The following is a 71,698-nucleotide window of genomic DNA, read 5'->3' on the forward strand; positions in this document are numbered from 1 at the left end:
TGTTTTCTATGCTCAGTGAATCCGTGAAACGAAATAGGGATCCTACTACGACGAAGGCTTCATGAATATTAATTAGGTCGCGTTAACGTTGCCTATTAACTTCCATAGAGTGTCCAGGCACGGCACCTGATTAATATTTATGATGATGTGATATAGGGTTGAGGTCGGAAAGTAGTACTACTGACACATGTGTAGTATGCCATTACGAACTCAGCCTAGGATTCGTAATGCTTTTCAGCTGCCGTTTAGACGAACGTCACGATGCGTAATTAATATTCATGAACAAAGTCTTCGCAGTAGTAGGATTGGAAAATTCGCCTATGGAAACCCAATGAGCGTATCAGGTGTTTTTGCGCATGTGCAAGTCAAGAGAGCGCACCAAAAGTTTGGGAGTTTTTTTCCCAGTGCATGGAGTTGTATGACAGGACTGTTTGGGATAATTTTCTACTAATAGACACGCGGGAGATTTATTCGCAGCAGACGGGAATTTTTTATAATCTAAATTGGATTACATGCGTAATGATTCGAAACAAAACGTAAGTACTTTTTTATATTTGTGATTTATTTAACCCTGTATGCTGCTTATTCTGGTGATCTTTAATATGGACTTGAGGTGCTTTTCAGTTTAATCATATCATTGTATTTCCATCTTAACTGGAACCATGTGCCATTTTATCTGGTCCAGAAATTGTGTTTTGAGGATATTTTACGCGCACTCGCCACCGAATGTTTGTGCTGATTTTTTTACTGCTTTCAATGGAGTTTGAAGAAGTGGAGGGTGTGTTTTCCCTATATGCTCCGAAATAATAGACTTCCCACAAAGCAAATAAATTTGTTATAAACGTTTGCTGCAGATACACATTTTCCATTTCCAAAGAAATCTTATTTTTAATTTCCGGTTATTGACTTCTGAGTAAGAAAGGTTACTCAATAGTCATTAACCTGATTAAAATACAAGTAATTTCTGTAAGACTGTCACAATGGGTCATTAATGCGTCTTCTGCCTTGACGTTCTGATTTATATTTATTTTTGTCCGTTTTGGTCTTGCAGATGTTTCATTTTTTCAAGGGTTGGCGCGCGCTCAGGTGGCATTGGAGATAATTAAAAGGGACCGTTCACACAGGACGCTTCAGCTCTGTTTTATTTATTTATTTATTTACTTATTTATTTTTACGTTTACATGCTAAAGACGAGCTGTTGTCGAGCCTCGAGCAATACATTTTAAAATGTTGCTTTTAAAAACGCGTCTCGTGACTCCGTGAGCTGCGTTTCATTCCTTTGCGTTCCGTCTCGCTGTTTTTGAACGCAAAACGCGTCCTGCGTGAACGGCCCCGTACTTTGCAAATGTTTGGGCTTTTTGAGATTATCGGCATTGTCAGTGAGCTCATTGTTTCAGTTTCCAAATACACCGACTGCTTTGTCACATTTTATGGTTTAAACTGTTTTCGAGTGTTGTGTAACAAATGCTCATTTAAAATTGCGAATATGTCTCATTAGCTGTCAACCCAATTATTTTTTTTAAAGTGACAGTTCGCACCAATATGTAATTTATGTTATTATTTATTCGGGGGTGAATAAACCCTGAATGTTGCTAAATAAATAAATAAAATGTTGCTCTAAACCTGTCTGCATTTCTTCTGTGGAGCACAAAAGATATTTTGTAGAATGTTTGAACAGTTTTTTTTTTCTTTTTTTTTTTCTCTCTATACAAATGAAAGTCAGTGAGTTCCAAAGCAACACTGGACACCATTGACTTTAACTAAATGGACAAAAGAAAAGGAAAAAAAAAGAAATTTTTCAAGATATCATCTTCTATGTTCCACAGAAGAAATAAATGCTTACATTGGAGCAACATGGGGGTGAGTAAATGATGACAGAATTTTGATTTTTCTGTGAGCTATCACTTTAAGAAATCTGCCATTGAAAACCGATGGATCGTTAGTCTGAATACTGGAGAGATATATGCTCCCTCGATGCCTTTTGTGGTGTGCAGATTTAAAAGTATTAATATGTGCTCAACATCAATTCCAGTTAAATCATGTTTGTTTTTGGACTGTGGACATTCTTATTTGCTTTGCCAGTAATACTGAATCAGTGTCGTCTCTACTTTTTCTCTTTTCTGTCATTGTACTGTGGCCTCATTCACATCAATTAGAAAACTGGACTGCAGCAATGAACAACATGTAGGGTGAGCACCACACCTTGAACCCTTTTGAAAGATTAACCTGAGCTCAAACTGTAAAGAGCTTCACGTTCACTGGCAGCAGCACAAGTAGAGAGGGATGCTCATACTCCTCATAGACACCCTCATGTTAATTGGGGGACAAGAGTTGCCAGGTGCCTGAGCCCATAGGGTAACTTTGGTTGTGTTACTGCTGTAAACAACCTCATTGTATGTTGATTGGAGCTCTTGTTCTTAAAGCACGCAGGTGAGGATGAATTGCATGATCTCATCTTATTACCCGTGTTTGATGATAGCAGTAGTTTGTGAACGTAGTGTGATAAACATCCGATCTGGAGATGATTTAAGGCCTTGGAGGGTCAGGATGACTCTAACTGAACATCAGACAGTAGATGTACAATGTTTTGTTTTGGATTTGAGAATCAACTCAAACTGATATCTAATTGACATGTACTAAACTCAGCGAAAAAAGAAACGCCCCTTTTTCAGCACAGTGTATTTTAAAGATAATTTTGTAAAAATCTAAATAACTTTACAGATTTTTATTGTAAAGGGTTTAAACTATGTTTTTCATGCTTGTTCAGTGAACCATAAACAATTAACATGCACCTGCGGAACGGTTGTTAAGACACTAACAGTTTACAGACGGTAGGCAATTAAGAAAATTATAAAATTATAAAAAATTAGGACACTAAAGAGACCTTTCTACTGACTCTGAAAAACACCAAAAGAAAGATGCCCATGGTAATTGCTCATCTGCATGAATGTGCCTTTGGCATGAGGACTGCAGATGTGGCCAGGGCAATAACATTGCAATGTCTGTACTGTGAGATGCCTAATGCCTCCTACACACTACACGACTTTCAAAGACTGCAGCTGTATTCAGTCAAAACAGTTATTTCACATTTGGAATCGCAGACTGGTCCAGATATTTAACATCATATATATCTTGCTGACATCGGCGATGCATCAGCGCTTCTTTCAAATCGCTTCTTTGATTGTCCATACATTGTGATCTGCGCCCATGGGAGCGAGCTCCAATTTGCCTATGATTTTGGACTATTGTTGGGGATCTCCACAAAACTGTTGGCGAGCAGAAATCGGGCTTAAAATAGTGTAGTGTAAACTCTGCATAAGACAGCACTACAGTAACGACAGCTGATTGTCCTTGCACCACCTGTAACAAAATCTGCACAGGATCGGTATATCCGAATATCACACCTAAGGGACTGGTACAGGATTGCAACAGCAACTGTCCGATTTACACCAGGAAGTCACAATCCCTCCATCAGTGCTCAGACTGTCTGCAATAGGCTGAGAGAGGCTGGACTGAGGGCTTGTAGGCCTGTTGTAAGGCAGGTCCTTACCAGACATCACTGGCCCTGTGGGCACAAACCCACCAGGCAGGACTGGCAAAAAGTGTTCTTCACTGATGAGTCGCAATTTTGTGTCTCTAGGGTTGATTGTCGGACTCATGTTTATTGTCGCAGGAATGAGTGTAACACCGAGGCCTGTACTCTGGAGTAGGATCGATTTGGAGTTTGAGGGTCCGTCATGGTCTGGGGCGGTGTGTCACAGCATCATCGGACTGAGCTTGTCACTGTAGGCTATCTCAACGCTGTGAGTTACAGGGAAGACTTCCTCCTCCCTCGTGTTGTACCCTTCCTGCAGACTCATCTTGACATGACCCTCCAGCATGGCAATGCCACCAGCCATACTGCTCGTTCTGTGCATGATTTCCTGCAAGACAGGAATGTCAGTGTTCTGCCATGACCAGCAAAGAGCCCAGATCTCAATCCCATTGAGCATGTCTGGAACCTGTTGGATCAGAGGGTAAGGGCTAGAAATTCCCAGACATTTCCCTAGAAGTGTGAGGTAGCATCTCACAGCAAGAACTGGCAAATCTGGTGCAGTCCATGAGGAGGAGATGCACTGCAGTACTTAATGCAAATGGTGGCCACACCAGAATGTTACTTTTAATTTTGACCACCTTTGTTCAAGGACACATTATTCAATTTCTATAAATCTCATGTCTGTGAAACTTGTTCAGTTTCAGTGTCATACAAATATTTAAACATTAATTTTGCAGAAAATAAAAGCAGTTGAAAGTGAGAGGATGTTTCTTTTTTTGAGTTTATATAATTTAACTTTTATCAACATTTAGGATAGAATTTACAATTCCAGTCAGAAGTTTATTAAAGTCATTAAAACTAATTTTTTAACCACTCCACAGATTTCATATTAGCAAACTATAGTTTGGGCAAGTTTTTTCAATAATTGTTTACAGGCAGCTTGTTTTACTTTTATTTGACCATATCACAATTCCAGTGTGTCAGAAGTTTACATTCAATAAGTTAACTGTGCCTTTAAGCAGCTTTATGAAAATTATGTCATGCCTAATTTAGCTTCTAATTGGAGTCAATTGGAGGTGTACCTGTGGATGTATTTTAAGGCCTACCTTCAAACTCTGTGCCTCTTTCCTTGACATTATGGGAAAATCAAATGAAATCCACCAAGACCTCCACAAGTCTGGTTCATCCTTGGGAGCAATTTCCAAATGCCTGAAGGTCCCATGTTCATCTGTACAAACAATAGTATGCAAGTGTAAACACCATGGGACCATGTAGCCATCATACCGCTCAGAAAGGAGACTCATTCTGTCTCCTAGAGATGGTTGTTGACTTCAGGAGAGCACAGAGTGACCACTCTCCACTGAACATCAACGGCTCCTCTGTGGAGGTTGTCAAGAACCTCACCTGGTCCCTCAACACCAGCTCTATTACCAAGAAAGCCCAGCAGCATCTCTACTTTCTTCGAAGGCTGTGAAAAGCACCCCCCCATCCTCACTACATTCTATAGAGGGACTATTGAGAGCATCCTGAGCCTGGTTGCATCACTGCCTGGTTTGGGACTTGCACCGTTTCGGACCGCAAAGCACTGCAGAGGATAGTGAGGACAGCCGAGAAGATCATCAGGGTCTCTCTTCCCTCCATCAAAGACAATGCTGCATCTGCCAGCATTGTGGCTGACAACACACACACCCCTCACACAAACTCGTCACCCTCCTGCCATCTGGCAAGAGGTACCGAAGCATTCGGGCCCTCACGGCCAGACTGTGTAACAGCTTCTTCCCCCAAACCATCAGACTCCTCAATACTCAAAGACTGATCTGACACATGCACACCTGTACACCATCCAACTTTTGCACATGTCCAGAGTTGCACATAATTCATTGTCACTTTATACCTGGCTGTTACACTATTTCATAGTATGTTTTCTTTTTTTACATTTGGCATTTTTAGAAAATGTCATTTTTTGCACTACTCTGATTACAAATGTGTACTGGTCAGCGCTGCACTGTCTCATTGTGCCAATTGTCCTGTTCCTTTTTAGTAATTATTGTACTGTTCCATACATTTTGCACATACACTTTATGTAGGAATGTGTAGGTCTTATTTAGTCTGTGTAGTCTCATGTGGTTCTGTTTGTCCTATGTTGTTGTATGTAGCACCATGGTCCTGGATGAATGTTGTCACATTTCGCTGTGTACTGTACTAACTGTATATGGTTGAACGACAATAAAAACCACTTGACTTGAATGTAGTTTGGTGCGAAAAGTACAAATGAATCCCAGAACAACAGCAAAGGACCTTACAACCCGTTTCCTCCAGCACCGTTTATGCTGGAGGAAACGGGTAGACAAGTATCTATATCCACAGTAAAACAAGTCCTATATTGACACAACCTGAAAGGCTGCTCCGCAAGGAAGAAGCCACTGCTCCAAAACTGCCCTAAAAAGCCAGACTACAGTTTGCAAGTGCACATGGGGACAAAGATCTTACTTTTTGGAGAAATGTCCTCTTGTCTGATGAAACAAAATGACCATTATGACCATTGTTATGTTTGGAGGAAAAAGGGTGAGGCTTGCAAGCCGAAGAACACCATCCCAACCGTAAAGCATGGGGGTGGCAGCATCATGTTTTGTGGGGTGCTATGCTGCAGGAGAGACTGGTGCACTTCACAGAATAGATGGCATCATGAGGAAGGAAAATTATGTGGATCTAGTGAAGCAACATCTGAAGACTTCTCTAGCAACAAACATGCATAATTTCTGCCCTGTCCTGCTCCGCAAGCGTTGCCTCTTTTTCCCTGCATGTGTGTAGACCTGAAGCGCCGCATGAGTTAATGTGGTTTCAAAGCACCTTTTAGACATAATGTTTTTCCCTTCTAAATGTATCTTTATTAATCAGCATGTTACGAGCCTTTAATAATAACAAATCAATTTTGTGAAAATGATTTAGATGTCTGGAGTGGATAAGGAAAGACTAAAATGACTAGTTGGTAGATTAGTCTCACTTTAATGAAAATATACAAATGTTTTTTACATTTAAAAAAAAAAAAAAAACGTTTTCTAAATTTTCTCTCGGGACACCCCTGAACCCACATTCAGCATCATTCCACAGTCACAAGGGCTTCTATGCCCCATACTTGGGTATCTGAATCTAAAGAAATATAAAAAATTTCATTTTAATGTAAAAATATTCCAACAAATACAGACTGCTGTCACTATGCTTCAGAACAAACAGATGATCTTTTAACATTCATTTTCAATTGATAAATGGTAAAAGACGGTAAAATTGGTAAAGATCCCACAGACCCCTCTGCTTTGGCCGTCTATGGACCCCCCACCCGTGCAGTTTAGTAGAGAATCTTGACCGTTTAGAATTTTTTTAAATTTTTTTATTTATTTTTTTTTTTTATTTTTTATTTTCCTCCAACTTTGAAAAAAAGAAAGTGCAATGTGTAAATGTATATCGTGATAAATATCGATATCAGTGATTAACAATTTTGGCCATATCGCCCGGCCCTGCATACAATGCAAGTGAATGGATGCCACAATTGAATCTCCAAAAATCACAGCACAAAAGTAACCCATACGACTCCAGTGGTTAAATCAATGTCTCCAGAAGCAATTTGATAGGCGTGCATGAGAAACACAGCAATATTGAAGTTAATTTTTACTATAAATTCTCTTCATGCTTAGTCGGGCTGCACTTTCACATTCTTCTTTTGTGTTTTTGGTGATTTCATAAGAAGTTTGGTGATTCTGCATGAATACACCCACTACTGGGCAGGAGGAAGAATTTCAAGCAAAAATTTACTTAAATATTGCTCTATTTTTCACCCACACCTATTAAATCACTTTAGAAGAAATTAGTCCTATGGATTACCTTTTATGCTGCCTTTATGTGATTTTTGGAGTGTCAAATTTTTGTCACCCATTCACTTGTATTGTATGGACCTACAGAGCTGAAATATTCTAAACAAAAAATCTTAATGTGTGTTCTGCAGAAGAAAGAAAGTCAAACACATCTGGGATGGCATGAGGGCAAGTAAATGATGAGAATTTTAATTTTTGGGTGAACTATCCGTGTAATCAGTTCTGCAATGTGACCGATGGTTTGTTAAAAATATTTGTAAAGGAAATAAATAAATGAATGAATTTGAAGAGAGTCTGTTTGTGCTGTGTTATATGGATCAATGTTGTGCCATTTTTATTTTTTTGTCCTGATCTATTGTTATATAAAATAAAAAAAAAACAAATGCATTTCAGACAAAACAATTACTTGAATACACCTCTTGATGAACATGTTTTCAATTACTGAGTTCAAAATCCTTTTGATATGTTTTCTTCTGGGGCTTAAACATGTCGTGTGGTGTAACTCGCAGTGGGGGAAAAAATGTAAAAGCTGAAAAAACGAATACACGTTTGCACGAGTTGTGCAGAATAAAAATTTACTGTTATTTCTTATACAAAATAAGAAATTAAACCATTTTTTTATTGTTAATATTTGAGAAACATTTATCCACCAAATTGAAGTCATGTGGTGTAACCGATATATAGGTAGTAACTTTGTTGTCGTGTGAAAAAAAAAAAAAAAAAAGAAAAGAAAAAAAAATTTTAGGACCCATTTAGACGATCAAGACTGTTTTAAAAGTCTGATATTTTGACATTTTTATGGAAAGGGAAATTTTTGTTCAGGTCATAAGGTGTAACCCAGAGAGATCTTTGTCGATATTTATGACTCTTAATTCTTAATATTTTAAAAAAACTTTCAAAAAAGTTACCTTGAAAAATGCAGTATGTATGAAACTTTGGAAATCAATGTTTAATGACCAAGTTGTGTGTACAGTCATAGTCAAGGGGCAAGAATGTATTTTAATACCTTGATACACTACATGACATTTTTAAAAGTCTAGATTTATTCATAGAAAAAGCAGTAATTATCATTTTTAATTTATGAAACCATATTGACGCAAATATTACATTTCTATGAACTTGACGTGTTTTAAACTTAATTTTAAAAGATGTCTCGCCTTGTACAACCTCTTTGTCAATGATCCATATGGTGTCGTATTTTTCTTATGTGAGAAACAATCTTATATATGTAATACAAATTTATACTTATCAGATTTGTGTATCTGTTGTTTCCTACATCATTCTAACAATCTTGTTTCCCCCCCTACAGATATACATCAGAAACGTAACAGCAGGCAGTCTCAAACTAGTGCGAGCAGACAGTGCTGCCTTCTGGACTTTGCATCTGTGGATATTCACATTGTTTCCATTCGATTTCTGGGACTTCATGGAACGTACCTTGACAGTTCTGGCACTCAGGAACAGGAAGTGAGAGTCATGGCTGCCATCCCTGTCCCACCACCCCCAATCCCCCCTCCTCCTCCTCCTCCACCACCACCCCCTTCTGCCCCAACCTGTGGCCTGACCCGTGTGGACTCCGGCCGCAAACAAAGGCTTCGCAACCTCAACTGGGAGCGGATACCAAAAGAGCGCGTAGAGGGCCGTAATAGTGTGTGGAGTGGCTCCCTGAATGAGGATGATGACTTCCGTATTGACCTGAATTCTTTGGATGAGCTCTTTGGGCAGAAAGAAGGCAGCAATCCAGACAGGGCCAAAAGCTTTCGCCGAAATTTGCTGTCCTGCAGATCTCCCCAAGAAACTAGCATTGACAAAGTAAGCTCAAATTCATATTGCGTTATTTACCACAAAGTAAAAACACTGCAGTGCTTTGGTAAATCTTAATAGGGTTTGAAAACGCCATTTTGAAAGATTATATAGAAATTTAAGCTCTTTCAAAGGCCATTTTGTGTATTTCTCAATATTTTTCTCATTTACCTAGCTTTGATCGCTGACATGGTATTAAATAAAACATACTACTACTACTACTCTCATTTACCTTATCTTTTTGATTAAGCTATAAACTGCAGGTTATTAGGGCACTGTTTTACATTCAATTAATTGTAAACAAAGCATGTTTCATTAAGAGAGAGTTTGATTGGTTAGTTCACCCAAAAATGAAAGGTCTCATCATTTACTCGCCCTCATGCCATCCAAGATGTGTATGACTTTCTTCAACTGAACAAACAAAGATTTTAGAAGAATATTTAAGCTCAGTAGGTCCATAAAATACAAGTGAATGGGTGCCAAAATTTTGAAGCTCCAAAATCCACATGAGGACAATATAAAAGTACTCCAGATGACTCTGGTGGTGTAATCCATGTTTTCAGATTTCAGACGTGATATGATATGTGTAGTTGAGAAACAGATCCATATTTAAGTGTCTTTTTTTTGTATTTTATTTTATTGTAAATTCTCCTCCCTGATCAGTCAATCTTTACTACTTTCACATTCTTCTTGCACTTCAGCCCCTACTGGGCAAGGATGAGAATTAAAAGACAAAGACTTAAAAGTGTATCCGTTTCTCACCCACACCTATCATATCGCATCTTAAGACATAGATTGAACCCCTGGAGTCTTATGGATGACTTTTATTTTGCTCTTATGTGGATTTTGGAGCTTCAAAACTTGGGCACCCATTCACTTGCATTGTATGGACATACAGAGCTGAAATATTCTTCTAAAAATCATAATTTGTGTTCTGCAGAAGAAAGTCATGCACATCCAGGATGTCAGGAGGAGTTTTCATTTTTGGGTGAACTATCCCTTTAAGTATAGACCATATATAGGTCACTATTGCAATTTATTCAGATTTAAGTGCTGATTACCAATTGTTCTTTGCAGGTTACACTGCTCGACTCAAAGCGCAGCATGAATGTTGGAATATTTCTACGGCAGTTGAAAATGTAAGTTATTGGTTTAGTTTAACTAATATTAGACAGTTATATATTGGCCAGGCGGATTAATCTGCTGATATTTGGCCATTTTAAGCTTATCTGACTTGTCAATCTTTAATTTAACCATCTTTGTTTTAAAAAATTGTTACTTGAGTAATTAAGTTTTTTTTTTTTATACAATCTATTTAATTGCACAGTGTTATATTCACCATCCTGCTCTCTAGATATCGGTATCTGCACTGACCATTGACTCCTTTCAGTTGACCACTAGTTAAAACAATTGCTACTCGGGGCATCTGAGGCCAAATATTACGTCATATAGTTCCATTTGTTAGAAACAGGAAATGAAGGTGTTGAATATAAAGGAAGTCTTAACACTTTAGATGGGCAGTAGCTGCAGGGTGTGTTTATTTTTCAGCCGTTGTTTGTTGCCATCAAAGTAGTAGATGTGTGAATGAAAAGTTGTCTGAGGACAGATGACAAGTGTTGAGACGATTCGGTCCAATGTTTTTGACAGTCAGTAAAGGTGGTCAAAGGTCACTACTAAAGGTCGCACCTGCTTTGCACCCAACTGAAACATGAGGTGCAGAACCTTGATCTCTGCAGCAACTTGTTAATTTGAAATTTGCACAGACTTCGAATCAGGGCTCCAGTGTGAACATTTCACTCTGATATGCAAAATCAGTTTTGTTCAAATGTGGAGAATTATTTGGGCGAGTATGACGACTGTTGCGTTGGACTTTCAGTGTTGATCGTAAGGATCTTGAGTTTGTCACGTTGCACTGCTCACCTATAGTGTAAATTGATATGCAAATTATGTTTAATACTACAATTGGCTGCTTTTGTGAAAAACTTTACTATTGTGTAACATGATGCGAAATTAACACATTGTGTTAATGCTGGGTCATGCATTACTGGGTCATGCATTACAAGCGTCTATTTAAAGGAATATTCCGAGTTTAATGCAAGTTGACCTCAGTTGAGAGCATTTGTGGCATAATGTTGACTGCCACAAAAATGTATTTAGACTTGTCAGTTCTGTTACAATGAGGCACTTACAATGGAAGTGAATGGGGGGGCCAATCCATATATGTTAAAATACTCACACTCTGTTTCAAAAGTATAGCCACAAAACGCAAACAATATGTGTGTTGATGTGATTTTAGTGTGATATAACTTTCTCTTTAAAGTTATATCCAATTTTACAACTTCATTTGCATGCCATCAAAATGCTGTAAACTCTTTAATCCTGGTAAGCGACGAGTCAAACAACTTTACAGCTCAAACAATACATGAGTTTTAACAAATTATTTTAGCTTCACATTTTTGCCTGTTAAACCCTCATTAATTGGCCCCATTCACTTCCATTGTAAGTGCCTCACCGTAACCTTGATTTTTGCTTCTCTTTTTTTAAAGGAAGGACGAGTCTAAATGGTTTTATGACAATCAGCATTAGGCTGAACTTGTGTTTAATCCAAAATATTATTTTAAGCAACTTGATTAATATTCATGAGCCAAGCCTTCACAAAATCTGCCTTTCAGCTTGTATACCTACTTGAGGAATGTGACATACTGTGCTGTAATATTTATTAGAATAGCCTTCACCTTACTAGGATGTGATAATTGCAGCATGCAGATAGCTAAAAATAAAATCGCTGTCCTTTTCTGCATATTGCGGTGCCGTTTTGTGGTCCATTCTGCATAACGCGGCAGCTCCTTTTAGATTATCGCGGCCCATTCGGCAGATTTTGCGGCCGACCCACCGGCATGCTCTGTTCTTCCGATGACCAGTACGCTCCTGATCGGCCTCAAAGTGTGTCGGCCCACCGGGAAAATGCCCGGTATGCCAGATTACCATTCCAGCCCTGGTGCTAGTGCATATGTTCTGTGCATTTTATTGTGACATTTTAAAGTTGTGCCTTTTTATAAGAGCTAAAAATTTTAACTTGAGGACCCTGAGTGATTCTCAACAAAAATGTGAGCTTAAAGCCTTCTGAATGTCTACGGTAATTTGATCCGTCCAATTTCATGGAAATGTAATCCAGCGTTAAGAGTTCAGACTCTGCTCAGACAGGAAATCATAAGCCATAAATCATTATTTGTCTCTTTGAATGCACTGGTCTTTGTTTTATACAAACAGGTCTGCATTAACATGTCAGCACCTGCATTTCAGAGTAAGCATTTGAGTAAAGCAGTGCCCATATCGGTTTGAAAAGCTTTTCAATGAGTCTGTCTGTCACAACATGTGGAGGAATTAAGGAGAAATCCTCCCACAGACTTCCCCATTTATGTAACCTCACAGAAGAGCACACTTTTGAAGTGCGAGTATGAATTATACTGCGCTGTTGCCAAAGCGGGACTTTGTTGTGTGAGCCACCTTGTACCTTTTCATTATTTCATTTTGAACTCTAAGGTGAACAAGCATGACCCTTTACTAACATTAACAAATACAGGCCATGAAAACAAAAAAACTTAAACCAGTATGGTCTTGCACACCTATTTTTAGACAGGCAAAAGAACCGACCATGTGCTTGAAACATGAGGATAATTTTCTTGTAGCTTTTAAGGTGCAAAATGACAATTATATTGGCAACAAGAAGAGCCTATGATGCCAGGAGGGCCAGATACTATAGTCCTATTCTTGTATCTTCACATTTCAATAAGCTTTAAATATGTAAGTTTGTCTGTGATCAGAAAGGACCAACACTGGAAAAATGACAACTTTTTTTTTTTTGTTTTTGTTGGTTTGTGGAAACAAGCAAAAATCATGTGTACAATAATGCACTTACAATGGAAGTCTACGGGGCAAGGAGATGCACCAAAATATTATGCTTTTCACTTTATATTTCTGCTTGTAAATCCTTCAATACACTTGCCCCATTGATTTCCATTGTAAATGCATTACCGCTTTTGTTTTAGCATGGCATAGATGCTATTGATGTAGCTTGTAGAACCTGTAGTGAACCCAGACTATTCCATAAATTGGTATTTTTCTTATTTAGTTGAGATTGCAATGTTGTCTGGGGGATCGCTGCGAAAAGTCGAACCTACAATTTAAACAACATTTTTACTACATGGGACAGAGAAACTGAATAGAAACACATTTTCATGGGACTCTGTTCTCTCTTCTGTCAGTGCAGCCAATGAGATCGTGGAGGATGTGAGGCAGGGGGCCGGACATCGATACGGAGCCGAGAAACTGACAGAACTCTGCAAGCTTCTGCCTGATAACGAAGAGGTATCATGTTCTCTCTCACATGCAATACTTCCACAAAAACTGAGATATCTGTCATTTCCCCGATTCAATCTGTTTCATATTAGAGAGAATGCACATTTCAACATGATGTCACTTGATTGGAATAACCCCTTTACTCCACACAATCTCAAATTACGGTAGGAATGTAATACTTTCCATCAGGGGCGATTCTAGGGTCAGAGCTTTAGGGGTGCTGAGCACCCAATGAGCCCCACTGCCACCACCCACCCTCTTTTCACACAAAAATAAAAAATATGTCTATTGAAAAATAACTTTATCATTTTAACATTGGTTCAAAATCCAGTTTTTTTTTTTCTTTGTTTTTTTTTTTTTAGACCTTTTCAGAGCACCAGCTTAATTGTGAGAGTTCACACAGACAGCCCCCTGTAACAAACACAAAACCCTCTTCACTCAGCTGCTTTTCCTGACCGTTAACTCCATGTGCCTCCTTTTGTATCAACAGTCATCAGATTGGTTAGATTAGATTCAACTTTATTGTCATTGAACAAAGTAACAGGTACTTGGACAACAAAATGTAATTCATCTTCTGTAAATTATTTACAAAAAAATGGTTCTTGAAAGGCTCTTTTTAGTGTGCCAAACTGAGTATGAGGGTATTGAGACAGCTTTAACTGTTTAGGACCAGTGTCCTTATCCCCTAAGTCTGAACAGCTCTCTTCTGTCTTTGCTGCTTTGGCTTGGTGGTCTCTATGTTGCACTCCCTCTGTCTCTTCATTTCTTTCACTAGTCAATTCCCTCTCATCCCTTACGGACTCTCCCTGTTGTTTTCCTCCTCCTTTATTATGAAAAAATTTGGTGTAAAATAATGTTACAAAAAGTAAATGTAATATAGGCTACTTAATGCCAATAAGTTAGTATAGGAGTATGAGTAGTTACTGTTTTGCTTGCCACTATTCACTATATGTCAATTTATTGTTGTTGTTTCCTCACCTGGTTCTTCCTGCATGCTCTCTCTTTCCCTTTCTCCTTCTCCATCTCCCTCTCTTTCCCTTGGCACTGACAATCATACACAAATATATTGTAGGCAGGAGAGTTGAGGTCAGTTTGTCATGTCACAAAAATGTTATGGAGACCATTTACAGATTCTAAGGATATGATCAATAGGCACACAGAGGCGTGTCATTTTAAATGTCTTTATTATTATTATTATTATTATTATTATTATTATTATTATTATTGGGCTTAGAAACGTTTTTAAATCACAAATTCCTTTCACAAGAGAAGCTGTATTCTCCATTGTGGGTTTGAAATGAATAAAATAAATAAAAGCAGGGGACCATTGCCTAGATAAGTAATTTGATACAACAACAGATAGCTGGTTTGCATTATCTGTTACTTTAGCTTAACACATTTCAGAAGAACGAACAAAAACAAAAAACAAGACGGAGGTCATTATGGACTGTCCCTAGTCTCTCACCTGAATCTGTCTTTTTTCTTTTAAAGAACTGTTGTATGTCCATTGCTCACTGGCAGGCCACACACACACACACACACACACAGAGAGAGAGAGAGAGAGAGAGAGAGAGAGTAATGCTAGGAGTTCAGGAGTTAAGCCTGGTTCAGGTTAAATCCTCTGTGTGTGAGGAATGAATAAATACAGCAAAAGAAAAACATTAAACTTTCTTTTATTGTCTAGTTTGATAGTCAGCCACAACTGAAAAATAACAGATATAAATCTAGGAATGAATAACAATTCATTTAAAAAGCCACAGTGAGTGTTTTCACACATACTGGTAGTATACAGTGATATGTTTGTTTTACTCTGGTCCAAATGCCAGGGCTTCATGTTTCCATGACGACTGACCAGAAAAGACACACGTGATGTCATGTTTACATGACTCCCGATTGTTAAAATGAGTATCAAATTAACGCTAAACTTTACCAACAGGGACACACGTACGCACTACACAGGTACGCAGTTTATTTGTCGCGCTGCTGTTTTTGTTTCACGCTCTAGCAGTTAATAAACAGAACTGCATGCGTCTTGCGGAAGAACATTGTAACCGGCGCTACTTCTCTCCGTTTATGACTATGGATGAGTCACCCAGGTCCTGTGCTACTCCACAGCGGCAGTGACCCGCTGGACTAAAATAGTCCGAAAATTAACACTTATTATAGGTGTACCATGGTGATTCAGGATACTGACTCCAGTACTCACCGATATGGTTTCAGAATCGGAACAACTCTAGGTAAAAGGAAAGAAGTGTGAGACACAGCTTTGGAGCAACTTAGTTGATTCACAACACTACAGAACGGGTTCTCCCTCTGCGTGTGTTTCGCGCCGGATGACGGTCGTGCTGAGCGGTGCAGGTACAGAGGAGAAGTAGAAGAAGAGAAGAGGATGATACCATTTGCTAAGCGGGGGTGTTTTCATTTTCATCCTTAACACATACATTTTAAACCACAAACTACAGAGTATGTTTTGGATATTATTTAACCTTGTCAAAGACTAACAATTTTTAGAATAACAACATTTCTTACTCCAAGTTTTAGGGGTGCTGAGCTCCTTCTTAGGGGTCCTGAAGCACCCCTAAAAAGGGGCTAGACTCGCCCTTGCTTTCCATTCTGTTGGAAAAGTCTTGTTGGACTGATACTTTGAAAGGTTTGCTAAGGCATGCATCACTATTCTTGCTCATACGTAAGGTGAAGGAATTGAACAAACCCCCATCCCTAATTATTCAAATTTTGTGCGCAATTCGGCTTGCACAGTTTGTTACAGACACGAATGATATCCGAAATCATACGGCTCGTTGTGGAGAGGTGTGCTATTACTTTTCTAAGCAATCACACTTACAATTTGCGATTTTATTTTATTTCTTTATTTATTTTTTTTAAAACTGGTGAAAAAAAAATGGAGGGACTTCAGCGACGTTTAGAGACAAGTATATCACAGAATTGGGGGTGGGCTCTTATGATTTAGGCCAATAAGCATCCACCCAGGACTATCTTGCATCCATGTTGCAATGCGCTAAAAACCACTGTAAAACCTTAGGCATAGCAATGCTATAGCAACCTCCCACAACACCCTAGCATCGTGGTGGTGCTTCATGAACCAAGTTCATGAATGTGCATTCTTCTGCCGATACTACAGGACATTGTGCTGAAATACTCTGACAGTGTTTCCTGTGCTACCATTCAGCGGCATTGCAGTACCGCTATTAAATTAGCTGTGCAAAACGTACAGTGCACCAGCGTAGCCCAAATCCTGAACAAATTACTTTTTTCATACTTGAGTGGGTTATTTTGGGTTATTACAGCACGAAACATCCACCGTGACCAGTGTAGACCGATTCCCAAAATAATGGCTCCGAGTTTATTTATTTTGTTTATCTACAACTCAAACACAGCGTGACTGTAGTTTGATTCCTGAAAAAAAAAAATATATGCAAACTGACTTAATTTAAAAAAAAAAAATTAAGTCAGTTCTTTTTAATCTAGAGCTTAAAATGTATAGCGCAACCAGTGTAGCCCAATTCCCCCAAAAATGACACTTTATGAGTTGGGTCTTTTGAATCAACAGCTCATAAAATACAGCGTGACCGCAGTCTGATTCTCGAACAAATGACTTCTATGAGCCAGTTCTTTTGACTCTAACGCACGAAACGGACTGTACACCAGTGTAGCCCGATTCCAGAACAAATAGCTTTTTATGAGTCTGGTCTTTTGAATCAACAGCTCAAATACAGCCTGACTGCAGTTTGAATCCTAAACAAATGACACTTATGAGCCATTTTTATTTTTTTAATCTACAGTACGAAACGTAGAACTCAACAAGTGTAGCCCAATTTCCAAACAAATGAAACTTTGAGTTGGGACTTTTGAATCTACAGCTCAAAAAATACAGCTTGCCTGCAGTCTGATTCCTGAGCAAATTACTCTTATGAGCCAGTTCTTTTGACTCTACTGCACGAAACATACAAGTCATGAGTGTAGCCCAATTCTCAAACAAATGACTAATTTTATGTGTCTGGATTTTTGAATCAACCGCTCAAAGTCAGCGTGACTACAGTCTGAGTCAGTAAATCCAATAAGAATCTCATTTCTAGAACTCCATTCGGAATATAAAACTTTATATGAATCTACTTGTGTTTGTGTTTTCTTTTGTCCAGGAGGCTAGATTGAAAAAGTTCAGTGGTGACCGTAGTTTACTGGCCGAGCCAGATCTTTTCATGCTGTTGCTGGTGGAGTTACCAAGGTAAGAATTCATGACTATATCCTCATCTATTCATTCCCTTTTTCAAAAACCAAACCATTTCCTCTTAACCTTTTACCATAGTTAATGTTCTCCTCAGATGTCTTAAACCATCTGAGCTCATCTGCTCAAGCCCTCCTACATAAACATATCATGATATCTTTTGCTGACTGTTAATTAATCAGCTCTTCCTCTCTTGTTATCATCATCATGTGACCCCACCAGCTTTCGCATGCTACTGGATGCCATGATCCTCCAGCAGGAGTTTGACCCTGCCGTAACCTCTCTCTGTGTGGCGGCCAGATGTCTGGGGGAGGCGGCTCGAGGTAAATAGTCAGTGGGGGGCCAATGGTCCTGCTTTCAGTAGGTTTGTTTGGGACTGTTGCAGCTCTGAAACCTTTAGCTTCCCTCCTAAATCAATTTCACATGTACGCAACAAAGTATCAGAGATATAGTTTTTTTTCATGGGGGTCTTTTATGGAATTTTGGATCTGATGTTTAATGGAATAAGTGGAACCTGATGCAAGGTGTAATTGATGTGGTTGATGTTCATGTGGTGATGTGTAGAGTTGCTGAGCTGCCCCGAGCTTCACTCCATCCTGCGACTGGTGCTCAAGGCAGGAAACTATATGAATGCTGTAAGTGTTTTGCATTCATTTATGTTAAAGGTTCAAATCATGTCTTTCTGTGGCACTCAAAATGAGATGTAAAAGCCTTTTATTATGCCATTATTGATAAGGAATAGTTTGAAAAATCTGCACCTTTTTGGAGTACTATTGAGTTATCTTGTCTCCACAGGGAGGTTACGCTGGGAATGCTGCTGGATTCAGGATTTCCTCTTTACTCAAACTGGCCGACACCAAAGCCAACAAACCAGGCATGAACCTCTTGCATTTTGTTGCCATGGTAAGTGCTTTCGGTAATCACATTTTTCAAACATCATGTCACAGTAGCTTCACTTTCATTTCTTCAAAGTGAGTAACATAACTACATGAACTAAGGCAAACAAACGGTGGCTGTTAAGGAAGAAATCCTTAGTGTCCATTGCTATGTTTGGATTGGAATGCTAGTGCACTGCATACTGCACAGTATACAAAGAACTGAATAGAAGACATTTATAGTTTGAATTGAACTAAGTGCATTGGAACAGATTAAGAGTGACTTGATCAAAATCATCAAGTGTCTTGATTTGTCCCTACAGGAGGCGGTGAAGAAGGATAAAGACTTGCTGATGTTTCCCAGCCACTTGAGTCACGTCGCTCCAGCTTCAAGGTCAGCATACAAACAAGCCACTGATAACGTTATAATTCTCCAAACTCCCAGTCTAGCAGAATTAATCCCACAAAACCTGTCAAGATCATGCTGCAGTCACATTTCACCCCAAAAGGACAAGAAAAAAATTAATGAAACCCATTTTGCTAAAAGAAAATAAAGGTTATATTTAAGACCATGTACGATAAAGAACATTTTATTGTTTAAAATGCAAAACAATAAAAATCTCATTGTCGTTAGTGTAAATGCGAAAATTGTGGAGCATTTATATTGCAAAGTATTATTTGTTGTGCTGTGTTTTGTGCTAGCACATTTTTGTTCCCGGTCAAAAATGACCGGCCCACTAAGATTGTTTTTAAATCTGTGAAATTGCATATAGTATCAAGTTATTGCATTAGATATTTTTTTAGTAATTGTGACTGGTTTTGTACTTGTTTCGTGTGTGTATATATTAATATATAACCACTTGATCTGAGCAAATAGGTGTCATTTAAAGCTTAGAATCTGGACTTTACAATGCAATTTTGAAATAATGATTTTTAATTTGCTGACAAATGACATCTCATTCTCATCATTTGCAAATTTGCTATCACAATTATATTTGGAGTTAGTAAAACCGTAAAAAAGATTAGATGGCGTGTGTGCGTGCGCACCTGTCCGAGGACTTGGTGTGTGCAAACACACATCCACATATGTGCTAATCTAAAGGATTGGGATGCTCCCAAACACTCAATATTTCTGTATTTTGTAGTCTAATCCATTCATCTCCAACAGCCGGTAATTTTTGATTTCACTGTTACACTTGTTTTCCCATAGTCAAGGTATTTTATTCCAGTTGGGATTAGGAAGGATTAGGCAAAAAAATAAAAATAAGGGAAAAAGTTGTCATGGTCAACATAATCACTAGTGTTTTTCTGGTTAGGTTATCAGAAGAGTCTGTTGCAGAGGATCTATCACGATTGCATAGCAGAGTCGCCGAACTCCAAATCAGAGCTCAGACAGACACTGAAATCGAGCGACAGACGAGAACTTTTCTGAAGGTATTCACCCTTCGACTTCTAGTCAAATAATTTATGTTAAAATTAATGTATGTAAGTTCATAATTTCTTTGTTTAGGTGGCAGACGTGAGGCTGAAAGAAGCAGCTGATGAGGTGGAAATCTTACAGAATGCTAGTAAAGCCCTCGTGGAGTTCTTCTGTGAAGATGAAAATTCCTTCAAACTAGAGGAGGCCTGTCATATCTTCCAGTGCTTCTGCCAGCGATTCCAAAGAGCTGTGCGGGTGAGCATGTTACCATGTGTAGTTTTACTACAAAATAGCTACAGAAGTCTGTATTTTGATATTTGACAATATTCCATGTACGGTGTATCTTGATGGATCTGTATTTGTAGGCATATTTTTATGCACCAATACAACATTGGTGGCTCAGCGGTTAAGGCTCTGGGTTACTGACCGAAAGGTCGGGGGTTCAAGCCCCAGCACTGCCAAGATACCACTGTTGGGGCCCTTGAGCAAGGCCCTTGACCCTATCTGCTCCAGGGGCACTGTTTCATGGCTGACCCTGCGCTCTGACCTCTGCATAGTTGGGATATGCAAACACAAATGCATTTCATTGGCTCTGTACCTGTACTCTGCACAATGACAATGAAGTTGAATCTTAATCTTAATATTTATGTTGCATGTGTCTTTTGAATTTGAAATTAAATAGCCTGTCAATAAACTGACAACTGATTTGTTTTCCTCTCAGGAGAATACAGAGAGGGAGCTACAAGAGCAGCGGCGTGTGGCACGCGAGCGTGAGAATGTGGAAAAGCGTCGTTCCCTTGCCCTCTGCACAGGACTGGAAGTGGAGCACCAATCGGATGACCTGGATCGCGCCCTACAGAGGAGCTTAAGTTACACAGGGACCCGTCGCAGTCTGCGCAGACACTCTCAGTACATCCTCTGCTCTGTCGAGAGCAATATGAAATCTGACAAGCAGCACCCCAACTCTGAGAACGGAACCTTTCATGCTCTCAATCCTGAAGGATTTAGTGGAGTGTCAGAGCTTAGAAGCCACTCGCTACACAAGAATGACACTGTACAAACTGAACAAGGAATAAACAAAGGACTTAGAGTGGGTCAGTGTTTGTCAAGCACCGATTCAACGTGTGGCCTTCAGCGAGGCACAATGGTTACACCAAACAGTATGAAAAGCCATTCTGCGTTGAATACAAGGACAGTCCTCAGTGATGACGCTTTTGTTGCTTTCGGAGAAACGAGTATCACGTCACATCAGCAGGGGGCAGCGAATGTCTTGCCGCTCACAGGACTATCCTCTAACAATGTTTTGAAAGTTGAGAAACAGGTTCAAGATGCCTGTGAAAGGCTGAAGCAGATAGCGACAGATGCTTCGGAGGGCGTTGAGAAGCAGGATCATGTAAATGCCAAAGAGGCTCCATCTGAAAAGGGAGTAACACCAGAGTCAGATGCTGAATCCGCCACAAGTCTGGTAGGAGAGACTTGGTTGAACATCTCTTGCCCTGTTGACGCTAATCCGCCTCTTGCCCGTGAACTTGAGTCCTCTATTCCAGATAGAAGTCGCATTTACCCGCGTGTTGGCGAGACACTTGAGTGCCACACCCTAGTGAGGGGCCTCCGCTCGTACGAGAGCCTTTCGGCAACTGTATCGCGCCCTGCAGCCAATCACTGCTCTAAATGGAAAAAAGAAGCCGAGGAGAGGGATGGTGCTTGCTCGCCACATGCTAATGATTTGCGTGCTATAAAAACGCCCACTCGAGGAAAAACTAAAAGAGGACTGGTACCTCGTGGAGGGCCTTCGAATAGTAGTGGCATTCCAAGGGTGCGCACTAAAGCGGAGCCAACTCATGTCGATGGTTTGTCAGCTAGTCACATATCGCGTCTTTCCCCTACACATTCCACATCTGTACGCTCCTCGTTAATCACACGATTTAACGGTGTCCAAAACGAACTCCAACATAATGCCAGCACAGGGCAGAAGTCGAATGCACAGTCTGAAAAGAAACAAAAGCATAATGCTACAGAGACTGTGAACAAGGACAAATGTCGTGAGCCGTTTGTTCGCGGCTCGCCGTTGCGCGTGTCCAAGCGGCTAGCGTCCAATTCAGGCTCCCAGACGCCCCACGTTATACATAGTCCAACCGCTGCTGTGACCGCCAAGACAATCCGCACGGCCATCATCACTGCAGCCAAGGCTGCAAAGAGTCCAGAGTCTGCATTCACCAAAAGCCTGGCTTCCCGAATCCCAGGTCCTAAAATTCCCAGACCTGCTGCCCAACCCACATGGAGATAATATTTGGTTGATACTTGAACACTTCGAGTAGTGACATTTCATGGTTGTCACATGCTCATCAAAACATTACAATTCGGTCATTTACTCACCATCATATTGTTCCAAAACTGTATGTTGGCCTTTATTCTTTTGAACGCAAAATACATTTTGAAGACTCTGATGGGATTGATCACATTTTCCATGCAGTTACAATGAGTGAGGCTTTCCAAAAAGGACGCAAGAGCATCATAAGTCTTGCGCTATATTCCGAGTCTTCTGAAGCCATACAAACCAAACATAGTGAATCATTCTTTGGAGTCTTATCTTTTCAATGAATCAGTTGATCTGGTTCACAAAAAAAAGTGTTGAGTGATTCATTCATGAAACAGACTGACCCGTTCAACTCACTGACTTTTGCACCCTTTTTGAAGCTTGAAAACTTTCCCATTCATTATAATTCCATGGAAAAGAGTGACCAGGACATAATTCAGAATTTCTCCTTTTGTGTTCCATGGAATAAAGTAAGTCATATGGGTTTGGATTGACATCAGGGTGAGTAAAAGATGTCAATGTTAATCTTCCGGTGATCCATTCCTTGAATATATGTGAAAACAAGTAGACTTCCGTTGGTGGACGCCAAGGTTTTTATGTAAACTGTTTACTCGAACTGCATTCTCCTCCTAAAATGCCACCTAAATAAAGAAGCTATTCATTGTGTCTGTTCAGAATGGACAGTACACTGTAATGGATCCTGGACAGAAAGACCGCTACTTTGTAGAGTTCTCCTCTCATTCAGGTCTTGGCTTTAGCCTCTGTTTTCAAGACTTAGCACTGTTCCTAGCTGCATACTCTACCTCTGAACACTAGTGTGCCCTGTGCAGGTAACAGTACACCTCAGAAGGGAAATTTGACATAATTCCTCCCAGAACCTTCTTAGAAAAACCCAGTTTTATGTCTTAAAGAATTTGCCTTGCCGTGTTTTAGCTAGAATGTTACCTTTCTATCATGAGACATTTTATTCAACATCAAAGCAAATTGTGCCCATAGTAAATGACTGAAAACTGAACTCTCGTGTAATTCAGCCCTCTGTGGTCTAATTGATCCTAAACCTGGTGTGGTTTAGGTCAAATTGACTGTGTTTTACAGTTAGGTAAGCAATAGTGAGCTTCAATTTACCATGTGATCAGATAAAATGTACTCAAGATCCCAAAGAAAATATGGTGAAGCAAAATGCATTACACCTGCATATGTACATGTTGTGTTCCCTCACTTTGATGCACTTTAAAGATGAATGAGATTTAATGCTGACAGAAATCGGCGGTTATCTGCTGTACTTTTATGTGTTGTGTTTAAAATATGTTAAATTAACAGAATTGAAAACATAGTTGCCCTTTTGTAATATTTGTATTTGTAAATAAGAAGAATTTGAAATAAAGCATGATTTCATTGTTGCCCCTTCTGCAAGTCAGTTTTTATTTGATATGAATGAAAGATATTCTGTCTGAAGTCATTTTAAAGGAATTTTATTGTCCGCATTTGTGGCATAATGTTGATTACCACCAAAGTGACTTGTCCTTTTTCTTTTTTTTTTTAAAAAAAAGCACAAATCTGTGTTAGGCTCCATTCACTTCCATAGTAAGTGTATGGAGCCTATCCGTAAATGTTAAAAATACTTACGGTTTCAAAAGAATAGCCACAAGACGTAAACTATACGAATGCTAACATGATTTTAATGTGATTTAAAATTGCTTGCTAACCTTCAATGTGTGAAGTTATATCATATTTTACAACTTTGTTGCAATGACAACATAACGTTGATACCAAATAACACATTCTGCCTACAGAACTGTAGTCTGCTGCAAAAATTAGGATTTTTAATAACTTTACAGCTCAAATAATACACAAGTTTTCGCAGTAAATTTAATGTAAGCGCTTTTATAAAATGATAAGCTTCAATTTTCTGCCTTTTTAAACCCTCCAAAAATTGGACTCATTCACTTCCATTGTAAGAGCTTCTTTGAATCCCTTTTTTTTTTTTTAAGAAATGGAGGAACGAGTCTTTTTTTGTATCAATCAACATTATGCCACAAGTGCTGTCGATTGAGCGTAACTTGTATTGAACCTGGAATATTCCTTTTAAAGTCGAAAAGGAATTTTTTCAAAATTGCCCCTGTTTTGCATCTTATTACATGTTCCTGGCATTTTTGTGAATGATTCATCTGTGCACATTATCACAAATGGTAAATGGTATAGCTCCTTTTTTTTTTTTTTTTTTTTTTTAGCCTTAGTGGTTACCAAAGCGCTTTACACTGCGTCCCATTCTCACACACAAACTCGCACGCCAATGACAGCAGAGCTGCCATGCGAGGAGCTAGCCTGCCGTTGGGAGCAACTTGGGTTTCTGTGTCTTGCCCAAGGACACTTTTTGGCATGTGGTGACATGTGGGCCGGGAATCGAACTGCCAACTAAACTGCTATTTCTGGCTGACCTGCTCTACCAGCTGAGCCACAGCCGCCCTTGCGTTTGCTATTGGTTAATGTTTACCAAATGGCTTATTAGGTATTGTTTTAGGCTACTGTTGTACGCAATGCAACCTTTCTAAAGTTGTGCCAATAGTTAATGCAGACATTGAGCGCCAGTTAATATAATAAAGGTTGCAGCAATAAAATTAAATAACACATTTGGAAAAATAAGCATTATCATTAGTCACTGGGTTACCAAATTTCAGCCTCCATATCCCAGAGAAAAGTGGTTGCCGTTTGTGTTTTGGGAGACACAATCCACTGATAACTCATTCTGATATTAAACATCTGCTTTTCACAATCATCGAATCCTGTCCTGAATTTTTTTTGTAATTGAATATCAAGTTTTGCGCAAAAATAAATTGAGTTGTGAATGCTATTTTTTGTTTGCACCCAGAAATTGTAATTCTCTCATCACCCTCATGCCATCCCAAAAGTGTATGACTTTCTTTTGCAGGACACAAATTAAGATTTTTCAAATAATTTCTCAGCTCTGTAGGTCCATACAATGCAAGTGAATGGTGACTAAAACTTTGAAGAACATAAAGGCAGCATAGAAGTAATCCATACGACTCCTGTGGTTTAATCCATGTCTTCTGAAGTGATCCAGTTTTGGGTGAGAACAGACCAAAATGTACCTCTTTTTCACTGTACATCTTGCCATTGTGGTCTCTAGGCATGATCATGATTTCAAGCACAATTATACGTCCTAACGCCATCTAGCACTCTGCACATACATAATCGTGCCTAGAGGTTGCAATGGTAAGATGTACAGTGACATTTGTTTTTACATTTTGGTTTGTACTCACCTGAAATCAGTTAGAAAAAATTTATTTAACCAATAGTCATATGGATTATTTCTCTGCTGCCTTTATGTGCTTTTTGGAGCTTTGGTCACCATTCACTTGCACTGCATGAACCTACAGGGCTGAGATATTTTTCTGCAGAAGAAAATGTCATGCACATCTGGGATGAGATCAGAGTGATGAGAGAATTTAAATTATTGGCTTGTTTTGTTTTATGTTGTGCCTTCTGATACAACAGTGGTCTTGGGACTTTACACCGACACTTATCAGCATGTATACCATTGGTACAGTCTTTTTTTTTTATCATTCCATCAATGACTTTGTCAAACTGGTGGGATCAGGGTGGGCAAATTAACCCAGACTGGCTCAATTTTCAACGTCCTGAAACGGCCTCCTATTTTGCTGTCTTCATTAACAGCTCATTGTTTAATACCCTTTGGTTGCACTCACAGGCCCCTATACCCTCATCCCCATATCTTGACACAGTCACTCCCAACTTGTAAACGTTGCCATGGTGATGCTTTGGCCATGGTCAAGAACCCGCAACGGAACAGTGGGAGAGGGGATTGGGGAAGATGCTTGTCTGGGGGTCTCAGTGGGAAAGGTTCTTTTATAGCACATAATGACGCCAGAGCTCTTGGGTAAAGCAATAAACTGGTGCTGTCTGTGTACCCATGCACCCAGATGTCATTCATTGTGTTGCTGATTTGATGAATTCATGTGAATGACATCATTATGCTGTGGGAAATGTGATTCAAAGTGCTTCATGATATGTGACATTTCTCAACTCAAATTTAATTTAGTCATAGTCTGTTGTAGTTCAATTCATTGAATGTGCTTGCAAAATGCAAAATAGTGTTTAGTTAGGTCAAACTAATTGATTCATGTCTGGAAATTAGAATGTCGAGTAGCCTGCATGTAGAATTCTCATGCGAACAGCATACTACCTATTTCTGCAGTATGCATGCTTTTTCATATGCATGCACATTTTCTGGGTTCCATGGGAGACCTGTATGACATTCCTATAATACATAGCGCTCAGTTGTGTAATGAATGAACCAGAAGTAATTATGGCCACAATTCTTAATCTCTTTCTTGGCTCGCTATTTGATCTTACAGCCAAATGTTAATGCATTTTTACTCAAAACATGAATAAAAATGCAAAATAACTTTTTTTTTTTTTTTTTAACCTTGACGCCAATTTCTCAATTAAACGTGCAACTTTAATGAGTGCATGAGATGATAGCACTGTAGCATCCCACTTGAAAATATGTGTTGCATTATGTGTACTGTAACACATACTATTTGAAATGCATAGTAGGCAGCATGTAGTGTATTCTGCACATTAATAGTATGCATTTAAAAGTACTCTCTTCTGAGCAGAGCCATGGTGTTTTCACGTGAAACCTCAGTGCAGTATTTCATGTAATACATTTCTCAACGAAACGATTTGTTTTCTGTGTAAACGTGTAATAATGTTGCTGTCATCCACAGTGTTGCCCATCCTTTCAAACAGGACTCATAACAACTTTTTAGCGCCATCTACTGAATAATCTCAAAGATTACAAATGTAACTAATGTCCTTGAAATCTATATTATGCATTTTGCCCACTAATAGATCAGGTTTATGTGGGAGGTCCTTTTCTACAGCCAGATTGCTGGAGGGGGGTGATATGAATGGTACTTTAGAAAATGGATCATTCATTTTGGCGGTTTTGCTTTAGAACCTGCTGTCTGTAACTCTTTCTCCTTCTTTTCCACTTTATAAATGTAATCGGGGAGTCTGGGAATTTGTAACGTCATGATGACGTATTATTTTGAAATAATGTAATTAATTAAACTTTGAGTGAACAAACGTTTCCAATTAGACAAAAAAAGACGGCTGTGCCTCGTTTCGATGGATGCGTCCTCTGGAGGTCGCATTTGTAGGCCGCATACGTCACCGTCTCTCGTTTAATTATTTATTTTTATTTTTTATTCGGAATGCAAAAAGGTTAACAATTGTATAAATGTAAGTGCATATACATAAAATAGATTGACAATAGATACAAAATAAGAAAAAGACAAAACAAATTAAACGAGAGAGCATCGATGACGTATGCGGCCGACAAACGCGATCTCCGGAGGACGCATCCTTCAGCCATCGTGATTCGTGTGATTTGAAAGCGGCTCAATCCCTTCCGTTCAAAGACGCCCAATGAACACACCACGCAAGCCTTGGGAGGGGCGGGGCACTAGGAAGTCCGATTCATTTTAGCGAATCGGTTCGTTCGAACAGTTTGTTTCAATGAACCTGTTCACCAACTGAGTCAATCACAAGTACTCTTCTCAGAAATTCTTTTTCATTTAATTTGTGTGGTAAAATGGCTATTTATCTCACGATTATGTTATAAGAATTGTTGTCTTGTTAATAACTCCAAAATGCATTGTAACAACAACAGAGCTGTCATCAGCTCGTGGTCCAAACTTTTCCAATGGGTTTTTATAATGGTAGTTTTAGATTTGTGATTCAAATAAGGTCTGTGGGTCGACATTACTTTCATATAGTATACAACAATTATCCAAGGCACTTATTTTGGTGTAAGCAATTAAAAAGCCTTTGGCTTTTACACGCTTTTGATGGAAACAGCTGTTTCACCTTTACAGAACTTTCAGCGCTCCAAGCCCAGATCATAGCTCACGTCTTACGTTTCAGATCTTTTCATCTGCAAAACATTACATTCTAATTAATATCTGCTAAACATTTTAAAAAGAGCAGGGCCCGTATCCATCTATGCATAACATCTTAAGGCTAAAAGTAGCTCCTAACATGGGAATTTAGGAGCAACTAATTTTAGGACTCGTTCAATTTTCATCTAATATGAATTAATGAAGCATTTTAATGCTAAAAGTAGCTCCTAAACCCACAACAGGACTTCTAAACAGTGGCATAGCAACATAACGTTGGGTATGGACCCACCCAAATTAGACCCAGAATATTAGAGATTATCCTTTGACTTCAAATATATATTTATAAAATTGTTTAAAAAATGCATAAATGCTTATTTCTGAAAGTGTGAAAGAACTGTTGTAATGTGCCACTCCTCTGTTGTTAAGGAAAATTTGTTTAAAACATTGAATTAAAAAGTTCCCTAAGAGTGACTGAAATGAAAAAAAATATTCTATAATTCTAAAATAATCTATAAATATTATATTTGTTATTTATTTCACTGTCTGTCTATGAGGAATTTGCTGAAAAATAGCACTTCCCTGTCTACCAATCACATTCAAAGAGTGCGCTAACAAAATATGACGTCATCCATGGCAATGAGGTCAACTCCGCCTTACGCTGCGTTCACACTGCCAGCGACACGCGGCGAAAAAGCGACCTCACCTCATTCATTTTCAATGAGAGCTGGCAACTTCCGGCGACACGAGCGATGGCGACCGGATGTGGGCATGTCCATCGACACGACAAAGTTGAGAAATGTTTAAATTTAACCAAAGAGCGACTTTCGGGAGCGACAGCCAATATGAGTGAAGATGGTAGAGCTCACGTGATCCTAATATTTTAATAATAATATTAATTGTATCGAAACAGTGCTGTTTAGACTCTCCATACACACCACTAGCGACCTGACCGTCAGCCACTGGCGACATGCAGCGACAAAGTAGCTGGCAGTGTGAGCGCAGCTTTCAGTTTGTTTACAATTAATATTATTGTTAAAATAGTAGGATCACGTGAGCAACCATCTTCTTTCGTATTGGCTGTCACTCCCGAAAGTCACTCTTCATTTGCATAAAGTTAAACATTTCTCAACTTTGTCACGTCGCTGGACACGCCCACATCCGGTCACCAACAGTCGCTCGTGTTGCCGGAAATCGCCAGCTCTCATTGAAAATGAATGAGATGAGGTCGTTTTGTCACTGCGTGTCACTGGCAGTGTGAACGCAGCTTTACGCTTGCATTAAGATTTCATTAGTAAACCTTGCTGTTAGCAGTTTTGTGAATAGATTTTAAGCAAAAACCCTTAGCTAGGAACGTTTAGGAGAACTCCTTGTTGTAAGATAAAAATCTTTGTGAATACCGGCCAAGATTTACAAACATTCTAACTCATAAACGTCTCAAAGACATCTGCTGAATGTCTTATTGACATCCGAGAGAAGAAATCTTATAGATGTACTGCAGATGAGCAAACAATCAAAAAATATGTCTTTCAGATGTAAATCCACACATCTAATAGACATCTGGGTGATGTACATGTACATGTGCCATCAGGGAAATTTGTTCTTTCAAAATGACTTTCAGATACTTGGATGTTTTGTACTTCAACATAAATTACAGTCGTACCCCAAACATGAATTTTAAAGCAGCTATGTTTTGTTTTTTTTCCTTTATAATATGTTGCTAACAAGTTGCTAGATAAGAACTACAACCCTTTGCTTTTTCCATTTCGTCAGGTACATTCGCTTACATGCTTGTGGTATTTGTAGTCCTTATCTAGCAACTTGCTAACAACTTAATTTTTTTTAATACAGCGGCTTCAAAATTCTCATTTGAGGTATGACTGTGTAAAATGTATGTTTTAAATCCCATAAATATTTTTTTATAATTATTAAAACGTATAATAAGTTACAGATAAATTACATGGTGAATTACGGCCCAAACATACTCAATGTAAGTTTGTGAACACAGACGCATCTTCCTACGCAAGCTTGATTTCACGCGTCGTTGCATTGTGAAACATGTCAGAGCGCAATTCATAACCTAAAGCATGGGCGAGGTTTTCAGGGTGTATGGGGGGAGGTAACCCCCAATAATCAAAACAAGCAAGTACAACCCCCTCCAATACGTATACCATGATCAATGGAAACATCTAGATGCTTCACACTATAAAACCCCCAATATTCAAGACAAATCTACACCTTTGACCTCACGCAAGTATGCGCTGTATTCTCAGTTGCTGCAAGGGGTGCTACAGCGGATTTTCTTTTTCCAATCAACAACTGTCATGGCGGAGCAGCAATTTGAGGAGAGTCGCGCCTAACCAGTAAGATTAAACAAACATATTTTTCTATCCTTTTTTCAGCAAACACAAAAGCACACACTCCTCAACTGTCGACGTGTTGACTCCAACACATCAGGCTTTGTGGCGCATAAGGGGGCTCATTCGCCCCATTGTGGTCCGAGGTTCGTAACCACCAGAGCAACGCAAGAGCTCACGTTATGTACAACGGGACCATGCGTTGGCCATGTGTTGGCAACATGTGTGAAGTATGTTTGGGCCCTTCACCTTCCAGGTTCGCCAACAAATTGAGGTCACAGCTGAACAGATTTGTATTGTCCTGATAGCTAATGATGTAAGTTATGGATAACAATTTGTTACTGTTAATATTGTGTGCTTTGGGGGGCCTGGGTAGCTCAATGAGTAAAGACGCAAATTAGAATCCCAGCGCGTTCTGAGTGACTCTAGCCAGGTCTCCTAAGCAACCTAGGGAGGGTAGATTCAGATGGGGTAACCTCCTGGTAGTCACTATAATGTTGTTCGCTCTCGGTGGAGCGCGTGGTGAGGGCGTGGATGCTGCGGTGGATGGCGTGAAGCCTCCACACGTACTATGTCTCCACTGTAACGCGCTCAACAAGCCACGTTATAAAATGCACAGATTAATGGTCTCAGACTCAGACATGGAAGCAACTAAGATTCGCCCTTGGCCACCCTGATTGAGGTGAGTCATTACACCACTACAAGGATTTAGAGTGCATTGAGTATTGGGCATTCCAAACTGGAGAGAAAAAGGGGGACAGAAAAAAAATATTGTGTGCTTTGTGTTGTTATGTTCACAGTTTTTCGCCTAAACATACATTAAAGTAATGAATATCCCTTTGTAGAGCGATCTAACACTGTGTGAATCATTTAAATGAATCGGTTCAAAAGAACAACTCGTTCGCGAATCTGACGTCACCATACCACGCGACGGCCTACTCGCTCTTCTTCGATGGTGCGGTGCCGTAATCCTCTATAAATACCGCCGCGCTCCTGAATTCGGTCTCTTATTTTACAATGGGGCGGTGGAAGCGTGTTATCACAACAAAGGAAAATGACAGCGAGAGCTGGCCATTAGAAGGTAAATTCGCACACCTGTGTAGAATTCTTAGTTTCATTATGTTTTAACCAAATTCAAAACTATATACGTGGCGTCCTATGACTCTTTTCTACATCCTTGTAGTTTTTGTGTGTGTGTGTTTGACCACGTGCGCTTGATGAAAGTAACACTGCATTTACTTTTTCACTTCTAGGTGGCTGAATAGGATTGTATTTACTTCAGTTTATGAATCCACGACTTCTGTAACTGGTACGTCATGCACGTTTTTTTATATATTGTATGTTTTGCTCATAAATCCAGCGGAAGTCAGCTGTGCAGGCCTTTTCCATGCCTGAGCTAGTGTTACTCTGCTGGTAGAGAAAGGCACTGCCGTTTGTGCTTCATCAGCTTTTGCTGTTTTAGTGAATCTTGATGTTTTGCACTGGTCAGTCCATGCCTTCTGAGAGTGGACTGTGCTCAAAAAATGGGGCAGCCCTAGACTTAAGGTGAACAGTCATATAAAATGTGTTTTATTTGAAATGCATAATAGATGCATTTAGGTAAATATACTTTTTTTTTTTTCTGCAGCAGTTCCAATGAATCTCAGGGACTCTGTGGTCACCATATCTCTGTGGTAAGGATTTGTTTTCTGTTTCATAAAGACTTGATTGTGGTGTGATTTAACCTTAAAACGTTATACATATAATGTGCAGACACAAATGGCACTGATCAGTCAAATCACTGTAACCTACTTAATGATGACCAGTTTGTTTTCTAATTGGTCCTGTTTAATCTAAGGAACAAGGTGTTGAAGGGTCCAGTGATGTCGTCCTGTGAAGGTAAATTTAACACTTAAGTGTTGTAATCCAAGTTGATACCATCATGGCAGAAGCATTCCTCTGTTGTGGTGTCTTTTTATCTTGGAATAGCAAATGCAGGGTTGGCACAGGTTTTTGTTGCACGGTCTACAAAAATCTGACTAAAAAGCCTGCTACAGTTCACTTTAAACACAATGTCAAATTATTTTGTTTAACATCCCTTTTGTTTCTGTAATAGCAAAGGTGTTTGAGGAGCTTTCAAATGGCAACGGGTCCTGTGGAGTGTTACAATACGTTTTCATAATGCAGGAATCAACCAACATCACACATTGAAATGAGCTGTGGAAGCTTTTTCTGTATACAATAGTATAATGTATATGCATTTTGTATTAAACCTTTACAACCAAAGACCGTACTCTTGCAAGGGGAACAATGTGAACTGAATTATGGAACCATAGATTCGTCTTAAGTTAAATCCCACTTCTTGTACATGAGTCAAGTCATTCATTCAAGTGCAAGTTTCCCTCAAGTTTGAAATGAGTACTCTCTATGAAACTGAAATGTAGTATGACTGTATGTATCCATGTGACCGACCTAAACAATGTAATGCCATTCTAAAATGTGCAAGTAAAAATGTAACTTTCACTTGGTTTTTTTATTTCTGTGAGTGGACCAATCTAAAACAATTGTATTTTGATTAATGTTTTTTTTGGGCCCATTTTTGTGTCTGTAGCCTGAGTTGTCATCAACTTAAATTTGTGTATGATTCAGTGGTGCCTCACTGAAAGCAATGAATGGAAGACCAATGCAAATTTTGCTTCTCCATTTGATCATACAACAACAGAATGTCACTTTCTTTCTCCCAACTTAACAAATGAAGAAAAAAAAAATTTAGTAGTTTACAACAGTCAGAAGAAAGTAAACTGAGAATCACTAATCGTGATCATGAGGTTACCCCAAGTGACTTTACCCTTCTTAGCAACCAGGCCAATTGGGTTGCTTAGGAGACCTGGCTGGAGGTAGTTGGTGGTAGTTAGCATTGATACTCTCTGAGCTACCAAGGCCTCCTATTTGCATATATTTAATGTATGAAGAGTGCTGAAAAGACATTAAATCGCTTATTCACTCTTCTGATAAAGTTGTCTACTAGATGTTGGTACTCTCCAAATATTCAGATGGCAGAGAAGAAACTTTGTACGTTTGGTCTCCAAATTTTAATATTTGGAAACATTTATCCAATTTAACCCAAAGGTGTTCAGTGGTGTTCAGGTCTGGGCTTTGTGCAGGCTAGTAAAGTTCTTTCACTCCAGGCTCCGTAAATAATTTCTTGATGGACCTCGCTTTATGGACAGTCATTGTCATACAGGAGCATGGCCCCATTCTCTTGAAAATGTCTTTTTAGACTGCAAGCAAATATGCTACATTTTATGCCACTGTTATGTGATGGGTGTAGCTCAAATAGACAAATCTTAAGAGAATGTCCCTTAAGTAGTGTGTAATAATGAACAATCACATTTGATTTAATTTTAAATATCAAAGCAGTTATTTATCACTAAATGTAGGCTAATTAATTTCGTTTTAAATTTCAAGACATTTTTTAACATGCATTTTATTTGAGGAGGATCTAGTCTATGTATATGGAAATTAAACATACTTTGTCCCCTGAATGTTTGAATTGACTCAATGACAACAGAACAATGATTATGTATATCAGAGTCCAAATGATTTGCTATAGTAAATGAGGTTTAAACCATAATTTTTTTTTAATGGAGGGTTTGAGGCTTTGAGCTTGGTAGTTTGTACTCCCGCCATTAAGCTCTTATTTATTTTTTATTGTGAAGGCAAAAAAGTTAACAATTGTACAATTAGAATTGCATACACAAAAAGGCAATAACAATAGAAGAAAAATAAATAGAAAACCCAGAAAAGAAAACAAAAAAAATTAATAATATTTGTCCTGGTTCACGGCTCATACCAAAATGTTATCATAATATCTTAAAATGAAGAACATTTCTTATTCATGAGCCATTTTAAAGATTTAACCAAATACTCCACATCAACTAAGAGCTCGGTGAGCCTGGGAAGCTTTTTAATATACCTCTGTGCAAATACAATTTTGCTACAAGAATAAAAAAATAATTAACAATACAAACTAATGCTTTATTCTCGTGTTCAAAAGAACAGATAATATCTTTAATGCAAAAAAATATATTTTTTATAAATTGTAGACAAACAATCAATTCACAACAAAACTTCGAAGATATTCTACAAGAGAAAAATAAATGGCTAAGGCTTTCACTTTCACCACAAAATCTCGCCAGGTGTGGATATATTTTGAGCAAAAATTAAAAGTGCACTTCTTTAATTTAATTTGAAATACAATATTTATATGGTAACAACCACGCTTTCTTCCATTGAATGTCGCCAATAAAATCCTATTGGTGCCCGCCATTAAGCTCTTCAACAGAGAAGAAAGAAGCGGATACGCGCCAGCATAGTTTATTAGATCTACACGTCATAGACTAAAACAAATGATCGAAAGCGTAAATGGACGGGCCTCTAATGGACGACGTCATTAGCAACGCCCCCATCTGTCACGTGACCTCTCGGTAGCCGTACACTGCGGGAAGTTGGCGCGGTTTAATACAAACCTGGGAGCTGCTCGTCCGTGTGGTTACCTATTTTTCACCTTTAGAAATGTCCAAACACCAAACATACAGGCACGAAAATGATTACAAGACTGAGGAAAACGGGTAAGAGTCAATAAAAGGTATAGTGACAGATGTAGGTATGTTCGTTTTCATGTTTTTCAGACTTCGGTCCACCTAGCATAGCAAAACAACTAGTAATATATACTAGTGCACCTTTTTAGTCTATTGTGATGTGCGTTGCCTCTTCCTTAAATCAAGTCTGTTTTATTACTGTGAAGCCTTATTTTATAACTGTAACATACCTATCCAGCTAATGACTGTGGTGTAAAAGTTCTCCCGCCAGTCCTCTGTATCCTGTTGTTTGGAACATGACATTATAAGTGCTATAAGAGTGTCTTGACTTTACCATATTACTTCTACAAACTACATTACATCTCTCAGTTAGCTTTTATTGTATATTCAGTCCTCAGATTGACAGGCTTGTGATGGAGCTGGGAATTGAGGTGTGAAATTCTCCCGCCAGTCCTCTGTATTGTGTTCAGAACATGGCATTATAAGCGCTATAAGAGTGTCTAGACTTTTCTATATAACTTGTGCCATAGTACATTTTCTTTTAAATCCTTAAAAACACATCAAAGTTCTCAAATATGCTCCCTGTTTTGCTATTTGAAGGGTCTTGCACTAAATGAGCAGTCGTGTGTGTTGACAACATTTTTGTTGTTGTGTCTCTTTAAAACGATTAAAGTTTAATTTAGTTGTTATAAGTCACGTTTGGTTGTTTTGGAGAAATGTTGATATCTTGTTGGAGGTTTTTACAAAGAAGTGAATGAGATCACTGTTTTGGCCAAGTGCCTTTTAAAACGATTAGCTTGAGCATTGCGCATTTATCAGTGTTATTGCTCATTTCTAATTCATGTGCTCCTTTTTTGTACAATTGCATGTACAACGTTAAGTGTAAGTGGTGTAGTGGTGTTTTAAATGCACGTCAACATGTCTTACAGGAACAAAGACCTTTCAAGATGGTCCCATGGTAGGAAACGTGGAGCAGATGGTAGTTTGAGAAGATCACATCGTGTTGAAGAGTCTGGCAAAGACCAAAGATCACAGAGCTCACGCAGACCAGACATGTAAAGTTTCCCTTTTTTCATTCATTATTCTATGATTTAAATTGTGTTTTAAACGGCATTTCAAATCATTTTTATTCCTCAAGAAGAGTCAACTTGAATTGTTCTTAAGTACTGTGGCTGACATTTATTTGTAATAGCTTGTATCTTAAATATAATAACATGTATTCAGAGTACTTGTTTATCTAAACTCTTGAATGTCCAGAAAAGCAACATGAATTTTAAGCTCTTTGCTATTTGAATGAAATCTAATCTCATCACTTGCATTAAATTATGTTTAATGATGATTAAAAAAGTGATCTGCAGATGTTTGTTATAGTGTAATTTTTCCATTCAGTTTTACAACCCCTGAGAGTGAAGGACCTGTGTCCAGGATAAAGAACTGGGGCGATGAGGTGGAGGCAGAGGAAATGCGTACAAATGTCCATTGCGACATGCATCGGTCAGTTGCCTCTCTTGATTTTTGGCTACAGGATGTGATTGAAACTCAAATATATTTACAGTATTGTGTTTCTTGGTAAATATAAATTTACAGGCATAATTGATTGCCATGATACATTTTTAATCAGAGGTACCCTCATTTTTCAGCTATAGAAGAAGGATTCTCGCTGCAGACATTCCTCCGAGAGATAGAAAAACCTCGTCTGGAAGGTTTGTGATTTAAAACCACGTTAGTCTTTCTGTGTTTTAAAGTAGTTCACCCAAAAATGAAAATTGTCATCAATTTCTCACCCTCATGCCATCACGGATGTGTATGACTTTATTCTTCAGAGCATAAAAGAAGATTTTTTTAAAATAATTTCTCAGCTATGTAGGTCTATAGTGAATGGCAGCATAAAGGCAATCCATATGATTCTAGTGGCTTAATCCATGTCTTCTGAAGCGATCCAATCGGTTTGTAGTAAGAACAGACCAAAATTCCTCCTTTGTCATTATAAATCTTGACATCAGCGGTCTCCTTGGTGATCATGATTTCAAGATTGTATACTTTAGAAGATCGCTTTAGAAGACATGGATTAAACCACTAGAATCATTTGGATTACCTTTATAAGTAAGTAAGTGGTAAGTACTGAGAATGTTCATATTCAGGTTAACTATTCCTTTATCACAGCAAAGAATGCAAAAGAAGTGCTGCACAGGGTGTAATATCTCGGTGCTCTTTGGTTGCTTGGGATAATTAAGCTCAAAAACATAAACAAAACCTGACGAAGGCTTAAGCCGCAATGCGTAGGTGTATCTGTCACCAATTTTACTGATAAAAGCCATGATTTAATAAAGGCTTTAACTTTTTTTCTACACAAATCGAGTGCCTTGGAATATTTTGTTTATGTTTTTGAACTATTCCTTTAATTAAAGGTGATTTGTGTAGTTTTATGTTTTCTTACCCAAGGTTAATATACATTGGCCTCAACCTTTGGCATTAGGTTGGGGCGACACTTTTTATTGTCTCCTCTGGACATCAGTCTTTGCTTTAGTTGAAAACCATACATTTCTCGTTCCCCCAGTTCAGACTCCAGAGAATCCTGGGATTCCAAAGACTCTCCTGCTAAAGGTGAAATGGAGACAGATGAGGCCATACTCATGAGAAGACAAAAACAGATCAACTATGGGAAAAACACTCTTGCCTATGACAGATACATAAAAGAAGTGCCCAAGTAAGTGAGAATTCAAAAGGTCCTTAAAGTCTTAAATATCTTAAATAAATGACAAGAAGTCTTAAATTTCATTTGCTGAGGTCTTCAATGTTGGGGCGTGAATAGAGGAGATGCTTAAAACAGCAGAATCTGCGTGAGTCAAAAATCATCTCCCTCTCGTGCATCCGTCATTTAGCAGCTGACGCTTGAGTTTAGTGTGAGCGTGGCATGGAAGCACATTTTTACTGAACTTACGATGTTACACACGCATAAATCTTCATAAACCCGTTAATCCGAAATGCAAATGGCGTTATTTTGCGTCTCTAACACTGTCGCCCCTGCTAATAATCGACAAAGCTGTCAATGTGACAATTTGCAAGCGTGCGAGGTTGGAGCGGTCTTTTGACGCCTTTCAAATCTTGCCGCTTCCTTATTTTACATCACCTTTAACAATAATTGTAAAGCTAACAGAACTACTCAGCTGCAGATTTACACCTGTTATATCTCTCATCTCCATCTCTCTTGAGCTCCATTTGACATATACTTCTCTGCCATCTGAATCAGTCAATTTAAATGTTTTTGTAATAATATACAAAACAATCATTATATAAAATTATAATAATAATATACATAATATGAAAAGATATTATCTATATTTAATATTTAGTATACAATCTGTTTTCAATATACATCATAACTAATTATGCAGAACAGTTTTCTTTCATCATTTAATCTGTTAAAATTTTCAATAAATATTGTCAACTTTAAAATGCCATTGTTAAGGTAACTGACAAGTTTTGACTTATGATAATTTTGAGATGTTTCACATAAAAATTTAAATTTTCATCACTTACCTTCATGCTGTTGCAAACCTGTATGACTTTCTTATTTCAGTGGCTATCAAAAGGAGATATTAGGGAGTTTCAGTCACCATTCAATTAGTGAATGAAAAACAAGATACAGTGACAGTGAAGTGAGACTGAGACTAAAAGTCTTTTTGTTCCATGACAGAGAAAAATTCATTCAGACTCAAGGGTGACCAGTGATGACAGAAATTATTATTTTTTAATTAACTGCCATTTAACTTCCTGTTAAAGTATTTGGCAAGTTATCTGCCAAGAAAAATATATAAGTGTAATTCAGCACATGCTAGACCTTATTCACAGCAGCGCCATATACAATTTTTGACGAGAATGACAACGAGGCTGTGAGGCATAGATGTACAGTCTCTTCAATGAGATGTACTGCATTTTAAAGTGTTTTTGGATCGTTCCGCAGACAAAACATTGGAAAAAATCTCTTCAAGGACACTCCACACAACAAAATCATGAAGTCACAGCAGTCAACTAGAGCCCTCAAAATCATTTTTCAACAACATAATCCGATAAAAGTTTACTTTTTACGCTTAAAGTTATGGGTCACTTCTTAATTAATTTAGAGTTGTAATGTTGTATTACCGGTAACTTGTTTTAAAAAAAAAAAAAGAAAAAAAGAAAACACAAATGCACAATAAAATATTAATAAACTTGTCCAGAGACATCCAAGTAGTCTTTGTGGTTTTGAATTTACCAGCTAATGAATTATTTAATGTGTTTTTTTATTATTATTATTATTATTTCAAAGGTGGTCTTAAATAAATTTTATCTGGCTTTAAAATGTCTTAAATTTAATTCCTTCGAGCATGCAGACACCCTGATATTGGTAGAAGAACAGATGTATATTCATCAAATCTTTTCATTTAGATTAAATAAGAGGTCTAGTACACCAACAAAAATAAACATGGTTGTTGTGATTTAAATAGGACAATTATGATCTTTTATCATTTACTCACCCTCATGTTGTTCCAAACCTGTATGATTGTCGTGTGTGGAACACAAAAGCTGTAATTAGGCACATTGTCAGCCACAGTCACGGTTCACTTTCACTGTATGGGAACATTCAATTAAAGTAAATGTTGACTGAGACTAACATATCTGTTAACATCTCCTTTTGTGTTCCACGGAAGAATGTTATACATGTTTGGAAGAACATGAGGGTGAGTAAATGAGAGCAGAATTTTCATTTTTGTGTGAACTATCCCTTTAAGTTTCAGTAAGACTATTTCTAACCCACGTTTAGGCATCTGAGAGAGCCAGGTATCCATCCAAAGACTCCAAACAAGTTCAAGAAATACAGCCGGCGCTCCTGGGATCAGCAGATTAAACTGTGGCGGGTCGGTCTTCACAAGTGGGACCCCCCTGCCGAAGAGGGACTTGAGCTGCAGCAGATGTGAGTTTCATTATAACCACCAAAAACATTTTTGTTAAAAACCAATTCAGATGAATGTTGAAAATGAATTGATTGATTTTAACAGAGAGGAGATTGACCTTGGGGAAATCATGGATTTTGAGTTGGATGTGGAGGGTTCAGCAAATACAGAGACTGAGTCCCAAAACCCAGCATCCAGTGGCGTATCGTTGTCTTTGCCAGAGGTAAGTTGCTTAATTTAAAGCATGTTCACAAATGGGATGGGGTGCCATATGACCTAAACCTTTTAGGTGTCAGGAAAACTAAGTTTCATTCCTGTTCTAGGGATCTTTGCTATTTCTTCATTGTTTTGATTTCTTTAACAACTAACTCGTCGTGTTTTGCAGGACTCGTTTACAGGAACTCCTAAAAAGATGATGAAAATTGAGGATGCTGAAATGTTGTGAGCACCTTCTTCAAAATCCTGATGCTCTACGAGAGAACTGAGCAACTGAACTGTTTTAATACACTGTTCGTTTTTTGATTATTAATGTACAGTTCTTCCGACAGGTTATGGTGTTTTTCTAATATCACAGGGTTTGCCAACTTCTTAAAGAGAATGTTTGTCATTATCACTGAATTCAAAATGTTCACCCCACCTACTACTTTTTAGCTCTTTGCAAAAAAAATGTAAATGTGTATATTTTTAAATTGATTAATTTTGTACGGTAGTAAACATTTTGATGCTTCGTGGACATCCACTTTTATTTATCAGTCAAATTTCTTCTTTTTTTTCTTCAAATGTATCAAATTTCCAGTGTTATAAGTGTATTGGTTTAGGTGGTGTTGTGGTTTTTTTAGATTGCTTTTGTTGATTATTCATTTCTATTTAATTGGTAAAATAAACTTTAAGCTGGATGGACCAACTAGTTGTCATTTCAGTGCCTCACATTCATTCATATTCACAGTAGATCCTGTATAATGCGTTCATTTAGCTTTGCATTATGTTAGTGTCTTGTTCATAATGTCAGAGCAGAATGGAGTAAGACTGTTTTATTACAAAATGACCAAAGATGCAAGGATGTTTCCAGACATTAGAATCAAATTGAATTAAATAATAATAAAAAACACTTTTGTACCAAGGAATTAACATGCTTAAAGTCTCAAATTTGCTTTCACTTAGGATTAGGGACCTAGAAATAGTGCAGAATCTTCATGTATTTTGTCTTCAATTTGCCGAAGTCCTAGAAATCAGTGTCCAGCTTTATATGAGGGTAGATCCCAGATGTTCAATGTTGTTTTTCATTCAATATACCTATATGTTGTTAAATTGTTCTAATGAATATCATCCTAGTTTAATGAATAAGTCATATCTGTTATGTAAATTTTATTCAGGGTTTCCATTGCCATAAAAACAAACTGGAAATATCAGAATTTAAAAATGGTGGTTTCAACACCTAGGAAAGTAATGGAAATTAATAGAAAATTTAAAATTAATGTAAATGTCTAGTGATATAAACCAAAGTCTTCTATAAACCTATCGGCTATGCTCTGTTTCTAAAATGTTTTATTGTCTAAAATTGACTTCTTGTGTGTAATCTTTATAAAACAAGTTATTATCCAGAAATCACTAACATCTGAAAAAGTCAAGGAACCCTGATGTTTAAAACTGTCCAATATATGGTGATCCAAAATCACCTTCAAAATCAAACCTTCAAGTGAGAGAAACTCAAATGTCAAAACCTAGTGAGCTGACTACCTAAACAGCATCGATGGGCTTCAAAGGCACGTACAGCATATTAGGGCTTCACAGGTTTGTGAGGTCTTTTTGGTAATCATAAATGATAAATGATGTTAAAAATGCACTTGACTTCCAATTTGCACCTAATGATGCCCACAAACGCTGCTCCCTACGTAGTGCGCTCACTAGGTTTTGAGACTGAGACGGAACTCAAACCTCATTGGCTATTACCTACTCAGCTAGGCTAAATCTGGTATACAGTATGTTCTTAACCGAGGAGGATTATCTAATAAACTAGCCACCAACATACCCTTTAAAATAGGTGTTTTCCAGGAATAGAGGTCGACTGCGGGCTCCGTCATGTGCACTGATGAGTGACTGTCACTAACCTGTTATTATTAGCAGACTAACAGCACCACCGCTACATGGATACTAGTTAGTTAACAACAATTAGCCTGTTAGCATCTGTGTAATATGATGGAGGACACAAACAGAGGGATATACTTCAAAACAAAATACTGGATTAAATCAAGACCAGGACGGTTTCATTTGGTTTCTTAACAGGTATTTCGTGATTTTCTGTTTTGTTTTGTGTTGTTGTAACATATGAGGGACAGGTATTAATCATGTGTTTTAAATTCTTATTATATGAGTGTTGCTAACAAAACATGTCAAGAATATGACGGCTACCAGTGCCAATATACTACCGTTATATAGTAATGAGATCTGCGAAATTGAAAGGTAGATAGTACCAAGGGAGTACTGCTTTTATGACAATATGACAATTTTTAAAGGGATAGTTCACCCAAAAATGAAAAGACTCATCCTTTACTCACCCTCATGCCATCCTTTACTCATCCTCATGCCATCCTTTACTCACCCTCACGCCATCCTTTACTCACCCTCACGCCATCCTTTACTCACCCTCACGCCATCCTTTACTCACCCTCACGCCATCCTTTACTCACCCTCATGTATTCACAGTTGTGTATGACTTTGCTTCTTCTGAACACAACTGAAGATTTTTAGGAAAACATCTCAGCTCTGTTGGTCCATACAATGCAAGTGAATGGTGACCAAAACTTTGAAGCTTCTACAAGCACATAGATGCAGCATAGAAGTCAGATATGACTCCAATGGTTTAATCCATGTCTTTAGAAGTGATCAAATAGATTTTTTGGATGAGTACAATCCAAAATATAACACATTTTCACTATAAAGCATGACATCAGATTCAGCAGTGTCCTTGTCAATAATGACTTCAAGCTTGATTACACTTTAGCACATCTAGCGCTCTGCGTATGCGTCAAGCACTAGGAAGTGTAATCAAGCTTGAAATCATGATCATCACCAGATGTTAGATTGCTTCTGAAGACATGGATTAAACCACTGGAGTCGTATTGATGACTTTTATGCTGCCTTTATGTGCTTTTTGGAGCTTAAAAAGTTTGGTCAGCATTCACTTGCATTGTATGGACCTTCAGTGCTGAAATAGTCTTCTAAAAGTCTTTGCTTGTGTTCTGCAGAAGAAAGAAAGTTACACATCTGCGAAGGCATGAGGGTGAGTAAATGATGAGAGAATTTCCATTTTTGGGTGAACTATTTTTTTAAAATAATATATATAAAAAAAATTCACATTGTGGTAGGTAAAGTATCATAATGGCCATCTTTTTTAGGGTTGCAGTAATGAGAATTGGGGGCTAAAATGTGCGTTAATGTTGAAGGCTTTTTTCTTTTGATTTTGAAGGAAGATAGGACCAGGACATATTCTTGACATGTTTTGTGACAATCACCAAAATATACTTTGAAATATTTATTTAATAGCTTAGACCACAGTATGCGAGGTAAAACACCCACAGCCTGTGTTTCTTTTAAAACAATGAGCTAGGCTGTTAGTTTTGCTGTGATTGTACAATGTGTATGTTGTGTTTGTTAAATGCAATGTAAGGTGAAAGCCCAAATAATGTACATTTTATTAATATATTTATATATTTTTGTTTGTTTTATGACATGATGTGATTGTGGTAGGTTTAAGGTTGGAGATGGCTCACTCATCAGGAAGTTCTCAAGAGGGACAGACTGACAACAATCCAAACAAACACACACAAGCAGGTGTCACTCACTTTTTTTATCTGTTTGACTGTTGTTAAAATAGGAGACTGACACAGTGTCAATGATACCAGCATTGTAAACAGGATTCTCAAGGTTGTTCAGATTCTGAGCACTACACCTAAAACAGTGCTGTTTTGACCATTACATTGTCAGTATGTTTGGGGCTGGTTGATAATACACGTATAGAGGTACTGTAGAAGCGTGTTATTAATTTAGTTCATTCTGAACCCAAATAGACAAGACAGAAACACCGGTCTCTGTCAGGCCTGATCCTCAACTTACTGATAATGGACAGGTAAGTCTCAATGCCATATCATTTTAATACATACCGGTTGACTGATTGAAATATAAAGGTTTATGTTAATTGTATTTTAGCATCACTTTTCAGCAGCAGTTGTAAGTGCACATTAAATGTGGATGTGAATGATTTAGGCCTTTATACTAATTAGAAATGATGAGCCAAAGCATCATCACTGATGTATAAAGATATGTTGTTCATCTGCTACTTTTTATGTTTTTTTATTCCATAGCGAAGGCAAAGTGACTGTTCAGATGTACTTCCTGAGGAATATAATTCAAATGAAAAATATGATGGTAGGTTGAGTTTGACCTTTCCATGAATAGGCTATAAAAATGGTGTCCCATTACTTAAAACGAAACCAATTAATGACGGCATGAATACCATGTCATTTGGAGAATGACTATAAATGTTAGATTAATATTTAAACAATAATCTAATATAATTATAACACACACAGTCATATTAATTATGCATAAAAGCGATGGCACGATTTTTTGCATACTTTGACTTTAACAAATTGACGTCACTGTGACGTTGTGACTGTGAGCAACAACTTGCTACAAACAAATAATTAGTAAATATGTTTGCGCACTCCCCAGGGCCACATAGCAAAAGAGAAACACCAAAGTTTGCTGCCATCAAAAACTTTTAAAATTAACTAAAGTAAGTATTTGTTGTTGCTCACGATGATGTCACAGGGACGTAATTTCATCGTTTACAATAAGTCGTAGAAGTATGCCAAAAATCATGCAAATGCCTTTATGCATTTAAGATATGAGCAATCAATTATATTTTAAAAATGTGACCTGTTTTTTTTGGACTGCCTGGTGTATATACACACATTGCAATCAGAAAATATTCAGACCCCTTAATTTTACTAAAATGCTTTTAAATATAATTAATTTTTTCACATCAATCTTCAATCCATAATGACAATGCAAAAAACGGATTTTATAACTTAAAAAAAAAAACTGAAATACCACATTGACATTCAGACCCTTCACTCAGTACTTGGTTGAAGTGCCTTTGGCAGCGATTACAGCCTCAAGTATTTTTAGGTATGATACGACAAGCTTTGCACACCTGGATTTGGGGATTTTCAGCCATTCTTCTCAAGCTCTGTCAGGTTGGATGGGGACCGTCGGTGGTCAGCCATTTTCAGGGCTCTTCAGAGATGTTCTATTAGGATCAAGTCCGGGCACTGGCTGGGCCTCTCAAGAACATTCACAGAGTTGTCCCTAAGCCACTCTTGCATTGTCTTGTTGGAAGGTGAACTTTCAGCACAGTCTGAGGTCCTGAGCACTGTGGATCTAGTTTTCATTAAGGATATCTCTGTATTTTGCTTCATTTGGTTTTCCTTCAACCCTGACCAGCCCCCAGTCCATGCTGCTGAAGAGCACCCCCACAGCATAATGCTACCACCACCATGCTTCACTGTTGGGATGGTATTGCACAGGTGATGAGCTGTGCCTGGTTTCCTCCAGACATGACGCTTGGAATTGAAGCCAAACAGTTCAATCTTCGTTTCATCAGACCAGAGAATCTTGTTTCTCACAGTCTGAGAGTCCTTTAGATGCTTTTGTGTCTTGCACAGAGGAGATGCATCCGTCTGGCCACTCTGCCATAAAGCTTAGATCGGTGGAGTGTTGCAGTGATGGTTGTCCTTCTACAAATTTCTCCCATCTCTACACATGATATGTAGAGCTCATCCAGAGTGACCATGGGGTTCTTGGTCGCCTCTCTTACCAAGGCACTTCTCCCCCGATTGCTCAGTTTTTCCAGGTAGCCAGCTCTAGGAAGAGTCCTGGTTGTTCCAAGTAATTATGGAGGACACTGTGCTCTTGGGAACCGTCAATGCAGCCGAATGTTTTTTTTTATTTTGTTTTATAGCCTTAACCAGATCTGTGCCTCGACACAATCCTGTCTCTGAGCTCTACAGGAAGTTCCTTTGACCTCATGGCTTGGTTTTTGGTCTGATATGCATTTTCAGCTGTGAGACCTTATGTAGACAGGTGTGTGCTTTCCAAATCATGTCCAATCAATTGAATTTGCCACCGGTGACTCCAATCAAAGTGTAGAAATTTTAAAAGAAGATCCATTTCAAAGAAGATCCAGAGAAATTGGATGCACCTGAGATACATTTCAAGAGTAATAACAAGAATCTGAATACTTATGTCAATGTGATATTTAATTTTTTTATTTTTAATAAATTTGCAAAGTTATCAAACATCTGGTATTTGCATTGTCATTATGGGGTATAGAGTGTAAATTGATGTGAAAAAATTATACTTTAAAGCATTTTAGCATAAGGCTGCCACATAAGAAATTGTGAAAAAATTAAGGGTTCTGAATACTTTCTGAATGCATTGTTTATATATACAACTCTGGAAAACAAACAAGATACCAATGCAAAATTATCATTTATTTGGTGGAGTAACCCTGATTTTCAATCACAGGTTTCAAGCATCTTGGCATGCTCTCTACCAGTCTTTCACATTGATGTTGGGTGAGTTTATGCCACTCCTGGCACAAACATTTAAGCAGCTCGACTGTGTTTGATGGATTGTGGCCATCCATCTTCCTCTTGATCACATTCCTAAGGTTTTCAATGGGGTTCAGGTCTGGAGATTGTGTTGGCCATGACAGTGTCTTGATCCGGTGGTTCCCCAACTCTGAGGATTGGGTTTTCCAGCAGGACAATGCTCCATGCCACACAGCCAGGTCAATCAAGGTGTGGATGGAGTACCACTGGATCAAGGCATCATGGCATTACTCAAACACAGACATATAAAAAGTGAATCCATAGAAACTGATAATTTTGCAGTGGTCTCTTATTTTTTCCAGAGCTATATATATATATATATATACTGTATATGTATATACACTCTGACATACATACATACATATGTGTTAAAAGTCCTGTTTTGTATCCTGACAGTGACAGTTTATTTTATTGTACTTTAGAGGCAACACTTTTCTTTGAATTAAAAACTAAATTATTTCTTCATATTTTGCCTTCCTGTTCCTTTCCAGCATCCTGGTACCAGGGCCCTTTCACCAAATCTCTTCAGAAGGCAGAGGCTCTGTTCCGGACCCGTTTTAACCCCATGTGGCTCATGAGGCAGAAGACCAAAGATGGCAGCTGGGACTCTGAGATGGATAGCATCACTTCCTGTTCCTCTAGGCGTATTCAGCACCTTGGGCAAACTTTACAAAGCCTCAGATCTCAGTGCCACATCCTGCAAGATCCTGCGTCGGGGGGCATGCTGTTTGGCTGTGTGACAGGTCTGTCTTCATCTGTGGAGGGTGAATTTTACCACCAGCCTCAGATCGCAACCTTGAGCCATCATTACTGCCAGCTACAACACCTGATGGAGCAGCGAGCCCAGCTGATCTTTCTCCACGAATATTTTCAGCGCTTGCAAGTAGCCACCTGTTTTGTGGGTCAACTGGGCATGGTGTTGGAGAGGACACATCTGCTCTTGGCAGACAGGGGCCATGTTGCAGAGCAGCCCAACTCTATGTGGAACCTCGGCCTTAGATCCTTGTGCCAGGAGCTACAAGTTCACCTCAACCATTGGGAAATGCTCTGGGCCAAAGCTCGCTCTGACCCCTTTCTTCGCAGAGTTTTCTTCAGCTGTGTGGCGACCCTTGCTTCCATGCAGCAAACTCTCCAGGTGCTGGGCTTCCAGGCCTTGCTGTTAATGGAACGTTGTATTTACACTGCGTTCTCTGCGCTAGCCATAGCCCAGTTGGATCGCGTGCCTAGAGATGCCTTAGTCGATCTTCTGTGTGCGGTTGAGCTGTACAACCAGGTTGTCGAAGACAGGAGGGGTCATGGTAGAACATCTCCCTGGAGCTCACAGCTTGTCTTTAGGTCAGACTGTTTGCAGTTCGTCTCTAGTTTTTTTCGGAATGGTGTCAGTCCTCAAACATTACCAGTTGAGCAGCTAATGATGATTGTAGCTCAGAGTCAAGCACAAAAAGCAGCTGAGCAACTTTACACATGGACATCACAGCAAAGTAACCTCCTCTATGTTGCGAACAGCCCCTGCGAGCTGAGGGGCCACTTGGAATGCCCTAAACTCAATAGTCACACATCACCCTCAATTAATATTCATACAGTACAACTCGAACATCAGGCTGATGCTGGTGAGCTGCCCAAAAAGCCCCTTCACACCCTCTGGTCCTCGAATCTGCTGTTCTCTTCATTTATTTCTCGAGACAGAGAGTGTATCGATACTCTTTTTCAAGCCCTGGTGACCTCAACGAATCTCTTGGCTCCACATATTCCCAAAAAACCTCAATTTGATGGGACAGTTGCTCCAGAAGACCTTTTGGTGGTTTGTCGTAGACCCATTGAAGAAGAAGAGAGGCTACTGAACAGACCAAGAATGACCTCCAGGACAAACAATGTGGTCCCGATTGATGTCAGGAAGTCAGAAGCATGCATGAAGCTCTTCTCTAATTATAAGCACATGCTATGGAGAGAATTTGCTGAAGCTGCTGTAAAACACTTTTATTACCAGCCAAACAACAGCACTCTGGGTAGCATCAACCAGTGGAATGATGAAATGGTGCTTCTTTTGGTCACATGGCTCAAACACTCTTATACTGAAGGTATTGGAATTGCAATAAGGTCAAAGTATGCAAAGTCAGATAAATAAGTGTAAAATGTGTTTTGGAATATATATATATATATATATCAGCCGATGCATGATACAGATAACTAAATATTTATTTTTATGCTATGGTCGATAACCAACACAGCTGTTCAGGTTGTGGTCCAAACCCCGGAAGGCAATTAGCATTTTTGAGCCATGGGTTCCTAGAAGACATTAACTATGGGTTTTTATAATATCAGTATAATAAGGTCTGAGGTTAAAATTACTTGGAGACATTTTGTTCTAGAGCATTAATTGCACAGTTATACTTCCAAGTGTTAATCATGAAGCTAATTTGTATTTTAAACGCATGTTGCTATCACAATGCTAATTAAGGACTACAACTACCATGAGCATGGGAGCTACTTGCTTTACAAAGTGGGCGATGGTTGTAGTCCTTATTTAGCACGGGTTAGCAAAATACATTTCTAAAAGACACAGCAGCTTCAAAATCCACAACTGAGGTATGACTGTGTGTAATTCATTTTCTAGAACAAAACATGAAATTCTCTTCAAGTTATTTACAGCACAGATATTATTTTACTCGTAATTTTGAAAAACCGTATTCTAAAAACCAATTGGAAATTGCTGTGGGATTCCATCAGCCTCCCGATTTGCCTACAAATTGACTTCATGTCTGAACAGCTTTATATTATGAAAATAATTACAGGTCTACACTTTTTCCAGTTATTTATTTATTTACTTTTTCTTTTATATTAGAGAGAAAATGTTTTAACAATTATTTCTCATTGCTTTCTCACAATCTTTCTAGATCACATCCCTGAAGAATGTAAAGAAAGTTTAAGCAATTTCTGCTCTTATATTTTGACTACTGCTGCCTTCACACGGTGGGACGAAAGTGAGTTTTATTAACCAGATTATGATGTTTAGCTCTTTAAATCTATTTGACACCTCTTTAAATGATCCAGCCATTCAGATAGATTAAGAGTAGTCCTTTTGAAGGTTTTTAATTGCAGGACTCAACGATAATGCGTTTTTCTGCTAGCCAAGTCAGGGCAGTAGTTCAGATTTTTACTTTCCTAGCCAAAATTTTCACTGGGCCCACCCTACAAAAAACTGATACATTTTATTTTTAGCAATTATTTTGGCATGTCTATGTGCCAGGAATAATATTCGGATTTATCATTTAATGATAAGCTTTCTTTACCAAAAAAAAACTAGCTTTGCTTGAGTGTACTGACATACAATGCAAATCATTACTGATTGGTTTGTAATTTTCAGAATCCGCAAAAATTATGTTTAATAGATCAGTAATCCAAGCGTTTATGTTTGCAAAGCATAAGAACACATTTACAAGATCTGCAAATGTTAGATTTAGTGCAAGTTGCAGTTCCATCAGCTGGCCCAAAACTCTCTCACATTGGCCCCAGGCCAGCGGGACACCCTTATTGTTAAGTCCTGCATTGTTTATAACACTGATGGATTGGAATGAAGTTGATTTGGCTTGTATCCTGTTGTATTTCAGTGATGTGTTTGTCACTGGGCTCAGGCTTGAAAGAGAAGTGTGTTCCTGCAGTTAAGCAGGAAAGATCTGCAGTGAGAACTGTAACTATGGATCACATCCTGCAGCTTTTTCCTCCTCTCCATACTGTTCTTCAGTTTCTACAACACCCAGACATGGAGTCAGGTACTCAACCTCTGATCTGGACACTCTTTTCATTTCTATCGCCTTTTGGGTGAAAAAAGTTTGGATACTATTCAAGGTGTTCTCAAGGTAAATAAGGTTTTGTGTAACTTACTGAATTGTAAGTCGTTATTCACTGAAAATCTTCCCCTACACTGTAGCTTTGAGATTTCAAATGTACTTCCACATATTTAATCTTGGCATGTCGCTTTCAGTTGTGAGATGTGAGAACTAATGCCGTTTGGAGTCAATGACGCCAAAAAGGAGCCAAGTTTGAGTGTGTGCATTTGAAAATAATTTTGGTTGAACTATTCCTTTTATTGTAATGTGCTCTGTCTCTTTACAGGTGACGGTGGATCCAATAGCCTTCTGGGATTGTTGTGTAGGTCCGTTGCCACTGTTCAGTCCTCAACCTTCTGGGTCATGAGTAAAGCCTACCAATTTCTGGCCTCCTGGTCCCTCAGCAAGTTCTTGTTGGTCACACAAGGAGATCTTAAGGTACGTTGAACTGTAATGCATTTTTGTATACTCACGTCCATGCAGATACGTGAATGGAGGATATGTATTTACTAATTCTTGTTTTTCTCTGTTGGAAGGATCTCAAGGGCTCAGTGGAGAGCCTGGTCCTGCTGACTGGAGCTGTCAGCAGAGATTCAGTTCATCCTCTGATAATTCAACATACAGCATCACTCTCTCAGGCAGTCATGGATCTACAAGTGAGACATTCTGTTATTGTTAGACATTTTTGGCTGAACCTTCCTTAAAGGAATATTCCAGGTTCAAGTTAAGCTCAATCTACAGCACTTGTGGCATAATGTTGATTACCACAAAAAATGTGTTTGACTTGTCCCTCCCTTTTCTTCATAAAAAGCAAAAATCTGGGTTACAGTGAGGCACTTACTATGGAAGTGAATGGGGCCAAATTTGGAAGGGTTTAAAGGCAGAAATATGAAGCTTATAATTTTATTAAATCAATTATATTAATTCTACTGTTAAAACTCATGAAATATTTGAGCTGTAAAGTTGTTTAAATAATTATTTTAGGGGTTTAGGGTTTGTTGACATTACATAATCATAGCAACGAAGTTGTAAAATTGAATATAACTTTAGAGAGAAAAGGTTAGTAAGTGATTTTATCACACTAAAATCATGTTTGCATGCATACAGTATCATTTACATCTTGTGGCTATACTTTTGAAACTTTGAGTATTTTAACGTTTCCGGATTGGCCCCATTCACTTCCATTGTAAGCGCCTCATTGGAACACAGATTTTTGCTATTTTTGAAGAAAGGAGGGACGATTTGAAATAAGTTTTTGTGGTAATCAATATTATGCTACAAATGCTGTCGACTGAGTTTTACTTGTATTGAACCTGGAATATTCCTTTAAATGGGCCATATCATGTGACATTGAATTTTCCTTGATTTTCTAAAATAAGGGTTTAATGTACTATGAAAACATGCTGTATTTCAGAACTGAAAGTCCAAAGACAGCATTTATTGAAGCGAAACTTTCAGCAACTTGCTGACGTCAGACTGATGAATATATGAGAAAACATGCTCACATGACCAATGTTTACATATCAGTCTTAAAGGCCCAGTAGCAACAAAACAACACTTTTATTTCTTAAAGATCAGAAAGAGAGGTGAAAAAAGTTATATAAAACTTAATTTGGACAGTTTTGGTTATGGCTGTTTAAAAATATTGATTTTCTGATTAACCGCAATCTTCATTTAAGAAATCCCAAAATCGATTATTAAAATCTTTTGCTTTAAAGTTTACTTCAGTTTTGGTTTTGTTTATTATTATATCTGTTAAATAAATAGCAATTGAACGGCATAATTTGGGCCTTGTGTTTTATTTTTGTTTTTAAATTAATATTTTCTAGGGCTGTCAATCGATACAAATTTTAAATCATATTAATCGCATTATATGCCAATTAATTAATTGCAATTAATCACATATATAAATATTATCTAACTATAATTACATTTACAGTACAGTATAATTATTAAATAATTATAAGTACTTATATTTAAATAATTTCTAAGGCTTGTTATGTACATATGTGTCAGATGGATGCTTTTGGAGCTTTTCACTTTGGGTGCGTCACATCATAAACAGCGAAACTTAGAAAAACACATCTCCCTATGTTTGGAATTGATCTCCTTTCAGCTGTGTACTTTGAATGCAAGAAAGCATTCTGACTTTGTGCTGTTGCTAGGGTCAAGCATGCCTGAGTGTGGTTTGTTCTCTGTACAGCGGCACATTGCCTAAACAACTGGAGTTTTGCTTACTGTCCCCTGCTGAAATCAGGTGGTACTTCAAGCTTGAATTGCTCAGATGATGGAAATATTCCTTTTTACATTCCGGGGAAACGAATAATTGCATACATATTTAACACATTATTTTTATATACCCTGCGCTAGTTTTAGTGTTACAAATCTCCCTAAGATTATAAGTGGAAATCAAGGAAAATCTAAAATAATAAAAATACATGATAACCCTTTTTCCAAAAAGCTGTATCTTCATTCAAGTAGTATGCAGTTTGACTTACTGTGTCCGTCTGATACTGTAGGCATTCTCTGATCTCGTCTTGAGGATCTTTTCTTTGGACTGTAAGAGAATGTCTGTGGAGATCTTTGAACAAACCATGCCATCAGCCAAGCACTGGAGGATCAATTACAAAACAGGTACAGATGCAAGTAATGGAAATTCAGTGGTACATCTATATATATGATTGTGTCTGTGCTTGTAGTCCTTTTAAATCTCGTTTTGACCTTCTGCTTGGTGAAATTGTGCATCAATTGTGCATCAGAGTTGCCCAGCAGTCCTAGTGATTATGCGGCATGTGCAGCTCAGAGTGTGATTGGTCAGGTGCTGAATGGTGTGCAGCCTCTGCCTGATGACGCTCGTATCCCTGCGCTAACTGAGGCCATGACTGCCTTCATGGAGGCCTGGATGGAGCACATCCTCAAACAGAAAATCAAGTTTAGGTGGGTTTATATTAGACTTATCGTACTGGTTCATATTGGCTGCGTCCCAAAGCTGCCTTCACAGGCTGTATATGGAGGAAGGCGTCAAGGAACGTCTGAATCCACTGAATCATGATTACCAAGATGGCTTCTTCTGGTCTGTTTTTGAAGGTGGCATAGATGCATCCTTCACTGCCTTTGAAATCCCAAAATTAAATGCAATTTGTTCGTTGATTAAAACAAGAAACATTCTATCATGCCATCATGCTTTTGGATGCATTCTGTTATGATCTCGTGTTCACTGTTTATTTACTTGAATTCTTCATTTACATCAGTATTCAGGGAGCTCTGCAGCTGAAGCAGGACTTTGATCTGATTCGAGATTTCATTCGTTCAGAGGAGTACAGTCTGTCAGAGGAGCTGCATCAGAAGCTATTGTCACTGCGTGTCTTTCATCAGGTGGATAATGCTATAGTGTGTCTGCTGCAGCAGCCTATGGCCAAACCATACCTGTCCTCCCATGGCTGGGAGCCCTTTAGACACTGCTGTGAGTACTTTATGTAGCAAGTAATGTGACTACAGTAGATCTGTTTGAAACCTTAGTGAGCTGCCTTGCTGTCTATTTGCTAAATAGGCTTCTGCATTCTAAGTCAACATTCAAAACTACATGGATCCTCATAAGTGACTGCTTAGGAACGATCTTCATTGACAGCATTTTGCTTTCCACATAAAAAGCACATTTGAAACTCGACTCACAATTGATTCCAACAGAGTTTGACATCGTCAAGCTAAGCTAATAACTCAATACTCAACTAAACGAAATGATACGTGCGTAGCATACACAAATACTGGATAAATAGCCACTTTTAAATTAGATTGAACTAATTTAACATTTCTCTCAACTCATCCACAACCTTGGAAGTATTTTTCCTTGAATCGATCCATTGTGAGATTGTCTTCTCTAGGCATGTTACATTTGATACTGCCTTAGAATTTGGACAAAACAAAGTGTCTTGAAGGGCGGCATAATTTGCATCCGAAAGGTTGAAAACTCTGCCTTTGGAGGCCATGTATGGAGGTGGGATGAAAATATGGTGCCTTTGCCTCTCCTCAAAAGGTACATTCATACAGAAACGCTGTTGGTTAAACCATTATGGCCACTAAGCTGCCTTAGCCTTTGGGTTGCAAAGGCATCTATGATGCCTTAAAGAAATTGTTTCCCCCTAAAATGAAAATTCTCTCATCATTTACTCATCCTCATGCCATCCCAGATGTGTATGACTATCTTTCTTCTGCAGAACACAAAAATTTTTAGAATAATATCTCAGCTCTGTAGGTCCTCACAATGCAATTGAATGGTTGCTAAAACTGTGAAAAATGTGTGTATCGGATATCTCATATCTCATACTATTTCGCATTTGATAAACTGTAGCCTAGCCTCTGCCACAGTCCCAGTAGAGTTGAAAACAGCTGCTGTCACTCCCAATTCTTACGAAACCTGGTCTTGACCCTTTACATTTCAATAATTACAAGCCAATATCAAATCTGCCATTCTTATCTTATCTTAAAAACTTATAATCTTTACCAGTCTGGTTTCTGCACATCATACAGCACTGAGACTGCTCTTCTCTGGGTGATTAATGACATCCTCCTGTCTGTGGATTCTGGGTCTAAAAATATTTAAATTCTTCTTGATCTAAGCTCAGCCTTTGACACTTTTTGTCATGATATCCTAATCACTGCGTCTGAAATTGGCATCACTGGTTCAGCTATCTCTTGGCTTACTTCTTACCTCACTGATAGAAAATATTTCATTACTATACAGAAGTATGAATCTACTACTGCTGCCCTCACACAAGGTGTTCCACAGGGTTCAGTCCTTGAACCATTACCGTTCATTATCTATATTCTCCCACTTGATTACATCATCCTTAAACATGGCCTTAACTTTCACTGCTACGCTCTGATTCACCTTCTCCTACTGCTTCAGCCACTGCATGTATTAGCGAAATGAAACAATGGATGTTCATGAATTTCCTCAAATTAATACAAATAATATTTAAATACTGTTAATAGGAACTAATGCTCAAATAAAAAGTTTGGACCGCTGCATCGACATGGGGTTGATGGGGTTCATGTCAATCCCTTCCACACTGTCCGTAATCTTGGCATCCTATTTGACTCAACTATTTCTTTAGATTCTCACATTTCAATTGTCGTTTAAAATGCTTTTTTCAATCTACGGAATATTGCACGCCTTGCACGCCTCCGATCTTCTCTCACCTTGGCTGATGCTGAAACCCTAGTACATGCATTGATCACATCACACCTGGATTATTGCAATGCTCTGCTTGTTGGCTTAACCAAATAAAACAAGCATTCCTAGGCTACAATATGTTCGAAATGCTGCAGGAAGATTCCTCACCTTCACTAAGTGTTCTGATCACATTACACCTCTTCTGCTTGATCTCCACTGGCTGTCTGTTGCATCTCGCATTAAATACAAAACACTCCTAACATTTAAGGCTTTAACTGGTCTTGCCCCAATTTATTTGTCTGATTTACTACACCCATATCTCCCACTTTGGTCTCTCAGTGTCTCTGAACTTGGTCTTTTGTCATTTCCTACATTTAAACTGTCCATAGTGGGCGGTAGGGCATTCTGTGTTGTTGATCCTAAACTGTGGAACTCACTACCTCTTAATCTTCACAATATCTCCTTTAACTGCTTTCAAGTCTCAACTAAAAACATACAGTATATTTTTTCTTCTCATTTTGACTTACCATCTCAGATGTAACAGATACTTGATGTTGATGTCTTGATATATTTTTGTGTGTGTGTATCAATCTAATTGTATCAATGAAATATACTAATTGTAAAGCGACCTTGAGCTTGGGAAAGGTCGCTATATAAAATATACTACTTCTCCAGTGGTTTAATCCACGTCTTCGGTTGGCTTGAGAAACAGATTGATATTTAAGTCCCTTTTTAATATAAATTCTCCTCCCTGCCCAGTAGGTGGCGATATGCACGAAAAATGCAATCAGCAAAAACCGAAGAATAAGTATGTGAATGTACAAGTGGAGATTTATTTAAAAAAATGACATAAATATGTCATTTTTCTCACCAATATCCATCATATCACTTCTGAAGACATTAATTTAAGTATTGGGGTCTTATGAATTCCTTTAATGCTGCCTTTATGTGCTTTTTTGGACCTTCAAAATTCGGACCAATTCAGTTGCATTAAAATGGACCTACAGAGCTGCGATATTCTTCTAATATCTTTGTTTGTGTTCAGCAGAAGAAAGAAAGTCATACACATTTGGAATGGCATGAGGGAGAGTAAATGATGAGAGAATTGACATTTTTGGGTGAACTATCCCTTTAAAATGCTGTCTAGGTAGGTGGCAGCTTACTAGTGGAACAGAGCTTGCGTCTTTCAAAACATTTTAAACCTTCTAATCTGGTGTGTACCAAATCTACACAATCAATTGCTTGACTTCCAAGTAATAAAATCTACCAACTTTTATTTCTGTCATACTAGTTTGTAACTTCACACCATTAGGTGGCAGTAATGCATCACTTGGTTTGTCATTTATCAGATTCAGTATGTATTGCAAGTGCAATGCAACAGACATTTCTGAGCCTGAATGTAATAGAAAGTATACTAACAAAGTGCATCAAAAAGGCATTTCAAGGAGGAACAATGTAGTTCTTGGACTGTTTAAGCTAATTGGCTCTCCATCAGAGCACATCCGTCCTGCTTCAAGCATTTGAAGTCTAAACATTGTGAAGTCTTATAATATTAAAAAACAGTGCACCGTTGCATCTTGAAAGTTGGTCACTTGTTACATAGCTAATATAACTACCGTGGCATTCATAATATAACTGTACGAACAAAATGTTTGCAAAATTAATTGCAATTATGCTAGTAGAAATATATACCAGACAGGGTGATCAGAAACTACAGGAGCAATCCACTTTGTAATGAAAGGTAGTAGTGTATAATTGTGCTGAGTTGACACGGTGTTGTGTTCTCTTAGGTCCAAACGGTGCTCAGGTGATGGATCAGGCTGCAGGCAGTCTAAATAACCTGGAGAGCATGGATATACAGGCAGCATGCCATCAGGCCCTGACCCAAGCCGAGAGCTCCATGGCCCCTGAACTGCTCACCTCCACCACACCTGAGTCTTACCTGGCTGTAGCTCAGCAGGAATGGCTGGATCTGCGAATACACAGCGGATCCCGCTGGAAGCTCCCAATTCTGCAGTGTTTCGCAAAATCAGAACCCTAGTCAGAAGGACCAGAGAGGATATATCGGTCTTTACTTGTTGACTTTCATAAAGACTACCTTGATTTTATGTTCATATCAGCTATGTTGTTTAGTTTGTTTATAAGAATGGGGTGGTCACCATAATTGGCCACCAAACAGTGCAATTTTCTTGCCAGACATTCTCACCAGTAATCTAGTATGTGAAGCTCTGTGCTGATTTTACAGATGTAGCAATTGTATTTTCTGTGAAAAGCAATGTATCATCAAGATACACAATTGTCATTGTTAATGCCTTTATGAATAAAAACTGAAAATAATAAAATGTTTCCGTTATACACATTTAAAAAAAAAATTATAATTTCTCATTGATTTAGTGCTTAATTATTCTAGTTTAACATATTACATATAATTATATAAAGCAGCGTTATGTGGGTCTATTGTTCTTAAACGGTGAGTGCAATTCCGCGTATGACCGAAGGGTGGCGACAAAATACCATGTAAATGACACGTAAATACACTTATGGACTTTTTGAGTGTTGATATTTGCTGTTTATCGATAAAAGAAAAACCCACTGTAGAATAATCGAGACCTGTTAAAGCTGTAGGCCTATACAACGCTGTAAGTTTACTGTTTATGCAACTTACGGTTTAAATTTGTATTGTTTGCTTGTATAATAACTTTTTTAATAAATATAAAATTATATTTTAATATAGCATATAATCCAATTCATACAATTTTTTTTAAAAATGCCAACATTTATTCCGGACAGATAGCGTATATTCCAGTTGTGAAAGAAATGTCCATGGAGAACACGTCATTTGATATGTTTTATTTATTTCAGTTCGGTTTCTCTTCACTTACTAACTCTTTGCTTGAGCCCTATGAAGATATTATCTTAAGATAAATACAGCAAGTGAATCTATCTCTGGTGTAAAGGATTCACAGTAATGTGTTAACATGAAAATCTTTTGATATGCATCAACACTTCATTATAATCTTTCAGATTCATTAGGGCTTGACAAATATTTTATAATGCTTTACATCTCAGTACTTCATGTGCATATAAATTATATTTAATTTTGTTGCATGATATTTCTATCTGAATGTACATAACCTGTGATCTATTATGATGTTTGTAAGTGCTAATAAAGAAAGATTATTTTAAAGTGTTGAACCCAAACACAAGCCCTTTACACAGCTGAAATAACTATTTTTCTCTTTGAAACACCAGTCCAGACACATATGAAGCATAATATTGTACTGAAAGTACAACATCTACATGTCACCTACTTCCAAACTTACTCTGGGTGGCTTTACCTCTGTGCAGGAGTGCAGTACTGACCTGCCCCAGCCCCAGCCCCTCACAATTAATTAATTTAAATTGACCATTAAGTCTGCGAGGGAGACGTATGATGAATTTTCCAATATCATTCGCTCCCCAGAAGGCCCGTCGCACACCTGGGAAATGTATGATAATGTGTGATTGGCAGGACGGGGGCCGCGGCCATTGTTGAGTGCCCCCTTCCCGGCCCGCACCTCGGCTGAGTTATGGCCACAGAGCACACCTTACTGTTTGGTGGCATGTCATTTGAATACAGATTAGTTTGCCCCAGTGTTCCAGTGCTCCGGCATTACCATTACTGGGGACAGTAATTTGACTGATGAACACATGGGTTATCACAAGGTCATCACCTTCGGCAAGGGGGGGTTGGTGCCAGCCAACCCACTTTTGGAGCCACCAAGAAGTCTTTCGATAGCGTAATTAGTTCCTTTAATTAAGAGGTGAGCCAGCTTGATTGAATAAATCCGCTTCTAATGGAGCATCTGATTTCCCATGTGCTTTCACTCTTCTTGGTCTCTCGCAGTTTGCTCCGTTAGTTTGCAGTGAACATGTTTACACTTGCATCGTTTGATAGGTGACATTTAGGCTTTTTTAAACTTGTACATTAACAAACAAATGTTTATTTTACAGATTAGTCGATTTTCTGATGATTTGTAAAGAAGGAATGCGAATCTAACACTGCGATGGATGATGTCCTGGCTGGAAATTTTACAGGTGAGTCATAGAAGGCTTTATAATTATGGAGTAAAGCACCTGCATTATATTGTGTAAGTCCCCCTTGTGCTGCCAAAACAGCACCAACCTGCATCTCAGAATAGCTGTCTAGATTATATTCTTCTCACCACAATTGTACAGAGTGGGTATCTGAGTTACTGTAGACTTTGTCAATCTGAACCAGTCATGCCATTCTCTGTTGACCTCTCTCATCAACAAGACATTCCCATCCACAGAACTGCCGCTCACTGGATGTTTTTTGTTTTTGGCACCATTCAGGGTAAATGAACAAACAATCATGCCACGCTCCAAATCACTGTTATCACATTTATCTTCATGCTGATGATGTGAACATTAACTTCAGCTCCTGACCCATAACGGCATGATTTTATGTACTGCAATGCTGCCACAAGATTGGCTGATTAGATCATCGCATGGATGATTGTTGGTGCCAGATGGGCTGGTTTGAGTATTTCTGTAACTGCTGATCTCCTGGGATTTTCACACACAACAGTCTCTAGAATTTACTCCGAATGGTGCCAAAAACAAAAAACATCCAGTGAGCGGCAGTTCTGTGGATGTAAATGCCTTGTTGATGAGAGAGGTCAACAGAGAATGGCCAGACTGGTTCAGATTGACAAAGTCTACAGTAACTCAGATAACCACTTCAGAATGCTATTCTGAGATGCGGGTTGGTGCTGTTTTGGCAGCACAAGGGGGACCTACACAATAGAAGTCAGATGGTTTTAATGTGGGCGGCTGTGGCTCAGTTGGTAGAGTGGGTTGGCCACTAATCACAGGGTTGGTTGTTCGAATCCCGGCCCACATGACTCCACATACCAAAGTGTCCTTGGGCAAGACACTGAACCCCAAGTTTCTCCCAATGGCAGGCTAGCACCTTGCATGGCAGCTCTGCCACCATTGGTGTATGAATGTGTGTGTGAATGGGTGAACGAGTCACAGTGCACTTTGAATACCGCTAAGGTTAAAAAGGCGCTATATAAGTGCAGACCATTTACCAATGTTGTGGCTGATCGGTTTGTTTTCATTTTAATTACATTCAATGTATATTTTTCATGTATTGTTCATGCATCCAGTATTCTTGCTTTGTTTTCAGCAGTCCTTCTGTACATTTTCATGCCCCCATTATATTTGTCTTAATATGTTGGATAAAATATTAAACTGACCAGTTTTAAAGATGGCAATCATATTAGTTAGTATTCTTTTTCCATAATATCACAATTAAGTAAAAATATGGGTGAATTTTAAATATTTGCAATATTCGCAATTTGCAAAAAATGAACGGGCTATTTATTGAGAAATATTCCAGGTGATTCTTTATTTTCCACCCTTTTCAAGCAAAACATTTTTTTTTTTTTTATAATATGGTTTTAATTGGTATTCAATTTATAGGTTTTTCCTCTGTCTTCAATTTCACTTTCCATCTGTTAGTCTTCGTAATATCCCTTTAAAAAGAAAAAGGCTTTTCCGTAATGACATCATCCCCCAGGAAGTGACATCGTTTTGTTAAAAAAACAACAGCACAAATATTAGTCAGTTTAAGCAATGGATTCTATGAATTCTGTGACGTTTTGTGTTATTATATTAAACATTCCATCTTGTTTGAAAAAAAACAACAGAAATTGGTATTATAATATCAACATTTCAAATGATAGTTCATAAAATTTGACTCCATGTAAGCAAACTCCCAAACTGACTTTAGCTCATTAATTCCATACTTTTAGACATCCAGTAGCATTTTTTATTTCCATCCTGTTAGGTTCCATCTTGCCTATTTTCTTGCCATTTTGTAAATATTCAAGCTATTTATTAATAAACAAAATCCCTGAGCTTGACCAGAAAATATTTATGAAAGTCTGTTATGTCTTTTAATATAATTATTTCCTTAAATCACAGCACAAACATTTATTTTCAATATACATACTTCAAAATGTACGGCATAACAGGACTGACCCCTGCACTGAAAACCATATTATAGCCAGAGTGCACGTGTTCACCTAGTATGATGGGGACGCTCCTCAATTATGCGGTTTGAGCTGCAGGAGGTCTATCTAGCATAATCATTTCTACATTTGATGGCGTTTAACACACCTCTTGACTCATGTGATCTTTTAATCCCTCTGGGCTATTATTATTGCCATGAGCCTCTACTCTACCCATCTCTCTCACTCTCGCTCTCTCTCGTAATTATTTCATCATTGGCTTTATCTGTTTAAAGGGTAAATGCACTTGTAGTTATTAGATACACGAAAATATATCAAATAGCTCATTCTTTACACTCTTTTTGTCTGTTCTTCTGCGTTAATTTGGCATAAGATTAAATATATTGAAAGACAAAAGACATTACAATATTTGAACAGCATAGCCGTGTGTGCTGGCATGGGATTTATCTTTTTGATATCCTTTCTAGCCTTCTCACCAAGAGATAACAACATGTTATCTACTCCAAAATCCACCCAACATAATTAAACAGCAATGATCAACTGATAGTTATAAAAAAATAAAAGTGGCCCCTTTCAACAGTCCTCCATGCCACTGAAGTGAGACTTTTCCTTTTAAATGACTGAATGAAAGATCACTTGGCCAATTTTGACCACTCTACACTAATTACTCGATTAAAGAAAATAATTGTTCTCGCAAAAAGTTTTGACCAATTGCTTTTAAAGGAATGTTCCCGGTTTAATACAAATTAAGCTCAATTGATAGCATTAGTGGCGTAATGTTGATTACTACAGAAAATTATTTAAAAGAGTACCTCGTTTAGTAAAAAAAAATGGGCGGGAAAAAAAAGAGCAATAATCATAAGGTACTTACAATGGAAGTGAATGGGGCCAGTCCATAAACATAATAATGCACACTGGGGGTGGCTCAGTTGGTAGAGCGGGTCGGCCACTAATCGCAGGATTGGTGATTCGAATCCTGGCCAACACGACTCCACATGCTGAAGTGTCCTTGGGCAAGACACTGAACCCCAAGTTGCTCCCAATGGCAGGCTAGCACCTTACATAGCAGCTCTGCTGTCATTGGTGTATGAATGTGTGTGTGAATGGGTGAACGAGTCACAGTGTAAAGCGCTTTGAATACCGAAAAGGTTAAAAAGGCGCTATATAAGTGCAGACCGTTTACCACTGTTTCAAAAGTATAGCAACAAGACACAAACATATATGTGTTAACATGACATTTGTGTAATAAAATCACTTACTATCCTTATCTGTGCAATCTTATATACAATTTTACAACTTCGTTGTCATGACGATGTAAAAGATAAACCCTACCGTAAAGCATGTACTTTTGAAACAGTGTATATTTGAGCTATTATTGAATGGCCCCATTCACTTCCATTGTAAGTTACTCACTATAACCTCATTTTTTGAATGTATTTTTGCGATAATCAACGTTATGACACAAATGCTGTTGATTGAGCTTCACTTGAATTAAACCTGGAACATTCCATTCAGCTTTTAATATTCCTCTAGTTTTAACCATAATTTTGCTTTTTCTGAAGACTTTCTTAAAGGTGTATTGTGTAATTTCTGCACCACTAGCATCACCAAATGGAATGAGAAAAATAATGATTGTTTTCAAACAGGTTTCCCAAAACTCACCCTGTTTGCCATTGGTTGGAACGGCAAAAAAAATGACACACTTCACCTTTAATATTTCAGAGTTTCTTAAAATACATTGCATTAATTTAATTTTATGCATTTCTTTGAACACGCTTTTCCAATGCACAAATTAGCATGCACAATTTAGCACAACCCCCCCCTCCAGATCCATTTTGTGTGCTTTCATTTTGTCTGAAACTTCAAATGTTCAAAAGAGAGAAGTGTTTGGCTCTACTTGCAGGCATATGCCCATCAGTAAGTAAGATTGAAAGACATTGCTTCATAAGACTTATGCTCCCTTTATTTTACTGTGTAAAATGCATATCTGATTTATTTAACAGCTCACTCACTGCGTTGAAAATCTCATTTCAATCATGAATGGCAGTGCATGATTTAAGAATGCATTGTTTAATGGGCTTGCCATGCCCAAATTTAAACTAATTCAATTAATCAGCAAAGCCTTCTATAGACCTTGTATGAAAGTCAGTTAGGCAAACAAAGGTCCTTTAATATACATTTTCCACAAGATTTCTTTATTGATTAGGTGCAAAATGATTTGTGTGATACATTCACTTCAATCAATAAAGGCCAAGTCAATAGTGTTTATAAAAAATCATAGCACCATGAATGAAGTGTCAGGCAACTTCAGGCTTAGCATTGACCCGCAGCGTATACTACATTGGAAAATACAGTCATAAAGATCCACTTGGCACATCATTTCCCGAATGACCTGTTTGATGGGTCTGACCAATACAATGTGTATATTGGTTAACTGATAAAGCAAACTTTTATAACCTGCAATGATTTTGGCTGTAAAGTTATAAAACTTCAGCTACACTGTGGAAGTAGCAAAGTTTGTATTATTAGCAGAGGAGTTGTGGTCAAAAAATGGTGTGCGTGTTTGCCAAAAGCTCGCTTCATCCAATGTAGGGACTATGCAAACCTTAGGCTGTCTAGAAGCCAGGATGGTCGTTTTTGCCAATGGCATTTCCTCTACATTTTATAGTGTAGAATAGAGTTTCTATAGCTCAAATAGTGGTGCTGGTTAGGGTTGCACGATATACCGGGGCTATGGCAGTATCATGATACTAAAGCTTCAAAATACTGGCGGTGCCACAATATTTTTTAAACGGTAACGTTAATACGGAGGTACCGTATGTTATGTTGTATGTGCAGTTGTAAATATTATTTTAGCTAAAACCTTCTATGTCTGCAATAACATTAAAATGTAGTCTTTTCGAGTGGCGTTCCCTTCATGGATTGCCCTTTAAGATGGCAAAATGCTGTTTAGAATTTGCCACTTATATGGTATTGTTTATTTTTCAATGTGTGGTTTTCCCAGGGGTACCTGGGTAGCTCAGCAAGTATTGATGCTGACTACAACCCCTGGAGTCATGAGTTCGAATCCATGGTGTGCAGAGTGACTCCAGCCAGGTCTCCTAAGCCACCAAATTAGCCCGTTTGCTAGGGAGGGTAGAGTCACATGGGGTAACCTCGTGGTTGCTATCTGTACTCACTCTCACAGTGGGGTGCGTGTGGAGTTGTGCCTGGATGCCGTGGAGAATAGCGTGGGCCTCCACACACACTATGGATGTCTCAGATATGGAGGAAACTGAGATTTGTCCTCTGCCACCCGGATTGATTTTCAGTGCCAAAGGGGGAAATACCAACAACCTTATTAAACACCTTCGGACACCCCCTTCGACAGAATACACACTGGTTAGTGTCACTTCATTTAACCTAAATGCTTTATCTTAGCTTAATTTACAGATTTACCCTTTCTCTGAAAAATCCAACGTTGCACTCATTTATTATTTTTCCAATTACAAATGCATGGTGGCGGTAACTTCGCACTTATGATCAGGGCTGCGTTTCCCAAAAGCATCATAAGCATTGATGGCAATGGTCTCTACGATTAACTATGATCAACAAGCCGAGATCGGTTTGGTCACGGTTTGATTACGTCCCTGAGCCCTTGAATTTAGAAAGCATCTGCCAAATGAAACATTTTACAAAGTGAATGCAAATGGATCAAGCAATAGTTTATCTAGCAACAGACACCTTGCAACACGATCACACGGGGACCTGGAATGTTGCTTCCGAATATTTCATTACCATGGCATTGGCTGAGTTACTGACAAGCACCATCTCCCATTAGACATTTTTGCATCTGTTCAAGAGTGTTTACTTTATGCTGTGGTGCAACCGGAAGCGTGTCGCTTCAGCCTCGTGGAAGACCCAGGTTCTCATCCCTCATTGAAATATAAATAGTCGGGTTTGCATAAGCAATAAAGAGTGTGATTCAGAGGTACCATTTTCCCTCTAAAGCCCTATTCGGAACAATGTTTAAGTTACAATCATTATTAAAATAATCTTCACATTCGTAAGTGTCTGCTTATAATAAACCCACTGAAAAAAACAAGACTTTTCTGTGAATTATAGAATTATAACATTATGTATATGAGCTAATTAAGGCTAATTAAGGTATCTTACCTGACACTGATATTACAGTGGACAGTCTTAGCAGTTTCTGTACTGTTGCTCTTCTTTATTGATTTTCTTATTTTTATTTACATATTGAAAGGCAGGTAGGAGATTGGTGCGTTTAAGTACGATCTTAACGGTAGTTCCTGTAGGTCAAAATACATCTAGAAGCATCAGCCATGATTCATTTAATCCAAGAGTGGAAGTGTCCAATAACAAGCCAGTCAGGGACGTAGGCAGGGTTTGAAAATTAGTGAGGTCCTCTGTGAGGTGTCAAGGCTTTTGCCAAAATTACTCCTACAAATGCAACATATTCTATACATCAAAATTAAATTTACATGTTAATTTACATGTTAATTCCGTTACATAGTGGTGGCTCAGTGGTTGAGGCTCAGGGTTACTGACCAGAAGGTCGGGGGTTCAAGCCCCAGCACCACCAAGATGCCACTGTTGGGCCCTTGAGCAAGGCACTTAACTCCAGGTTGCTCCGGGGGGGATTGTCCCTGTAATAAGTGCACTGTAAGTCGCTTTGGATAAAAGCGTCTGCCAAATGCATAAATGTAAATATGAATATTATCCAAAACAATCAATTGTTTTCATATTGCCAGAATCTTAATTATTTAAAGGTGCACTCAGTAATTTTTTCCTCTTTAAAAAAGTTTTACTCCTGAAGAAATTAATGATAATTTTGAAACATGTGTATAAAATCATGAGCACTCACATGAGATGAGGAATCTACAGTTGTTATATCAGTAACCTAATAAAAGCTGTTTTATTCTACATGGGGCAGGGGCGCCCTCATGGAGGCTGCCATTTTAGAATCACATGACCAGCTGAATACTACTGGCTCTCAGTAACCGTCTTGTTATTGGACAGTTTCACTCACTGATTAAATTAATCATGGCTGATTGTGAATAGTGAATTTCTAAAATGGCATCTGTAACTGAAACTGCTGATTTTTAATGATGCAGCATCCACACCACTAGGTGTCACTGTAAGTCCAAGATGACATGAACAAAGGGTTACTGAGTGCACCTTTAATTCACCTTTTTCAATTAAAGTTCATTAGAACTAAACATATTTACAAAGGAGAAAAAGTCATAACTTCATACTTAATTCATGAGTGTCCCGGATTTAAAGCTTTTTTTGTTAAATGCTGCTTTGTATTTGCCTTTGTGACAATTTACCATTGTTCGTGCATAGTATCCAGAGTTTAACTATGGTATTAGTAAGATCATGTTAGTTGTCTATGGTTACACCAGATATTACACAAATCACCATGGTTAGATGTAATTATTGTATGTAATTAATTTGTAAAAAAAATAAAATAAATAATAATCTATGGAATTTGTAATGTATAAAATATCCTAAACACATGTAGAAATGATAAAAACAACCTCCTAGTATATATACATTCCTAATATACAATATTTCATATTTTTGTAGGCTAATAATATTAACATTTATTTCAAATATATACACTATATATGGCAAAATACCATAGTTACTACTACAGCTAACTGTCAGGTATATTTCTATAAGGGTGCTGATTTGTGGAATGAAAAGCCTGTAATTAATATGACGGGCAGCACAGATCCTTTAAGTGTCTCATATCAGATGGGTTTATAATCGAGAATTCTATGTCAAATTCAAAGGGGTCGCACGTGACTCACTGATAACCTCGGGACAGCACGCCACAAGCATAGAGCAGGTTCATCAGATTAGTGAGACCAGTCCCGCTTTTACTCTGCTCTGCCCAGCAAATGCGCCGCGCGGCTTCAGGTAGCGCATTTCATCACTACTATAAGACACTAACTATAAGAATCCAACCAACTGTCCAAACAAAATTATACATGCTTTCAGACACTCACAGGAGTTATCAACCACTTTTTTCCGGTCCTCGGTGACCTCATAGCTGGCAACGGCCATGAAGACAGTTACTGAGATTAAGCCAGTAGGATTCAGCTGGTCATGTGATTCTAAAATGGCAGCCCCCATGAGGGCGCCCCTCCCTCATGTAGAATGTAATAGCTTTTATAAGGTTACTGGTGTGACTGGAGTCTTCGTCTCATGTGAGTGTTCATGATTTTATACATTAGTTTCAAAATTACGCTGAATTTCTTTTGGAGTAAAACTTTTTTTAATGGGGAACAAATGACTGAGTGCACCTTTAATAATTCACTGTTAGATCAGTATGCATATTTACATCCCAAAGGGAGAAAAAGTTCACACATATGCTATTTTTAAACAAACATTTTAAATAACTTGATATGTTAATACATTGTAAAGACAGACAGGGTATTTCTAAAAGGCAGTTAGCAATAGCTCGTGCATTTCTGGGACTGGGGCAAAAGAAAACAGTGGCACACACACACTCTTAGGAAACCTGGAAACTCCGGAAATGTTATAAAATACTCAGAAGTCATGAATATTAGTAAACATGTTACAGTAACTTCATCGGACAATGCAGATGTTTTTTTTATGTACTCAATTGATAATGTCATTTTGTTTATTTTTAATCAAAACATCTTCCGTAGTGCAGCTTTAAATAAATGTATCTTTTTATTTTTTTTTATTTTTATTGGAAAACAAACAAAAAAAGCTCATGTTCCTGGAAATAATTTGACCCTCACATTTCATATAACATACTTTGAAATAACTCAAATAATGAAAAAAAAAATAATAATTTTGAAAATCCAATAAAAATCACCACTAATGCTTGTGTCTGTTTGAGAAAATAGACGTTCCCTTAGCTGAGCTGATTGTGGCTCTTTGCGGACAGAGGATTATGGGAGCCTCTTTTGGGGTCACAGCCTGGCCACCCAGCCGAGTGAACCGTGCCTGCTTGGCTGGCTTTGGTAGGGTACAGTAATGTCAGCGTGAGGAGGATGATAAATTGTGTTTGTTTAAGCCATCATTACATTGTACTTTTCTTCATGGAGGTCACTATTTAATAACACTTGAAGTTGATTGAGGAACGGCCGTGGCCCACCGGGCGTCCCCACTGGTCAGCTGGGGTGACAGGCCATGACTGCAAACATGGAGATATTACAGAGGCAATGCTGCTCCAGGATGTTGTCGTAATCTCACACAATCTGCTGCCTGCTCTTGTGTGTAATGTCCTGCTGAAAACTTTCGCTTAGGGAGGCCCTTGAAGGTTGGGGAAAATGCAGGCAGAAATCTGGGGGCTAGTTGTTTAAAATTACCAGTGCACTAAGTGAATAACCTCTTCACCTTAGCACTTTATAAACTTGTCAGGATTATTCGCCCTGGGCTCAAATGAATATAGTCATCGCTGCCTCTGGCAACCCTTAAAGCACCCAAAGCAACTAGAAGAGGCGATTTGGTTCTTTTTTTAAGCATGCATTTCTCCTAACAAAGCAAAGGAAATGGTTCTTGTTCTGATGTACAGTAGGTCGTATTTGTATTGAATAGTATAAGGTGTTTGACATAAAGGCGAAGTGTGTGATTTCTGCGTCACTAGTGTCAGCAAATGGAATTGCAAAATGTCCTACAAAAAGGGTTGGTTGGACAGACAGTCCTGCCCGTGCTTGTATGTGATGAAATAAAGGTATGTTTCTTGTTACATTATTCGTACTTTAGACTTTTGTTTTGTTGGACATGAAAAAACTAGCTTCATACCATGATGTGACCCAGATTTGTGTTTTTTTTTTTTACTATTGAAAATGGGTCAAATTTAAAGGAATATTCTGGGTTTAATACAAGTTAAGCTCAATCAACAGCATTTATGGCATAATGTTGAATACCACAAAATGTATTTTGAATCGTCCCTCCTTTTCTTTAAAAAAAGCGAAAATCGTGGTTACACTTACAGCCACTTACAATGGAAGTGAATGAGGCCCATTTTTGGGGGGGTTTAAAAGCAGGAATTTGAAACGTATTATTTTATAAAAGCACACATTAATTCTTCTGTTAAAATTCGAGTATTATTTGAGCTGTAAAGTTGTTTAAAGTGTAATTTATACAATCATTTTAGGTTTTCAGGGTTTGTTGACATTGCATTGTCATTGCAACGAAGTTGTAAAATTGGCTATAACTTTACAGAGAGAAGGTTATTAAGCAATTTTATCACACTAAAATAGTTAACACGCATATTTGTTTACATCTTGTGGCTATACTTTTGAAACAGTGAGAATTTTTACATTTATGGATTGCCATTAACTTCCATTGTAAGTGCCTCACTGAAACCTCGATTTTCGCTTTTTTTTTAAGAAAAGGAGGGACGAGTCAAAATACATTTTGTGGTATTCAACATTATGCCACAGATGCTGTCGATTGAGCTTGACTTGTATTGAACCCGGAATATTCCTTTAAGGAATCGAGCCACATTAAGAGCGAAGACATGCAGGCTTGAGTGAAGTTTGAGATGCCATTTATTTGATAGATGTAAAACGGGAGGTGATGTCTCTCTCTTTGGCGTAGGCCCCATCCGGCAGTCCGAGGGAGTTGTACCCGGAACCATCATGTCCTGCCGGAGATAGGAGGCAGGGCGAGGAGCCTACCCCCCCTGCGGGACAGGGCTCAACTGGTGGTGGTGGGGTGGTGGAGGTTGCAGTGTTAGCACACTGAAACAGCAATGTGATAGATTGTGAGCGGACTTATAAAGCAATGGCTTACGTGCGATTGGCTAGGAATTACCCAGCTAATGATGTGATGATGTACAGCTGCTGGTCTTCCCGCTAGAACTACGCTCCACTTCCATGTCTGTGTGATTTAACCTTATACAGTAGGGACTTAAAAATTAAGATACAAAAAGGAAAGTTTGTTCTCAACCAGAATCTAAAAGGATATTAAGATATGTTTAAAACTTCTTGAGTTATAAACACTTCAACTTTGTAAAAACAAAACAAACAAAAAAATCCCCATGTTTTTGACCAACACTATTGCATATAATGAAACAAAGGGCACTGAAGTCGACTGATTTTAGTAATAGACATACCTATCTCTGTAAAAATTATAATAAAATGATGATGCTGCCATCTTTCTAAGTCTGTTTTTTTATTCCTGTAGTTTTGCTAAAATCATTACAAATTAGCACTTTGAACACCCTCAAATAATTAATTATTCAGTATCTATGACATTTAATATTTTGGCTCTAATCAACAATTATATATTTGGGAGTGGTGGCGTAGTGGGCTAATGCACACAACTGTTAATCAGAAGGTTGTTGGTTCGATCCCCACAGCCACCACCATTGTGTCCTTGAGCAAGGCACTTAACTCCAGGTTGCCTCGGGGGGGGGGGGATTGTCCCTGTAATTGCACTGTAAGTCGCTTTGGATAAAAGCGTTTGCCAAATGCATAAATGTAAATGTAAATATATTTTTTTCACCCATTAAAAAAAAACAAAATCAAATTGTCAGCCCGGGAACTTTCTGAAATTATATAGATTTTTCATGGAATAACCCAATGTTGGATTGAAGCAAAGTAAACTATATTTTCAGTCAAACTTAAAGGTAGGATGAAAAACTATAGATGCAAATCTCAAATGACTTCTAAGTAGTCTGCAAAGTGTGCTGTGTGCAAAAGGTTTATGATGTGCAAAAGGCCGAACGGAGCAATGCTTCTCTGATACGTAAC

The 71,698-nt window shown here is 38.2% G+C and overlaps 3 protein-coding genes, 1 long non-coding RNA gene and 1 other non-coding gene across 9 annotated transcripts; all 5 read left to right on the forward strand.

Moving 5' to 3' along the window:
- Positions 1–415: 415 nt before the first annotated feature.
- LOC127617143 (protein diaphanous homolog 1-like) lies at positions 416–23,805 on the forward strand. Of its 2 annotated transcripts, XM_052089052.1 has the most exons (13): positions 423–536; positions 1,720–1,860; positions 8,714–9,216; positions 10,285–10,346; positions 13,473–13,575; positions 17,724–17,809; positions 18,032–18,132; positions 18,374–18,444; positions 18,605–18,712; positions 19,008–19,078; positions 20,001–20,118; positions 20,195–20,359; positions 20,826–23,805. In XM_052089052.1, the coding sequence occupies exons 2-13, from the start codon at positions 1,836–1,838 to the stop codon at positions 22,389–22,391; spliced, it is 2,979 nt and encodes a 992-aa protein (XP_051945012.1). In that variant the 5' UTR covers positions 423–536; positions 1,720–1,835; the 3' UTR covers positions 22,392–23,805. The 2 variants fall into 2 exon arrangements, with proteins under 2 accessions (XP_051945013.1, XP_051945012.1); XM_052089053.1 differs by lacking the exon at positions 1,720–1,860 and having other exon boundaries at positions 416–536.
- Positions 23,806–31,697: 7,892 nt separating this feature from the next.
- Positions 31,698–34,180, forward strand: LOC127617196 (uncharacterized). The gene is made up of 5 exons (XR_007967292.1): positions 31,698–31,804; positions 31,977–32,032; positions 32,351–32,396; positions 32,561–32,601; positions 32,819–34,180. It is a non-coding gene; the product is annotated as an uncharacterized LOC127617196 (long non-coding RNA).
- LOC127617386 (small nucleolar RNA SNORA74) lies at positions 32,079–32,277 on the forward strand. The gene has a single exon (XR_007967332.1). It is a non-coding gene; the product is annotated as a small nucleolar RNA SNORA74 (small nucleolar RNA).
- Positions 34,181–35,217: 1,037 nt separating the features above from the next.
- Positions 35,218–41,133, forward strand: LOC127617217 (histone RNA hairpin-binding protein-like). 2 transcript variants are annotated; one of them, XM_052089150.1, is made up of 8 exons: positions 35,218–35,333; positions 36,233–36,358; positions 36,675–36,797; positions 36,944–37,006; positions 37,861–38,010; positions 40,108–40,257; positions 40,343–40,460; positions 40,623–41,133. In XM_052089150.1, the coding sequence occupies exons 1-8, from the start codon at positions 35,278–35,280 to the stop codon at positions 40,680–40,682; spliced, it is 846 nt and encodes a 281-aa protein (XP_051945110.1). In that variant the 5' UTR covers positions 35,218–35,277; the 3' UTR covers positions 40,683–41,133. The 2 variants fall into 2 exon arrangements, with proteins under 2 accessions (XP_051945110.1, XP_051945111.1); XM_052089151.1 differs by having other exon boundaries at positions 36,693–36,797.
- A 1,072-nt stretch (positions 41,134–42,205) lies between these two features.
- On the forward strand, positions 42,206–59,070 carry ccdc142 (coiled-coil domain containing 142). 3 transcript variants are annotated; one of them, XM_052154378.1, is made up of 13 exons: positions 42,206–42,520; positions 43,985–44,068; positions 44,305–44,363; positions 44,599–44,662; positions 47,403–48,989; positions 49,806–49,892; positions 50,520–50,681; positions 51,025–51,176; positions 51,275–51,394; positions 53,258–53,372; positions 53,498–53,675; positions 53,990–54,201; positions 57,702–59,070. In XM_052154378.1, exons 2-13 carry the CDS (start codon positions 43,999–44,001, stop codon positions 57,950–57,952), a joined length of 3,057 nt encoding a protein of 1,018 aa, XP_052010338.1. In that variant the 5' UTR covers positions 42,206–42,520; positions 43,985–43,998; the 3' UTR covers positions 57,953–59,070. The 3 variants fall into 3 exon arrangements, with proteins under 3 accessions (XP_052010338.1, XP_052010340.1, XP_052010339.1); XM_052154380.1 differs by lacking the exon at positions 44,305–44,363; XM_052154379.1 differs by lacking the exons at positions 42,206–42,520; positions 43,985–44,068 and adding an exon at positions 46,826–46,875 and having other exon boundaries at positions 44,303–44,363.
- Positions 59,071–71,698: the final 12,628 nt, after the last annotated feature.

This window comes from Xyrauchen texanus, chromosome 23 (assembly GCF_025860055.1).
Source record: "Xyrauchen texanus isolate HMW12.3.18 chromosome 23, RBS_HiC_50CHRs, whole genome shotgun sequence".
NCBI classification, from domain to species: Eukaryota; Metazoa; Chordata; class Actinopteri; order Cypriniformes; family Catostomidae; genus Xyrauchen; species Xyrauchen texanus.

What these genes read in the sequence shown, in the direction of transcription:
- LOC127617217 (XM_052089150.1), top strand. Translation starts at nt 35,278, where the DNA reads ATGTCCAAACACCAAACATACAGGCACGAAAATGATTACAAGACTGAG. An exon ending in TACATAAAAGAAGTGCCCAA is followed by an intron (nt 38,011 to 40,107) that starts GTAAGTGAGAAT and finishes ACCCACGTTTAG; the next exon opens with GCATCTGAGAGAGCCAGGTA. An exon ending in TATCGTTGTCTTTGCCAGAG is followed by an intron (nt 40,461 to 40,622) that starts GTAAGTTGCTTA and finishes CGTGTTTTGCAG; the next exon opens with GACTCGTTTACAGGAACTCC.
- ccdc142 (XM_052154378.1), top strand. Translation starts at nt 43,999, where the DNA reads ATGGCTCACTCATCAGGAAGTTCTCAAGAGGGACAGACTGACAACAAT. An exon ending in TTCAAATGAAAAATATGATG is followed by an intron (nt 44,663 to 47,402) that starts GTAGGTTGAGTT and finishes GTTCCTTTCCAG; the next exon opens with CATCCTGGTACCAGGGCCCT. An exon ending in TCACACAAGGAGATCTTAAG is followed by an intron (nt 51,177 to 51,274) that starts GTACGTTGAACT and finishes CTCTGTTGGAAG; the next exon opens with GATCTCAAGGGCTCAGTGGA.
- LOC127617143 (XM_052089052.1), top strand. Translation starts at nt 1,836, where the DNA reads ATGCTTACATTGGAGCAACATGGGG. An exon ending in TTTCTACGGCAGTTGAAAAT is followed by an intron (nt 10,347 to 13,472) that starts GTAAGTTATTGG and finishes CTCTTCTGTCAG; the next exon opens with TGCAGCCAATGAGATCGTGG. An exon ending in TCTGGGGGAGGCGGCTCGAG is followed by an intron (nt 18,133 to 18,373) that starts GTAAATAGTCAG and finishes GGTGATGTGTAG; the next exon opens with AGTTGCTGAGCTGCCCCGAG.